The sequence below is a fragment of the Delphinus delphis genome, chromosome 16 (genome assembly GCF_949987515.2).
Source record: "Delphinus delphis chromosome 16, mDelDel1.2, whole genome shotgun sequence".
NCBI lineage: Eukaryota > Metazoa > Chordata > Mammalia > Artiodactyla > Delphinidae > Delphinus > Delphinus delphis.
Genome location: NC_082698.1, coordinates 45186823 through 45257112, shown reverse-complemented (window position 1 = coordinate 45257112; position 70290 = coordinate 45186823). Strand labels below are relative to the sequence as shown.

Sequence of the window (70290 nt, the reverse complement as noted above, 5' to 3'; positions counted from 1 at the left end):
TTTGGTTCTTAAGGTACAAATAAATCCAGACTTATGGGAATCTATGCAACCAAGGTAGACTCAGCCAGGGAGTCAGGAGAGCTGAAGGCTGTGTATAGAGTCAACACTCATTCTTATTGTCCCTATTCTTCATGTCTCCTCTCTCTCTGAGGTCAAAGAGGATGGGGTTGTTACTTTTGTTTCTGATAGCCATAAAAGTGGATTCATCTCACATGGTCTAGGATGTGGTAACAAGATTTTAAATAGGGGCATTCAAAAGGACATGGACCTTTTGGTCCTGTTTAACGTTGAGTAAATTACTAGAATTCTCTGTTTATAATAGGAAATATCTATTGGGGTCTGAATTGTTTCCTCCCCAAAGTCATATGGGAAAGCCCTAACCCCCAGTGTGACTGTACTGGTAGATAGGGCCTTTAAGGATGGAATTCAGGTTAAATAAGGTCAGAAGGGTGGGGTCCTAATCTAATAGGACTAGACTGGTATCCTTTTAAGAGACACTAGAGAATGAAATCTCTCTCTCTGCTCCTGTGCATGGAGTGAGGAAAGGCCAAGTGAGAAGGCAGATGTCTGGAACGTAGGAAGATATTCCTCACTGGAAACCATCTCTGCTGGAACCTTGAACATGGGTTTCTGGTCTCCAGAACTGTGAGAAAATAAACATCTGCTGTTTAAGCCACTAAGTCAGATATCTTGTTATGGCAGCCCAAGCAGACTAGTATACATCTAACGTATATAAAGCATCTGGCAAAGAGTGGCACAAATATTGAGTTCCTTCTTCAATATCTTCTACACTTCAGACACAGATATTCAATCTCCCGTTATATTTTTCACCCAGATATTCCAAGCATCTCAAGATCAGCACTTCCTAAAGCAAATTAATCGTCTTCTCCCTCACACCTCCTAGTCACCTAGGCTGGAAACCTCCATCATCTTGTTTCCTCTCTTGCTTGCACCTCAAATCTGATGTGTCTCCAGGCCTGTCCACTGCTACCACAGTATCTCTTACTTCTTTCCTCCCTGCACTCCCTACTCCATAGCCCTGCTTTAAACATTTCTTTCAACTTGGACTATTACAAGAGTACCCTTGACTCTCAGGGACACCAAGTGGTCTCTGTGACCCAGGTGTCTACCTTTCAAATCATATAGAGAAGTCTCTCCAAATTACCAACTTCACATCTCTTCCCAAAAACTTCACTGACTTGTGGAGGATATGGAATTGCTTGGTCACAAAACTGATATATAAAAAAAAGTCTGTTTTAAAGTCTGCCAAGTCCTAAAAATGTTCCAGATATGCTTTTAAGGGGGAAAACACAGAGTTTTGGGTGACTTAAAAGTTGAAAATGACATTAGTTTTCTAAAACCATATAGATTCTATGTGTATTTTATACTTCAAAGAACATAATAGAAGAATCTGGTCATCACAAAATAATCATCCAATTTAGAGGAGGATGAGGTAAGTGGCCTTCCCAGGTTCCTTCAGACCATGAGAATCTGATTGCTTAGAGTTTGATGGTATGTTATACATCTGTCCTTTCACTACCTATTTAATTCATTCAACAAATGTGTGTGCTATGTGCAAGGCTGAAGAATGAATTATGCAATGAGCAAGGGCTTTCCAAAGAATAGAGAAGACTGAAGAAGAGGGAGAGGGATGGCAGACAGGGAAAATGACGTTCTAGGTGGGACTCTAGCTAGGTTGCCACGGAAGCTGACAGCCAACCTAAAAACTTTCCAGAACTAAATTCTTACCTCTTTCTCTAACCTTCTTTCTGTACTTCCTTCTTGGCCTTTCTTCATTAAAACTTTCAATTGAATGACTACTAAGCCAGGAGTTCACTGTCTAGTGAGATGGTTACAATTCAGTTAAAGGAAGAACATCTAAGGAAGGTTCAAAGCCTACTTTCTGGAGGCCTAACTCTCAGAAATATATACTAGTCAAAGCAGAATAAGCAAAGGTACAGAGCAGTTTGGAGTTGATGTCATTAAGTGTGGGACAGGGAATGAAAGGTGACTTGTGCCCCAAGGCAGGAAGTGAAGCTTTGTAGGTCCAGTGAGCCAAGTGGGTCTCTTCTGGGAGATTTTTCTTCTGGCTGGCTATTATTTCTCATTGGATCATCCATTACCTTCTAACCTGTGCTCCAAAAACCTTCATGCATCCCATCTTATTAAACCATTTCACTCTTAATGTTGATATTTAAGGCTCTGCTGGAGGCCCATTCCAGCCTTCTCTCTCACAACTCTTAGATGAAACTGGACTGTCAATAAAGCAGCCACCTGCTGTTCTCTGAGCAGATTTTTCTGTGCTATGCAGCTTCCGCTCCATCATGTACCTCTGCCTCTCACCATACCAGGCTCTCTCCCTCTGCCACCCCCTCCTCCAACACAGACACAGTCACACACAGAGCCTTCAAAATACAATTCAGGTGTGGCAAACTGGTTAAGAAGTGTTGTGAACTTTAAAATCTGTTTCTCTTGGAAAATCAAAAGACCTGGCATATCTGGGCCAGAATCTCTGCATGGCATTAACTGGCTAAAACTGAGTCAGGGTTATCCTTTTAGATGGGCATGTGCATTTCAGTTTACAGCACTCAGCTCTTCTCATTTCATTTACATTAGCTACCTGGCCTCTACAGACTTTTGGGTTTCTATTCCCTAACCTAATGTAAATGTCAACCCTTTCAAGATCCCTTCCTTTTTCCCTGTACCAGATGTAAATTCTCCCAATTTGAATGGCAGTCATACTGTATATTCATGACCTGTATTTTTAGTATTACCTTAAAAAAAAAATTACCTTTTCTACCAGTCTTTTACGCATGGCCAGTATTCAACAGATATTTATTTTCTCGACAGAATGACAGCACTTTACTTCCCTACCATGAGAATAAATACTGTTTGTGGCTACGAATTTCTATTTTGAAGAGGTACTCCCACTACCTGCCAAAAAAAAGCATACAAATACTTACATTTTCCTTAGGAACTTATTAGATGGTTCTTGCCCTTTATAGGTATCCCTTTCTCTCAGGAGTACTGACTCAAGCCAAAATAAAATTGAACTCACCTTTAAATTTGTGGGAGTAATACTTTTGCCACTGACAATTTCAGATTTGATTCAATAGCTTCTCTGCCTCTGAAGACATAATAAGTCGATCAGTAAAATCTAAACAATGTCTTTTGTAAAAGATAACTGTGATCACTTTATGAGGTATACCTTGTTTTATTGTGCTTTGCCTTACTGCTTTTTTTTTTTAAATAAATTGAAGGTTTGTGTCAACCCTGCATCAAACGAGTCTATTGGTGCCATTTTTCCAACAGCACTTGTTCACTTCATTTTTCTGTGTCATATTTTGGCAATTCTTGCAATATTTTAAACATTTTCATTATTGTTATATTTGTTACATGATCTGTGATCAGTGATCTTTTTTTTTTTTTTCGGTACACGGGCCTCTCACTGTTGCGGCCTCTCCCGTTGTGGAGCACAGGCTCCGGACACGCAGGCTCAGCGGCCATGGCTCACGGGCCCAGCCGCTCCGCGGCATGTGGGATCTTCCCAGACCGGGGCATGAACCCGTGTTCCCTGCATCGGCAGGCGGACTCTCAACCACTGTGCCACCAGGGAAGCCCTGTGATCAGTGTTCTTTGACGTTACTGCTATGACTCACTGAAGGCTCAGACGATGGTTAGCATTTTTTAGCAATAAAGTATTTTTAATTAAGGTATTACATTGTTTTTTAGACATAATGCTATTGCAGTTAATAGACTACAGTACAGTGTAAACATAACTTCTATATGTACTGGGAAATAGAAAATTCAAGTGACTCACTTCCTCACGATATTTGCTTTATTGTGGTACTCCAAGGCATGCCTGTACTCACAAAACACTTTGTGGATATCCTATTGGATGAAATGCTGTCAACAAAGCCATCTTCTATGACTCTGCACTCAAATACAAGGCCACGAGGGAGGCAAAGTTCAAGTATGAGACAATCAAAGACAGACAAAATAAGTGATTCTTCCAAAGGCTGTGATTTTAGATGTTGCCTACTACAGCAAAACAATTTCCCAAGAGAAAAATAAACAGAAGGTAGTAGTATCCAAAATACTCCATTTAAAAAAGTTTTTTATGGATAACTGTCATTATGAGTACAGCAGGAACTGCTATGATTTGAAAGATACAAAAAAAAATCAGAAGAATGTTAGCATTCAATAGAAATTAAAACCTAAGCTGAAGGCTAATCAAAATGTTTGGTACTTGGCATTGTTCTGATGAAAGATAAGAAATTGTTTGGTTTTGTAAATAACTCATATAACTCAGAAAAAGTTAAACTTAGATTTCAAAGGAGCTACAATGCACCAACACTTGACTTTTTAAAAACCTCACTTTGCTACAGGCAAACATTTAAGATAATCAGGGTTATATGAAGCTCTCAAAGGGGAAGGCAGGGAGGCAAGTAAATTGTAGATTTTTAATTTGCAAGTTGAGATGGTTTTGGAAAAATAATTTTGGTTTAATTATTTATTCATAGATCTAAAAGGCTAGTTCAGTTTGCCAGAGCACAAGAGAATGCCAAGAGAAGTCAAAGCCATGGGGATGGACTAACATAAATCCATTCTAATTTCTGGAAAACAAGTGACATGGCGTAACACCATCACAAAGGATAGTATTAGCAGGAATAGGAGACCTGCGGTCTAATTCAGTTCTCTCTTTGGCTTCTAGAGTATCACTTACTAAGAATTTAGTGAAAAACAGGGAAATTCTACTCCTTTAATTAATTATCCATAAGCAGCAGGAAAGAAACAAAGGAAAGCTAACATAGAGTGATGCACCTTCTTGATTAAAAATTTGTGAACATGAATTCATTTTAATATGTTGAATCTTGAGTCATACTTACAAACCAATGGCTAATACACTACAAAACTTTACAAACATAAAATCTCATCTACTACAGAACTCCAAAACTAATGGAATTAATTTCTTCTCCCTTTTAAGTATTCCTTCCATAGAAATTCCTGAAACTGAGTAGTCATTGGAACTACACTTCTACACGTGTCATCAAAACATGACTGTTTTGTCAAAATGATGCAAGAAGCAATTTCGAATGAGATCAAGCTTATATTCTCTCAAAACACATTTTCAATTCTTTGTACTCCAAGTTACATAAAAAATAAGGAAGGCTGGACTCAATGTAATTTCTCTCAGTCCAATGTCATTAAACTCCCAATGTCTCCATGCTAGGAAAGGATACAGTATTTAAGTGCACTATTAAAAAATATCTCCAGTTCTAAAAGAAATGCTTTTTATTTTTAAAAGAGGGCTGTTGCAGTGCCCTTTACTTAGCGGAGACCAGCCACTGACTTCCTTCCTTTACCAGCTTTCCAAGATGATACTAAGTGAGTTTTTGCCCTAATATTTTTGCCCCGGGTTTTACGAGGCTTCTCTTCTTTGTGCACCTTCATGTGCTGCCTAAGATGAGAGCTCTGGCTGAAGCATTTGCCACATTCACTGCACTGGTAGGGTTTCTCCCCTGTGTGGGTTCTCTGATGTTGAATGAGGTGGGAACTCTGGCTGAAACATCGGCCACATTCATCACACTGATAGGGTTTTTCTCCAGTATGAATTCTCTGGTGCTGAATGAGATTTGAGCTCTGTTTAAACCTTTCTCCACACTCATCACATTTGTAGGGCTTTTCCCCAGTATGGATCCGTCGATGCTGAATGAGATTAGAACTCTGAAAGAAACTTTTTCCACAATCAGCACATTTATGGGATTTCTTTCCAGTATGGATCTTCTGGTGTTGAAAAAGAGTTGAGCTCTGACTGAAACTCTTTTCACATTCGACACATTTATAAGGCTTCTCATCCAAGCTTCTTCTCAGTCTACTCAAGCTTGATTCAAAGCGAACAGTCATTCCCCATCTCTGCCGCTGCCGGCCTGTTTTGCGCTGGTTCTCATAGACTTTTCCTTGGCTCGAGCTCCGAGATATACCTCCCTTAGGTTTTCCTAACCGCATGGTGAAGAGCCAAATGTATTCTTAAGAGTCTACACTCTTCTTCTGAATGAATATTTCACTTCCTAGAGCTACACAGCTCAGAATTTTCTATGTGTAGAAAAAAAAAAAAAACAAATTATAGATGATTTGTTAATTATTCAACTTTAATATCTCTTCAGCCCATCAAAACTGCATCCATTTTTAAATTAAATATCGTATATTAAGGCATATATATGGAATCTGAAAATATTGGTATAGATGATCTTATTTACAAAGCAGAAAGACACAGACATAGAGAGAGAACAAACATGAACACAAGGGGGAAAGGGGGCGGGTGGGATGAATTGGGAGATTGGGATTGACATATATACACTACTGATACTATGTATAAAATACATAACTAATGAGAAACTACTGTATAGCACAAGGAACTCTACTCAGTGTCTGTGGTGATCTAAATGGGAAGGAAATCCAAAAAAGAGGGGATATATGTATATATATATATTTGCTGTATATGTATATATACATATGTATATATGTATTTGCTGTACAGTAGAAACTAACACAACATTGTAAAGCAACTATACTCCAATAAAAATTTTTTTTAATGTATTCAATATATATAAAAACAAAGACGGGCTTCCCTGGTGGCGCAGTGGTTGAGAGTCCACCTGCCGATGCAGGGGACACGGGTTCATGCCCCGGTCTGGGAAGATCCCACATGCCACGGAGCGGCTGGGTCCGTAAGCCATGGCCACTGAGCCTGCGCGTCCGGAGCCTGTGCTCCGCAATGGGAGAGGCCACAACAGTGAGAGGCCCGCGTACCGCAAATAAATAAAAATAATAATAAAAACAAAGACAATTCTGGGAAAAAATACTTGCAAAATAATTCTAATAATTCCAGAGTCCAAACATAATAAATATAACCAAATTTACCTTTGGAGTTTTTGTCTATTGGGACAGGACAAAAAAAAAAGAAAAAGTGATAATATGAAATCTAAATTTTTGTTGGACAATAACAAATGAGATTAAAAAGTGGAGACAATGTAATATCTTAATAGGAATAAAAGAACTCCAAAAGACAATCAAAATTTGGGTAATAGATTATCATTATATTTTAATATTTACTCCCATGTTAAACTTACAGTCATGGGTGACTCATTATGGTGTCCAAATCAGAAAGAAATGACAAATCATACTACTTTGTTAACTATTTCTGTTTATCCTTGTTTGTTTAGCCGTTCTACTTGCACAGCTTTAGAGAACAACTGAGTTCTAACTTTGTAGCATAAGTTGTTTTGAATGTAAGAACTACTCTATAAGAAGTGGAAAATTTCTGTGAATCTATTCAATAAATACTGGATGAGGAAAATGTCAATGAAGAGATATTTCGTAATTATTTCCTCTAGATTCCAATGATCCAAGAAAGAGGGCAATTCTTTGAAAACTTGAAACAATGAATTTTTTTTGAGAAAGGAAAATTTCAAAAGAACTTTTACTTGATAGTGTAATGAAACAGAATAAAAGGTGGTAGGTAAAACACAAGAAGAGGAGGAAAGTAAGTTTACAGGTAAAAATAGGATGGAATTTTAAAAATACCCACATGCTACAAAAATTCAAAATTTCAAATAAATTAATTTCATTTAATTACTTATAAGGTTACTTAAAATAATGGCCACAACCAAAGAAGCACAAAGTCCAAATGTGGGAAATGTCCAAATGTCCAAAGGTGCCAATGTGGGAAAACCTAGGACTGCAAAGGTAATACAATTATTGGAACTAATTTCCACATCTTATTGTCAGCAAGTAGACTTTAAAATGGGAGTAATTACCCTGGGTCTCTGCACACAAGCTTACAAAGCAAATAACTGAAAACAAAAATTACATCATTGTTCTTGCCTTTCCATCATCTTATTGTATAATTGAGACTCCAGGCCTGACAGTGCTGAGACTTCGTGTATTTAAGTATATCTGCTGCAATTAAGGTAAGTATCAGAAAAAGCAAACTGCATACAACACAAAACTACAGAGCACTACTCATTTCTTAACTTTAGTAAATATTTATAGAACATCTATTACAAGGAGGTATGTCAGGTACATGATGTTGGTGTTCAAAAATAGCTATAATGGTAATTATACACTGAAAAACACCCCACGTTTATTTTTCAACACTACAGAAGTCAGTTCTAGTAGGAAACTCAGAGACTATCTAAACCATCTAGAACACTACAGATGAGGAAATCATACCAACAGGCAGCCTGGGTGCCAGTCACTGGGCTATCTAATTCTCAGAGCAGCTTTATGGGATTATCTTCATTTTACTTCCATTTCTAAGGAAAGGCAGGTATACTTTGGCCAGGTTCCCACCCCCTAGTAGCCTAACCCCAGAGCCTGTATTCTTAGTGGCAGAACTGACTGCAGCCCCAACTTCCAACGCCAAGTCCAGCGCTCCGACTGGTGCTCAGCCTCATTTCACAGCAAGTGCGGGTATTAAGGGAAACTTGAGTGAAACGAGCTGTTGGCCATGCGAATACGCCTCACTGGAATGTGCCTGCTTTCTCGTCCATAAAATGGGGATGACAATAAGGCCACTACATTATCATGGTGTTAGAAGTTTAAATGAATCTGTAAGTCGCTCAGAACAGCCCTGTGCTACCCAAGCGCTTGCTTCAATCTGTTTTATCCTGACACGCGACTGATGGAGGGCGTAAGGAATGCTGCTCACGATCCCGGGCCTGTCCTCCTCTGGCCTCAACTCGCCCGGGCTTCCGTTAAGATCTCCGCTCTCCCGAGGCCTCTGGCTGCCGCTCCTCGCAGGCCTGGCCCGCCCCGCTCCCTCCGCCCCCGGCGCCAGCCACGGCAGAGCCCTCGCGGCAGCCGGGAGTTGAGGACCGAAGCCGCGCCCGGCAGCCCGTTGCCCAGTCGGCACCGCCCCACAGCGGCCAGCTCGCGCTCCTGAGGCCCCGGCCCACTCACCGCGCCAGCCCGCCGCCGCCCTCGCTCGCTCGCCCCGCGCCCTTCGCGCCACCGGAAGTGCAGGCCGAGCCGTTCGCCTGCGCCGCGCGGTCGCTCTAGGATCCTGGCGGAGTGACCCTCTATGCTCACGGGCCCAGCGGAAAAAAGCAACTTTTCGTTTCTTCCTGCCGTTTTGTTTTCCTCTCCTACCCCTGGAAGGCGTCCTGTGGCCCCCAGGACCACAAGACCTTTGAGATGGAGGAGCCACCCACAGGGCCGACGAGCTGCAGCCTGTGTGTCACGGCTTTTGAAACGCAACACCAGCCTATCCCACCCTGAGACTTCATTCTTTTACAAATATTGTTTAATTATTATATAGAGGTACTTTTGGACAGCCTAAACTGTTCCCGATATTTTTCATGAGTCAACTTACTTGATTATACCAAAAAGCCCTTACAAAATGGGAACGATCATACTCATTTTACAGGTAAGGAAACCAAGGCTTAGGGTAGAAGTTTGCTCGAGTTCAGACAGTGTATAAGTGGATGGCCAAGGACTGGAATGGCTCCAAAGTCTCGTGATTTCCAACACACCCCCTTTTTTCTCTTTAGTAATGATCTCTCCTGGTTCTCATTTCTTACAGCCAACCTCCTCCTCCGCCAACCTAACCTGTGCTGGGTCACCCCATCTCCTCTCTTCTCTCCGGGCCCTCGTTTGCCTGCAGAACTCCTTCAGTCTAATGGCTTCAGATACCATCTGTAGTCGCTGAAGACTCCCTAACTGGTAACTCCAGTCCAACCTTGGGATGCAAATATTACTGAACTCTAGATTTATATATCCAGTTAATTACTCAATGCCATTTGCACGTGTGATGGACATCCCAAACCTAACATACCCCCAGATATTCACCTAACCTGATAGAAGTGTTAGACCTGCGCGGTCTCCTAGGAGTTTCGACTCGCCCAGGAAACAACAAGAGTCGGAAGTCGATGCAAAACGCAAGAGGTTTATTGATGGCCGGTGCACCGGGGTTCCTTGGTCCTCACGCAGGAGGTCGAAGAAGGAACCCTTTTGGGCGCGAATATGTCAGTTTTATAGGTTCCCACTTCCCCGTATGTAAATTATAGATTTGGTTGTGTTCTCCTGCTGATTGGTCCCGGCTTAGGCTCGGACCAGAGAGGGAACTTGTCCCCAGCTGCCTGATTGGTCTTTGACAGACACCTTTTTTACATTTTGTTATCTCCCTCCTTCTCCCCAGCTGCCTGATTGGTCTTTGACAGACACCTTTTTTACATTTTGTTATCTCCCTCCTCGGAAGGGGGCCGGACATCCTGGAAATTCACCCATTGTCTAAGAAGCCCCTATTGTCTGGAGAGTTCTTAATCATTAGCTGGAACAATGTCCCTCGAGTCCCACATTCCCCCCTTTTTCTTGTGACTATTGATTCCAATCATGGAATCTCAACCTTCTGTATCCCAATAAGGTGCTCCTATAGCCAATTTACAAACATCAGGAAAAAGATCTGGCCACCAGGTCCAGGGGGGTGCAGTATGACTAATGGACCAGGTTACATCTCCAGTCTGAGAAATTACCTGCCAAGTTAAACGTTGGGGGAGGTGAGGGCTAAAATCACTTACAGTCAGTAAAGGCAGTAAAACCAAAATTATAAGTCTTAGGTTCGTAGAAGCTTGAGTTTGAGCGGGTTGTCGGTTCTTTGGGCCCGCCATCCTGATGATGCCGTCGCTGGTGCAGCCTTCACATGTGAAGCATGGATCCAGGCAGCGATACCGTCCACTTTTATGGCCGTTGGGGTGGTGAGGAGGACGGTGTATGGTCCTTTCCATCGAGGTTCCAACGTCTGGGTTCGATGCCGACGGACGTATACGGAGTCTCCGACTTGGAAAGGATGAGTTTCTCCCGGTGTTCCCGGTTGGTAGGCCTTGGCGAGTTGGGACCATATTTCTTTCTGGACCAATTGGAGTCCCAGTAGCCTAGCATATAAGTCAGTGTTATTTTGACAATCAGGTTTTATTTCTTTTCCTAAAGTGAGGAGGGGAGGCGGGGCACCATATAATATTTCAAAAGGAGTAAGATGGTATCGGGAAGGTGTATTTCTAACCCGGAATAGGGCCAAAGGAAGGAGCACCGTCCAATCGGTACCGCCAGTCTCCAAGGACAATTTAGTTAGGGTCTCTTTTAGAGTCCTATTCATTCTTTCTACCTGACCTAAACTTTGGGGTCTATAGGCACAATGTAATTTCCAATCAGTCCCCAAATATCTGGCCACATCCTGACTTACCTGGGCGACGAAGGCTGGACCATTATCAGACCCTATTACCTTTGATGCTCCAAATCGAGGAAAAATTTCTTCTAAAATCTTCTTGGCTACTACAGCAGCTGTTTCTTTCTTTGTTGGGAAAGCCTCTATCCATCCTGAAAAAGTGTCTACAAAAACTAAAAGGTATTTATTACCATACCTTCCAGGACGCACTTCGGTAAAGTCCACTTCCCAGTAAGTTCCTGGGCGGTCCCCCCTGAGTCTCTTTCCAGTTTCAAGTTTCCCTTTGTGAGCATTTACCTGTTGACATGGGACGCATTCCTGCACAATTTGTTCAGCTATTTTGTCATTCCAGGGGTTTCGTACCCGGCTTTTTGTAACAAGGCTACCATCTTTTTAGTCCCCAAATGTGTCCATCTGTGCATCTGTTGTAACATGGATTCTGCTTGCTGAGGGGACAAAGTTCCTTTTGTTGTGGCCGGGATGATTTCTTCATCGCGGCCTGGTTTTTCAGGAACTTTATGTGACAGTCCTAAAATGACTTCTCCCGATGCTGTTTCTCGGGCCACTTGGTCAGCCATATTATTTCCCCTAATTATTGGGGTATTTCCTTTTTGATGTCCAGGGCAGTGGATGATACTGACTTTAGTAGGAAGCATGAGTGCAGTCAACAAAGCCACGATTTCGTCTTTGTTTTTAATTTCTTTGCCACCTGAAGTTAGTAGCCCTCTCTGTTGGTAAATGGCACCGTGGATATGAGCGGTAGCAAACGCATATCTACTGTCTGTGTAGATGTTTACTTTTTTATTCTCTGCCATCTCTAATGCCCTCGTCAGAGCAATTAATTCAGCTCGTTGGGCTGAGGTCCCTTGTGGTAGCGCCGCTGCCCATATGACTTGATTTCCGTCTACCACGGCTGCCCCAGTTCGACGCTTACCTTCCTCCAGGAAACTGCTCCCATCCGTGAACCAGGTGAAATCAGCATCAGGGAGGGGCAGGTCCATCAGATCTGGCCTACTGCCGTGTGCTGCGGCTAGTACTTCCTGACAATCATGTATGATGGTGGAGCCTTCCAAGTCAGGATCAGGTAGCAAGGTGGCTGGATTGAGTCCTGTGGCTGGAGCAAACTTGATGCGATCTGAGTTTAGCAACAGGGTTTGGTAATGGGCCATCCTGATGCCACAGGGTCCAATTTTTTTGACAAATAAGCAACTGGGCGATTCCAGGGACCCAATTTCTGAGTCAATACTCCTTTTGCAATGCCCTTATTTTCGGCCACATATAAATGAAAAGGTTTGGTTACATCTGGCAGTCCTAGGGCTGGAGCTGAAAGTAAAGCTCGTTTGATTTGGTCAAAAGCCCGTTGTTCCTTATCGCCCCAAATGAAAGGAGTGCTGTTTTTGGTTAGGGGGTACAATGGGGCTGCCAGCTTAGCAAACCCTGGAATCCATAGTCTACAGAATCCGGCCGTCCCCAAAAATTCTCTAACCTGCCTGGCGTTTTTGGGAGCCGGAATTTGGGCCACCATATCCTTTCTGCTCTCCGTGAGCCATCTTTGCCCCCCTTTTAATAGATACCCCAGGTAACTGACCTGTTGTTGGCATATTTGTGCTTTCTTGGCTGAGGCTCTATATCCCAGGGTTCCAAGTTCCGTTAACAGTTTTTCAGTACCCTTGATACAATCTTCTTGGGTCTCAGCAGCTAATAAAATATCATCAACGTATTGGAGTAATGTTACCTGGGGATTTGATTCTCTGTATAATGCCAAATCCTGATGGAGGGCTTCATCAAAGATGGTCGGGGAGTTCTTAAATCCCTGAGATAGCCGTGTCCATGTCAGCTGACCAGACATTCCCGATGTTGGATCTTTCCATTCGAAGGCAAAGTAGGGTTGGCTCAGGGGAGAGAGTCTTAAACAGAAAAAAACATCTTTAAGGTCCAAAACAGTATACCACGTATGTTGAGGTGGAAGAGTGCTCAGGAGGTTGTAAGGGTTTGGAACTGTGGGGTGGAGGTCTGCCACCCGTTTGTTTACCTCTCGTAGATCCTGCACCGGCCGATAATCATTTGTTCCTGGTTTCTTTACCGGCAGGAGAGGGGTGTTCCATGCTGATTGACATCTTATTAAGATGCCCAAGTCTAGTAGCCTCTGTATATGGGGACGGATACCGTCTTTGGCTTCTCTACTCATGGGGTATTGACGGACTGTTATTGGGGTGGCAGTTGCCTTGAGTTCCACTAGCACCGGGGGCCGATTTTTGGCCATCCCCATTCAGGCAGTTTCTGCCCAGGCTTGAGGGAACCGAGTTACCCAATCAGTAACATTAACTCGTGAGGATGAAGGCTGCTCGTATAATTTATATTCATCTTCTAATTTCATAGTCAATATTTGAAGTAACCTTCCCTTATTATCAGTTATGGTGGGACCTTCTGGCTGAAAGTGGATTTGAGCCCCTACTTTGGAGAGTAAATCTCTTCCCAGCAAAGGATAGGGGCATTCCGGAATAATCAAAAATGAATGGGTTACTCGTCCAATCCCAAGATCTACTGTCCTTCGTGTGGTCCATGAATATTGTTTATTCCCAGTGGCTCCTTGTACCCATGACCTTTTAGCTGAGATAGGACCTTTTGAGTGGAGAAGGACGGAGTGCTGGGCTCCGGTATCTACCAAAAATTGAACAGGTTCCCCCTCCACTTTAAGAGTTACCCGGGGCTCGGGGAGAGGGTTCGAGCCCTGACTTTCCTAGTCGTCTTCTTTCAATGTTAAGATTTTGTTTTTGGTTGGCCTTCCTCCATTCTTTTTCTTAGGGCATTCTCTCGCCCAATGTCCTTTTTCTTTACAGTAGGCACATTGGTCCTTGTCTAATGGCTGCCTTCTGTCTGCCGTTCGCCCTTCCTGCCTACTTCTATCCCCTATATTTCTTCCTCCAACCACAGTGGCCAGTATCTTACTTAAATTCCTCTCCTGTCTCTTATCCCGTCTTATTTCACGGGCTTCCTGCTCTTTCTGCTTTCTTTCTTCCTTCTCTTCCTCTGTTTCTCTTTTGTTATATACTTTATCTGCCTCTTTTACTAACTCCTGAAGCGAAAATCCCTGCAAGCCATCTAGCCTTTGTAATTTCTTCTTAATATCAGGGGCCGCTTGATCTATGAAAGCCATCGCTATAGTAGCCCTATGTCCCTCCGAAGTTGGATCATAAGGGGTAAAGCGTCTAAAGGCTTCCATTAAACGTTCCAGGAACACAGTTGGCGATTCCTGGGGCCCCTGAGTTACTTCCCTTACCTTAGCCAAATTAGTGGGCCGTCTGGCCGCTCCATGGAGACCCGCCACCAGAGCCTGGCGATACATTTTCAGGCGCTCCCTACCTTCCGGGGCATTGAAATCCCAGTTTGGCCTGACGAGTGGGAAACCAGCATCAATCTCGTTAGGCAGCTGGGTAGGTTGCCCATTGGCGCCTAATACATTTTTTCTGGCTTCCAAAAGAACCCGTTGCCTCTCCTCAGTCGTTAGGAGAGTCTGGAGCAGCTGCTGACAATCATCCCATGTGGGCTGGTGGGAGAAAACAAGAGATTCTATTAAAGCGGTAAGGGCCTGTGGATTTTCGGAAAAAGTTGGGTTATGCATTTTCCAATTATAAAGATCTGCAGAGGAAAAGGGCCAATATTGGAGAGGTCTATTCCCTTGGCCATCGCGGGGGCCATATTCTCTAAGAGGTAGGGCAGTGGAGTCCGGGGAGATAGCCCTCCGGCTCCTAGTGCCCACTGAGGGACCCCTTTCTTCTTCCATCATGGATGGTTCCCTTGGTGCCGAGGGCAGTGGAGCTGGGGGTCCTCTAGGTGGTAGGGGATTCGGGGCCGGAGGATAAGGGGGTGGGGAATCCAAAAGAAGCAAATCGGACTGCGGGTCAGGATAAATCGCCTTCGGTAGATCCGGGGCGTCGGGTAGCTTCTCCGTGTTGGGGTTTTTCTTTAAGGCTAATATCTCCGACGCTGCTGATGTATGCGCGGACGTACCTGTTGAGGAAACAAAGGGCCGGACCCACGGAGGTGGGGAGAGAATTAAATCTTCCCAGACCAAGACATATGGTACTTGGTCTGGATGTCCGTGGGGATCTATATTAAATATCTTAGACTTCAGCAGCTTAATCTTGTCTAATAAAAAGGATCCTTCGGGGGGCCATCCTATCTGAAATGTTGGCCATTCAGAGGCACACAAAGTCTGCCACTTTCCTTTCTTTACCTCTACCGAAAAATTATGGGCTCTGGCCCGAACTTCGGTCCAATAGCTTAGGGTAAGGGAAAGAGGAGTCGTCATAGTTTGTCCCATTGTCGTCCGTCAGAGAAGAAGAATAGACCACAATACAGAAACAGTTAAAACTCCACGAAACACATATACGTATGGGCCACCGCGAGCTCGCTTCAAAACCGAAACTTCTTCAGATGGCAGTTACCACCAAGGGAACTGCCGAAACCGAGTGAAGGGGAGACAGAGTTTGCCTCTCCTTCCAGATGAGCCACTAGGGCGTCCCCTAGGGCTCATGGACGCCGGCTATTAGCACGTCTGCCTAGCCAGAGGTCCGATACAGATTCCATAATAAGCCGATTCTTACGGCTTTCCTCCGATAATGGCCCACAAAGAACAAGGGACAAACAGACAATCAAGCTCGAGCTTACCTGGTACCTCCAACTCCCGGTGTTCTTGTGGTCCGGGGCGAGTGGAATCCCGGACGAGCCCCCAAATGTTAGACCTGCGCGGTCTCCTAGGAGTTTCGACTCGCCCAGGAAACAACAAGAGTCGGAAGTCGATGCAAAACGCAAGAGGTTTATTGATGGCCGGTGCACCGGGGTTCCTTGGTCCTCACGCAGGAGGTCGAAGAAGGAACCCTTTTGGGCGCGAATATGTCAGTTTTATAGGTTCCCACTTCCCCGTATGTAAATTATAGATTTGGTTGTGTTCTCCTGCTGATTGGTCCCGGCTTAGGCTCGGACCAGAGAGGGAACTTGTCCCCAGCTGCCTGATTGGTCTTTGACAGACACCTTTTTTACATTTTGTTATCTCCCTCCTTCTCCCCAGCTGCCTGATTGGTCTTTGACAGACACCTTTTTTACATTTTGTTATCTCCCTCCTCGGAAGGGGGCCGGACATCCTGGAAATTCACCCATTGTCTAAGAAGCCCCTATTGTCTGGAGAGTTCTTAATCATTAGCTGGAACAATGTCCCTCGAGTCCCACAGAAGATCTTTCTGGGAAAACTGGGTCAAGAGAGGCCAGATCCCTTAATGGCTGGGGTTCCTCTGGGAAACAGCTCGCAGTGGGGTCCAGTGTGTCCCTGAGCCCAGTTGTATTTGAAGGGCTCATTCTAGGAAGAAGAGGCTTCTGGGCTGAGAACAGTCTTGGCAAGACAGCTTCCTTTTACTATGGCTTTGTCCCTTGCACCCCACTCCCTTGCAGACAGACAGAGACACACACCAAAAAGCACTGTCTCAACAGGGAGCACTGCTGCCTTGGGTCTGCATTTGGCAACAATGCAAAAGAAGCCGGTCACATGTGTGGTCCAAGGGCCAAGTGCAGTAAGGAGCAGTCTATCTCCCATGAAGGGCCCCTGAACAAGGGTTCTGTCCACCAAGTCTGAGACTTTGCTTTCTGTTTCCTTTGGGTTCTCTGGGAAAGGAAACTCTGGGAATTCCCATTCCTGAGTTTGCAGAAAACATCTCTGTTAAAAGCCCAGCCAGGAGGCAGCAGAGCCCCACCCGAATGCTGGGAGTCCAAGGGCGGGTCAGCAGCTGGCTTTCTCCCAGACAATCACAGCTCATGGGGGCTAAATACAGCACTTGTACTTGCTGTTTTTACATTTGGAAAGGCTTGAGTCCGACTGCCTTTCCTGCCCGATCATGGCTGAGGGACTGAGGGGCAGGGAGGCTGCTGCCCAGCAGGGCACCTGACAAAAATATCCCACTGCTGCTTTGCAGCTGCAGGGCACCTGTGTCCTGCCCACATGGGCACATTGTGTATTGCCAGCTTCTCCACAGATCACCTGATCCGACAGGATAAGCCTCGTGCTTTGTTTCCCTAGGACTAAGGGGCCAGATGTATCCTGGGTGGACAAACAGCATTATTTTAACAGTGGGAAGGTCTTTAATCCATTTTCTTGTAAACATTCTAAGCAGGTAGCATATGGTTATCACCATGGGAAAAACAAGCTCTTTTTTGGTTCCTTCTGGTAATTTGCTCTGGGCAAATCACCCTGTTTTTCCTGAGTTCAGATCTTCTTTTGCAATCACGTTGATTTTATCCTGTGTTTATGATTTTCCCTGGTTCCGGAGGCCTGACCTGGGAAGACTGTCCTGTTTTAGGAGAGGACACTCATCACAGGAATTCTTCACTTTATCTTTGGATAACATTTACTACCTGCGATACCAGTGAGTTAAGCAACATATGACAAATGATCTATGCTCTGTGGAGAGAGGCACATGGAACTCCCATACAAACCATCAGGAAACCGCAGAGCCAAACAGAGAAAGTCAGGGTGAGCTGAATTAGCAGCTTTTCAAATTGCCTCTGAAAAGCAAGTAGTGTTGATGAAAAGTTTTGTAACGCCCCAGATGATTGCAGAAGTGCACAGGCATACCTTGTTTTACTGTGCTTTGCTTTATAGTGCTTCACAGGTATTGCATTTTGTTTGTTTGTTTTAATTGAAGGTTTGTGGCAACCCTGCATTGAATAAATCCATTGGTGCCATTTTCCCAATAACCTTTGCTCACTTTGCGTCTCTGTGTCACATTTTGGTAATTCTCACTGTGGACAAAAAAAATGTAGCCAGCCATTTCAGTAAACAAGAAATGTTGGTGCTATCAAGACATCAGCCACTGCAGCTGCTCCAAGGGGTGCACCCTGAGGGCAGCTTAGGATGGAGAGAAACAGGATACTGGCCCTAGATAGTTAAGATGCGTATCTAAGGAATAATTTTAATGAACCCAGACTCTTGCATCTTCCCATACACCAAAAGGCACTAAAATCATTAACTTGAGACTTCTGCTTTTTGTGGTCAGCAGTCATGTTTTGGTGTTCAACTACATGTTTGGCTTTTTTTTTTTTAAGCAAAAACTCCTGCATATCTTGGTTCCTCCCCTACCTCTTTGGAACAGTTCCTCAGAGCTGTCTGACAGGCTGTCTCATGGGATATAGTTCTCAGTAAGGTCCCCAAATAAAACATAACTCACAAATTTTAGGTTGTGTTTTTTTTTCAGTTGACATCACAATTTTCAAGCCTTTCATTATTATATTTGTTATGGTGATCTGTGATCAATAATCTTTGATGTTTCTATTGCAAAAAGATTACAACTTGGCTCAAATGATTGTTAGCATTTTTTAGCAATAACGTATTTTAAAATTAAGGTACGTACATTGTTTTTTTAGACAAAATGCCATTGTACACTTTAGACTATAGTAGGGCATAAATGTAATTTTTATATGCACTGGGAAACCAATCTGTGTGACTCACTTTATTGTGATATTTGCTTTATTGCAGTGGCCTGGAACCAACCCTGCAACATCTCTGAGGTATGTCTGTACATTTTCCCCTTTTTGTACAACTTGTTAGTGATTTCTTAGCTATGTTATTCAGAAGTTAGTTTTGATAATTCTATTTCACAAGTGACACGTATCGAGATAGGCCTTAAATGAAGTAATATTGTAACAACTGAAAGAAAAAAAACCCCAAAAGCAAAACTGGGGATGTTTACAGAGGGTTTCTTCATCTGATGGCTTCCCATGTGCCAAGCCCTGTCTGCTCCAGGGCTGGCAGGCCTCTTCAGGCTAGAATGTCACACACACTCTCTTAGGCAAGTCGGGCTCAGCCTTGGGCCTCCTTCCAGGGACCTTCACCATCTCTCTGCCCTGCTGGTCCCCTGACCATCCAGGGTGTGTGGCCTGCTTCTCCCAGGTCTTGTCTGAGACCCCTGAACACAGGGCACAGCATGGCTCTGTCTTTGTCCCTCTAGGGCTGAGCACAGGTCTGGCACAAGGCGGTCCCTCAATTACTGCTGAACAATGGACAACAGTTGTGCTTGACCTGAGCTTATAAATACGGTCTGGGAGCTATTTCACTATTTTACTGAGGAGCCCTGTTTGAGTCGTTCTCTACCCTCTCCTAGACCCTGTCACCTTGCCCCGCCCCCAGCCCTGCAAGATTCCCGAGGTCCTCCTGATGCTGGGACTCTGCGATTCGGGGTGACCCTTGTGCTTGTTGTCCAGGCTGTCCACAGACCCCCACCAATGACTCCTCCTCTGGGCCCTGCAGCTGCCTCTGTCCTCAGGCCCCACACCAGCCCCAAGCATGTGCACGGAAAGGAAGGAGTCGTGTCAGTGTCATGAGCCGCGGGCTGTGGCTCAGCTTTGGCTCTTCTGCCAAACTTGGCCACGCGGCCTGTGGGACAGGAGTGTCAGAGGTTAGGTCAGAAGGTCAGGGTGGACACACACAAGCAAAAAATAAAGCTTGGACCTAACTCCTTCAGTTCAATACCTCACACCTTTATTGAGTACCCAGGAAACTATGCTGCCAAAGGCAAGCAGAGACAGCAGAAACTACAGCGGACCCTCCCCTGGGCGTCTCTGCGCCTGCCTCTGTGCCAGGTCGGGGCAATCCTGTTGCGAAGTTCACCCTGAACGGTGGGTTCCATTGGCACGGCTGCTCCCAGGCTCTGTTCTTTATGGGCGCTGCACAAGGCACCGAGGGAATCTCCCTCATATTGAATTTCTGTATTTGGGAGACTTTATACTTTTTCCCTTTAAATCCGCTATCCATGGGCCCCAGTGGGAGAACTTGGTCTTCAGTTTGCTCTGTTTTGGACAAACACCTCACATGACCAATGTAAACTGTTACACAATTTTTGCAAATGCCTTCTTGTTCATTCCAGATGTTTTCCATCAGCTGACAAACCCAGATCGTTCTGCATCTGGCCCCAGGGAATTCAAAGCCCTTTCTCCTCAAACAGACATTTTTCCCTTGGTGGCCCTTTGATGGGAAGTATTGAGAGAGGAGGAACGCACACCCAGAGAGGGCAGGAGGCACACAGGTGTCCGAGGAGAGCAGCAACGGGGCAGAGCGCGGCCTTCCCGAGCCACTGCCGGCGGTCCCTGGACAGCTCCTGGACCCGCACGCACCCTGGCAGCATCCTTTACAATGCCACGCGGGTCACCTCCTCAATGTGATCAAACTGACATGTTTCTGGCAGCGAGCTCCTTGTAAGAATCCCTTCAGGTCTTGCTGAGGAAGCTCAGAGTGAGTGTTGCAGAGAGAAGATGGGCTGCTGGTGGTCTTACTCCCAGTCTGACCTCTGCTGCCGGGGCACGGGGCTATGTGAGGCTCATGGAGTGACATCAGAGGCTCGAGGGCCAGGGACACCATGGTGAAGTGATGGCTGGGAGCATCGCACACCCCATACCCGCTGGCAGCCCTTGCTTTACCCAGCGGAGTTTCTGAGTGGCAGCATGAGACGAGGGCAGACGGGGGTCGAGTGGCTCATGTGTTTGATGAGGATAAGGGCTTGTGGTTCTGGGCTGGGCACTGGGAGAGCAGATGGAGCCCACCCCTAGCAACAAGGTCATGTCCTGCTCCCGTGAGCAGGAGACGTGTGGAGTGAACAGAACTGGCCATGCTATGCAGCTACATAAGTGGCCCATGTCACAGCTTCAGGGCTGCTCACGGCCCGGGCCAGTCTCACACGCAGACCCCACCCAGCAAGTTCCTGGCTCCTCAGGCTTAGGTCTGGGCACTGTGAGTGCTCACCTTGGAGCCAAGAGGCGGGGACATGGGACTCACGCTACCTAGGCAGGTGGACAGGTAGAAACACGGGTGCTGGATTCCTCAGCCAGTGTGACCAATGTGTGTGACAATCAGGGCCCGGCCACCAGCGCTCAGAGTGCGCTGGCTGCTGGGGGCTTCGGAAGAGGCAGGTGCTGGTGGGCTACTTGGCCTCCACCAGCTGCTCCAGGCGCTGTAGCATCGTCAGACGCAGGGCTTGGAACCTGGAGGGAGACACAGCCAAGAGGACCTACTGCTACTGGAGGGGACAGGGAGGGGGCGAGCAAGGGAGCACATAGATGCTGGGCCCGGAGACCCACGGCTCCTGACCAGCTGATTAGTGGCCACTATCTCTCCTCTGCCAGGAGAGGGAAAAGCCAGGCCCACATCCCACAAGACCACTGGCTTTGAGGAGCAGTCAAACAGGGCTGCAGAGCCTGCCAAGCTTCAAAGCAGAGTGATCTTTCTATTCCAAAGATTCTCCAGTACAAGATATGGGGACATATGTATATGCATAGCTGATTCACTTTGTTATAAAGCAGAAACTAACACACCATTGTAAAGCAATTATACTCCAATAAAGATGTTAAAAAAAAAAAAAGATTCTCCAGTACAGACAGGAGTGTGCTGGAGTATACAGGGCGGCAAAGTAGGGATCAGGAAGCCTGCGTTCAAGCCCTGGCTCTGCAGTCACGTGGTGCTGCCTCCTTATCACAGGCCGCTGTTTCCTCTCTGTACATTGAACAGGCTGACCAGGTGACCCTCAAGTCCTTTCTAGCCACGGTGACACTGCTGACTGCATGTAGACTGTTTCCTCTGATCGAGGTCTCTGCTGACTGCCTGAATGGGGCCTGACTGCACACATAGAAGCCTTTCTAAGAATCATTCAGCCAGATGCCAGAATCGGAACCAGTCCCCTGACCGCGGGCCCTCACAGCAGCCTCTCTCCTTCTCTGCCTAAGAGGGACTCTGGGACCGAGCTTCCCCTGCAGAGAGAGAGACAGATCATTGGGATGTGCAACCTGGCTGACCTCACACAGCCGGGCCCTGAGATAGCTTCCCCAGGAGCCAGCAGGTAACACCTGCTCACCTTTCCATTGAACTGGTCCCCTGCACCTGCAAACATCAGCTGGTGCAGGCAGTTCCAATAACTGCTGCTTTGGGACAGGCCTAGAATTCCGGCTAGCGTGAAAGGCCCAGGCGAGGCAGAAGGTGCACAAGCAGGCCCCCTCTCGGTTGTTCCTCCAGAGCAATGTCACCAGCAGAACACACAGCCCTGGTCCAGGGCCCACCCGTGCTCCTGCCTGACTCTCCTGGGCATCTTTCAGCAGCGTGTGCCTGTCCTGTGCTGGCGAGATTGCCGAGGCTAGAGGAGTGGTCTGGGCTGCATCCCCCTATTCTGGCAGGCTGTCACCCCAGCTTGGTGTCAGTGTTGAGCAAGGGGTCAGAGGGCGGTGCTGGGGAGCCAGGGTTAGCAGGTGTCCCCGAGCTGCGTGAGGAACCTGGCACACCTGGAGGAGAGAGGCCTCCCAGCCGCGGGCCCGGGTGCTCTGCCCTGCAGACTTGCCCTGACGTTCAGTACCCACGACTGGCTCTTTAAGTGCTGCTTACTTCATGGTCAGTTTGATTATTTCTCTTTCCTCCTCTTCTTTTAATTTTTCAACAAAACTGTCCAGCACCGGCATTTCAAACTTAATGTACTGAGCGACCTAGAAAATCCAAGAACATTTTAATGTGTTTTAAATTAGAAGCCAAAGTGTGTTTTCTTTTCCTCGTGGCTTCCATAGTGGCCGATTCAGCAGTCTTAAATCCAAGGAAGAGGCTGTCCTGCTTTCCTCCCACGCCCAGCACTGCTCTGTGTGTACCAGGATGGGAGGATGGAGCCCATTCTTACCTCAAAGGCAACTACGATCGCTGGGAGGAAAGATTAAGCTGAATTTTAGGAAAAGCATTCAATAGTGAGTGGAGTCACACTGGGTGTTCTCTGGGGGTGGGGTGGAGACGGTGGGAATGCCATTGTTTTTAACAATGGAATGAAACTACACTAGTCTGAATGGCTCAAGGGATACAGGGTCACTGGGCCTTCTCCTTGGGGTCCACACCCTACAGGCCTTTTCTGTGCAGGGAGTTTGGAAATGTGCCCATTGCCCAGCCAGGACTCAGGCTGTCCTGAGACACAGACCTCCATAGGGTCCCTTCCATAAGCCCTAGTTAGGCCCTAGTTAAGGAGCCCTTGTTGTGGGCTTTAATGCAATGACAACAAACCACGCTCCAACGAAGGAAAAGATTCTATCTGTCTGAGGGGGAAAGGCCAGGCCATGGTTTTCTAAGACCCAACTTCTTATCTCCCCTGAGCCAGCTGATACATCTGGTGGTGGCTGACAGGAAGAAGAAGGGCTGAAACCAATACTGTACTGGTCCTTCAGAACGGCCATGGGGGCCCTGGAAGCATCGCCCAAGAGGGCTCTGCCCAAGGTCACCTTAAGAGCCCTTGGGGGTCCGCCATGCTGTCCCCCAGCCCCTAACTCAGGAGCAGGCCTCCCCGAGCCTCAGCTCTCACTCACTTCGTGGGGGACTTCCTCGCCCAAGTCAGCTTCCATCAGGAATATCCTGGCAATCTTCTCACAGGGCCCGTGCAGGATTCTGGAAATCAGCGGGTACTCAGAGTCTTTTAATTTTGTCCTCTCTGAAAAAGAAAGCGGTGGACAAAATTCATGGCATCTCTGTGTCTCTTTGTTCCAGGACAGGAACGTAATGGAAGACAGGTGTCCAGGGGGCCTGGCAACACTGCCAGGTGTTGTGTGGTGGACACTGCCCTGATGATGTGTGATCATGTCCTTCAGTGAAGGCCCAGCTCCGAGAGGAACAGTGGCTGAAGGAGCGGGGAATGGGGAAGTGGACTTGGGGAGGCCAGGCCTGCTCAGTTATCAGACCTGTGCTGTGCAGCACTGGACACAGGGCCATGCAGTACAAGTTCTGCAACAACAGTTCTCAGTGGGCGAGGGGCTTCTGTTCCACCTTGAAGACCCAGATGCACATTCCTCCCCACTCCCTGCTGAACCTACTGGAGAGAGTGGCTTACCATATGGTTTTGGTGGGATTCTCAAAGGGATGACAGTGTGCCTGGATTTGGGCCTGGGAGGGATGCTCGTGGTGGGGGCATAGCATGTCCCGAGGCCAGGAGGGCACCTGCCCCGTGCCCGCTGCACAAGCCAGCCCAGCCCTCAGAGAAGGAGCACAGCTGGTGAGCTTGCCAAATGGACAGGGACTTTTGTTTTTATGATCAGGAAGCAAAGGCAGACACTTACCCCCAGACTCGTGAACGATGTAGAGTGCAAACTCACTGGGACCATTTTCCACCTGCACAGGTAGTAATAGGAAGTCAGACCACGGCTTTTCCAGACAGGAGAGACAGAAAGGGACCCCTGGTAGTAACCACATCCTCAGTGCCACACACACAAATCCCCAGGGACCTTCCCCTCTCTCTGCTTAAATTCCCAGAGATGCCAGCTCAGCTGAGGAAACCTTGGTCATCCTTCTAGCCAGGAGCCATGGCTTTCTCCAGCCCCCTCCCCCAACAGAACAGCAAACCACCAGCAACTGGGGCAGGGCCGTCTGTGGCCAGACTTACTCGGAACTTGTTCAGCAGCAGGGTGAGGACCTGCAGGGTGGTCATGGTGCTGTTGACTCTCACGTTGGTCATGGACCCATAGGCAGGAGTAAACACGGAGGTCTGTACAGGAACGGGGAGGCAGTTCAGGGCAAGTCCAGAGGGGACACGGGGCTGACATCACACAGGGTCTGGGCATACTGTCGGCCAGATGGTGCTGAGCAGGCTGGAGCAGTAGGCGAACCTGAGCTTCGGGAACACCTGCGTCTATCCATCCACAAAGATCCACACACGAGCTATGCCCAGATCTGGGCACGCACAGGGAAGCTGTAACAACTCACATCTTACAGAGGCCTCTAAGGAAGATGCCTACAAAGCTATAAGGTCCAGCTCTCTGGATTCCAGGAACCAGGGCCGTAGAAGTAACTCACAAGGGGTTGGGGGAACCAGTCTCTCCTTCACTCTTTCTATCCATCAAATCACCAAGTGTCTGCTGATCCGAAGGCTGAACATTCTCCAATCTGTCCACTCCTCTCCATGCTCCCAGTGGTGCCTGAGGTGAGGCCCTCCGCTTACACTGCATCAGCTTCTCAACTCTCCCCTTCCAGTCTCCGCCCTTTCAATCCATTACCCACACTGTTGGCCAGAGGAACAACCTTTCAAAATTCTGCAACTCAAAGTGTGTTCTGGACCAGCTGTCAGCTACAGTCTCAGGCCCCCCGAGTCCAGACTCCTGGATCAAAATCTGCATTCGAGGGCTTCCCTGGTGGCGCAGTGGTTGAGAGTCCGCCTGCCGATGCAGGGGACACGGGTTCGTGCCCCGGTCCGGGAAGATCCCACATGCCGTGGAGTGGCTGGGCCCGTTAGCCATGGCCGCTGAGTCTGCGAGTCCGGAGCCTGCGCTCAGCAATGAGAGAGGCCACACCAGTGAGAGGCCCGCGTACCGCAAAAAAAAAAAATCTGCATTTGAGGAAACTGCCCCGTGATGCTACCTGTAGGGTACACTTTGAGAAGTACTGTCTTACAGCATGTCCCACAGCCTAGACAGTGCCATCCGTGGCTCCTCTCATGTTATGCACATGTGATACATGGTTCCCTCCCAAGTACCCTGTGCTCTAGCCACATGGCTTCTGCACAGTTATGGGGGCCCGTGACATTCTCACAGGTATCTTGCCTTTGTTTATGAGACACCATCCGTGAAAGTCAACCAGGGCATTGTCTGAGGCTTATTGAGTCCTCAATGATCACTAGCTAGGTAGGAAACCTGCTAAACACTTTATATATAATCTTTGATTTAATTCTCACGACAGCCCTTAGAAGTACCTGTCACTAGTCCCCTTTTCTTAGGAAAGACATGGAAGCTTGGACAGGTTAAGGGGCTTGTCAGCATCACCCATCTAGAAAGGGCAGAGCTGCCCCAAACCCCATGCTTCACCACTGTGGCACAGGGGCCTCCCTGCGTGTCTGACTTCCGTGTGGGTAAGCTCCTCCTCGCTTTCCAAATTCCAATTCACACATTCCTCCCGTATGGCCCTAGCTCTGCTTTTCCCAGTAGGGGCTCGGGGTGTGCGAGGGACTTGTTCAGCGTCTGCAGCTGGTCCCCGAGTACCAGAGCCAGACTCAAACTTGGACCTGCCTTCTGCACAGTGAAATGTAGAATGCCTCTGGGTGATACAGAAAGCCAGCCTAGGTTTTCAGTTTCTAAGAAATATGGAATACAGAAGTCAGGCTATTTCTAGGAGAAGAAAGGTCATGTCAATAAGACATTGTTAGTGTTTCTTCTGCCTGAAGTTTTTTCTCAAGAAGATACCAACCAACTCCATGTAGGAACAAGGGTACCGTGGCTGTTTTCCCATCTCTAACCACAGTGGTTTTCCCCTCACAGAACACATTTGAATCTAACAGGCCAGGGCAAAGCAGTGAAAACAAGTACTAAGTTTGACCCAGTCTGGAAATCAAGCCAACATTGCTGTGAATAAGAACACTTTTGGAAAATAATTGAGTGAAGCAATAGGGTACAGTTCTAAGAAATAAAACCTGGAATAACAACCCTAGGAAGTTAATTCTAGGAATTTTTTTTTTTTAATTGTTGCCTGTGGCTCAAGTACTTTGTTGCCTGATTTCTAGGGACACTGATTCTGAATGCATGTAGCGCAGGGAGAAAAAGAGGGAGCCCCTTACTCATCCAGGAGATGTGAATCAACTGTCCAACATGCCTAAGACACTAGTTCCTGTCCTGGCAGGTACTCAATTTGCCTGGAAGAATGGGTCTACATTTCGGCGCAGGTAAATCTGTGACTGGGGGAAAATCTGCCCTTACTGGGGCCTGAATGGGTAGTGTATCGAGTGTTGGGCTGGCTGGCTAAGAAGCCCTTCTTGGCAGGATGGCTCCAATGGACATGAAAGGCTGTGATGAAAGCCCTCACTGTTCATTTGTTCATTTCAAAGGCTACAGGGTGCTCAGACATCTCCATGTCCCTGTGACATTTCGAATGACTAACGTAAGATTTAATGTGCCCAACACCCCTCTTAGAGATGACTCCTTTAGAGTAGAGGTGAATGTACTGAAGACAAATTCCGCTATTTGGTACCCTGAGTCATGGAGCAAAAAGCTCCTTTTTAGGAATGTAGAACTAGAAAGAGCCTAAACCCGTGCAAATAGTCTTTCTAAATTTTTGAGTAATCCCTTAAAATAGCATATCAATATATATTCAAATACTAGCACATGGTACTTAACACTTTAAGGACAAAACCCCTTTGGAGCAAGATTTAAAGAATACCCAAGTCAGACGGTGGGTTCTTTGGCTAATCTAGACATTCTTAATCTCTGTTTAACTTCAGCCCTGCCTCCCCCTCCCTCTCTCAGGAAACTACTCTCAAATAGTCCTGGGTTTTCCTGGATTTAGTAAAGATAACCTATTGTCCCTCATGAACACTCACTGCAAACCTAGCAGGGAGTGGAGGGAGGTCCTGATGGTGAAGCAGGGTCCTTTCAGCTGCCTTGCTGAATTCTTCATCCTGAAGTGCAGGGCACCCCAAGAGTGGCTTGAATGGCTCCCAGCAGACCTCACCTGGGGGACTGTCCTTCAGATCTGACCCTGAGACCTCCCTTTGCCCAGGCTCCCCTTCCCCTCCCACGAGTCATCACCTATCAAGAAGGCAGCTGCTTAACCTAAAAACCTTGGCTTCCAGTTTCCCAGTGCTGCAGGATGTGGCTCTGTTACCGGGACACTCCCATCTAGGGCCTCACCCACACGGCCACTCGTGCCATTTATAGTAATCAACTTCTCCTTTTACAGTTTGGTTTGTTTACGGAATGATGTCATCTGGGGAAGGAGCTCTTTTTCCTGAGGTCAGTACAATACTTGGACAAAAGGCTAATTGCTGGGAATAAGGAGAAGTGTGGGTTCTCTGGGACACAGACACACGTGCTCCTGGGCACACCTCAACCTAGTTGCCTTCATCTACCAAGTGGAAATGACAGTAGGGGACAGGATGTTCCCATATCAACTGAGCTTGGGTGGAAACCTCATAGAAAATCGCCTGATTAAAAGTGAATTTGGTATCACTTTCCAAATATCCATGCAACTTTTTTTTTTTTTTTTGCGGTACGTGGGCCTCTCACTGTTGTGGCCTCTCCTGTTGCAGAGCACAGGCTCCGGAGGCGCAGGCTCAGTGGCCATGGCTCACGGACCGAGCTGCTCCGCGGCATGTGTGATCTTCCCAGACCGGGGCACGAACCCGCGTCCCCTGCATTGGCAGGTGGACTCTCAACCACTGCGCCACCAGGGAAGCCCTCCATGCAACTTTTGAGAATGAATTGACAGTGAGTGTGTGATGGAAAATATACAGGCTTTGGGGCCATGAAGTGGAATGATATTTTGATGTGACTTTGGGCGAGACAGTTCTCCTCCTGAGCCCGTTTCTCCATCGGGGCAGGGGCATGACCACATCTGCACACAGGGCCATGGTGAGGGTGAATTCTGGCATGACCGCCACGGGGCCCGGCCTACAGAAGGCCCAGTGGTTACACCCGTGCTTGGGGCTGTTCCCTGTGGCCTCAGCTTCAGGGCCCAGGGGAGAGGCCAGGCTGGGACATCACCTTGTGGTTGTAAAAGTGCCCGTTGATAGAGAACCGATGTCGCCGGATCCTCTGGGCCTCACCGGGGGCGCGGCACCTGGGCCGCCTCTGGATCACACAGGCTGCATCACTCTTGGTCCGCATAAGCTGTGGGGTCTCCTCGTCCTCCTCCACGGGCTCTGTGGTGAGAAGTGGATGAGGGGGTCAGGCTGGGGTGAGGGCGGTGGTGACAGAACTGCTCCCGTGGTGGTCCCGAGTGTGGAGCGTGGCTCCCTGTAGCACTGGGCTGCAGCAGACGGCGATGTGACCACTGTCCCTGAGTCGGAGGCTGGGGTCCAGCCTGCGTGATGCCCACTTTGCAGATGGGAAAGGTGATCCCCAGACAGGATAACCTGTGTCACCATGCCACATGGCCATAAGCCTCCGGGCCTCTGTCTCCAGGGATCCAGAGCAGGACTTTGACAGCCCCAGCCCTGTCCTCTGGGACAAGCCCTTCACTGAGTGCAAGGGGAGAGCACCGAGAGGACAGACACACAGGGATGGATCCCAGTGTGTGGGGAAGAGGTCCCAGATGCCTGCAAGGCCAGGAGGCAGCCGCACCCTCTGCTGATGTTCTCTCCTTTCTATAAGGGTGCGTGTTGCAGGGACTCAGGCAAACGACATCACCTCTGCAAGCCTCTGATTCCTTTTCCCTCGGTGAGGAGTCGATGAGAAAGCCTCTTCCGGGTTAAGGAGGGATTTAGCAGGGGCTGCAGCTGAAGGGAAACAGGCCATTCTTTGCTACTCCACAAAGCTGATATTCAGAGACGGTGGTCATGAGCCAACCCCTCCCTTCCTTCCCACCCCAGATGAGCAGGACAGGGCCCCCCTGACCTGAGCTGTCTCTGGAACTCTCCTCCCTGGGTCCGGCCTGAGCGCCTGGTTCTTGGGCAGTGACTCTGCCATCCTGAAGAGGTGGCTCCTTTCTGAAAAGAGACAATCGTGGTGCTCAGAGGGCTGTAGGCAGAGAAAAGTAGCTCAGGTCAAAGGGAAGAGGCTGGCTGCCTTTGGGGACAGGACACAGGCAAGAATCAGGGCAGGCAGAGCTGAGGCCAGGATTTCATATTAAGTCAACGTAAAAGATTAAAAGAAAGGCAAAGGATCGCCCCAGTGTCTGCTGGAAGGAGAGGGAGTCTGTCCTGAAGACCCGGTGTACTGTGCTGGGCGCCGTTGCATGGACACAGGGTCACACACAGTGCCCGGGTGCTGCTGGGGGCTGGGCTGAGGCAGCTGGTATCTGCGGCCACATGCCGAGGGGGCTCTCTGGGCTGCCCTCAGGCCTGCGGGGGCTGGGCAGCAGCAACCTCGAGGGAGCCAACCTCCAGGCCTCTGAGCAGGGTGGTCTCCAAGCCAGGGTAGCTGGTGGTGGGCTGGGGAAGGAATGGGCGTGATGGGAAGTAGCCACATGGTGAGGAGGAACCTGCAAGGAGCAGACAGAGCATCCAACCCAATGCTGAGAGGCCTCTGCAGGCCCTTGTCTGAGACTGCTCGTGTGACCACTTTTACCCTCCTTTCTAAGGAGCCCATCCAAACTCTAAGCTCTAAGTCTGTGCGGCTCAAAATTTGCTATGAGTGACCAGGGATACCTGGGGACGCCCCAGGGGTGTCAATGTGTTAAGGGCTCTCAGAGAAGCAACTTTACTTCAGTTTCTGAAGGGGAAAATGTTTTGAATTTCTGACTCTTAGAAGGATTTATTACATGCAGAAGCAAGCAAAACGCAGCAGCAAACTGCCCGTCTATGGGGTGGGGTGGGAAGAGGCAAACGTCCACTAAAACGATAAGGCAGATAGAAAGCCATTTCATCCTGATCGAAACATTCTTCTGATAGTTAAATAAATCTGATATTAAATTCTGATAAATTTATAAAAATAAATTCTGATATTGGAATAAAAGCAGAGCAGGAGGAGGCTAAAATTGTGTGCGTTTTTAACATAGAACAGGAGATGCTGAGATGCTTAACTTGCAGAGGGTGTTGGAAGCCCCCCCCCCAGAGCCCTCTCTCTCTTACGGACAAGGCAAGTTTGAGAAGCACAGCCAGAGGTGAGGGGAGCCTGGAATGTTCTCCAAGAGGGAGGTGATTTGGTTGTCATGGAGAAGGACCACCTGGGGGTGAGGCTGCAGGTTGGCAGGTGAGGTCATGGGCTGAGGACGTCACGGGGTGACAGGGATGAGGTTGGGTTATCCTGCCATGCTCCTGCCCCAAATGGGAATGGGGCTAGGCTGAGAGCAACTTCCCCCGCCCCCGACACCCCAAACGATACTTTTGGGTTGAACGGGTGTCACGGAGACCACCTGGCCCCGCCCCACCCAGCCTGGCACTCACGGGTGTCCTGGTGCCCAGGAGGCGGGGGAGAGGTGCACGCGCTCTCTGTCATCCTGTATCTGGAGCCGGATGGGCCGCCTCAGTCCCCAGGAGATGTTGAGGAGCCCCTCGATGATCAGAGCCCCTTCTTCCTGTGGGGATCCACACGGGTCAGCCTCTTCCCCCAGAGCAGCCGCGCTCAGGGGTCACTGCCCACCCTCCCCACCCACCCTCAGGACTCAGCCCCTGCCCACGGGACTCGCCGTGCACTCAGGCCTCCCCAGACACGCCCTCTCCTCCCTGGCGTCCTGTCCTCCTTTGGGGGAAGGCCCACGAACTTCTATGTGCTCCAAGGCACGCGGCCCGGGGCTGAGAGGAAGCCTGAGGCGTGCCCTTCCACCGCCCAGGCGCACGGTCTGGGACAGGGCGGCTGAGTCAGGTGTCCCACAGGAACACGGCCGCTGTCTGGCAGGCACATCCACAGAGCGGCAAGGAAACACGTTCCAGGGAAGCACGGCTGTGCAGACACCAGTGCAACACAGGGCACCTCTCCACCCACTGCTGCACCTGGGCAGGGGACCCACGGTCAGCTGGCCCTACTGGGCATGTGCTGAGGGCACTGGATCCCATGCCCACGAGAGCAGAGGTGGACTAGGACAGTCCCCACACTGTTCCCATAGTGGCCTGAACCCACCCCCAGATTACTGAGCTGCCTTCTTTCCTGAGGGCCAGTCTTGCTTTCCTCACCACCTGGGATATGGACAGTCCCGTGTCCCACCACTGGCACACACACTCAGAATATCTACATCAGCTCCCAGCCCGCGTCCCCGACCAGCCTTCATTTCCCAAGGTCTGCAGATGGCATGGCCACTCCCCTGCCACCAACCCTGGGGTCCTAATCGACAGAGTCCTCCAGAGGCACCCTCAGCCAGCTCCCACTTGCTCCCCTCAGGTCCTTGATTCTGTTCCTCTGACCTATTTCTGGCTCCTGTATGAGCGCTACCACCTCCAGGCTCCCTGTGTCCAGCCTCATCACTCCCACATGTGTGCCTGGCCAGGCTGCTTTGTCTGCACCCTCAGAGCACCTGCCAGAAACCTTCTCAGCTTCACGCTTCCACAGAGTCTAGGTCTTCCCAGCTATGTGCTCCTAATCTGCTTTGATACTGGTCTTTTGGCAATGAACTTAAATCGTCATTCTCCCAAAGCCATCTCAAGCACCATTTTAGATTCACAAATGCCATTTCTTTCTCCTTGCTGACATCAAAAGCCCTGTGAGAAGAGGGACCTTGTGGAAAATGTCATATCCCTGGCAGTGCTTACAGAGGTGTCCTGCAGTGTCGATTTCATGGTTAGTTAGTAATAGTTTAAAACACCCTGCCATACACGGAGAAAATATTTCTCCTCTGTTCAAGTTTATCAAAAATACACATAGCTTTCTGAAATGGCCTTGCACTGTTTGCTAAAAAAGAAAACAAACAACAACAACAACAACAAAAAAACCAGAGCTATTTTTGATAACCACTGATGCTACACAGGCACAGATATGTAACTAAAGATCTGGAACTGTATGTATGTAATATGTAACAGATACGTAACTGTAAAGGAAAGACTAGATTTATCCACTGCAGTTAAAGGTCCCGTGGGGATAGTAAGAAAACCCAAAGTGGGGTTCAGGTCTTTGTTTTCAGACTTAGCTTCACACGCCTCCATCAGATGTTGACAGGTCGCTGGAGAGAGCCTCTGCCCCACCAGCAACACATCTCGGTGTGTTCATTCATGGACATGTTTATTCATGGACACCAGCCCCATGATGGACTCTGGGTGGAGGAGATGAAGCAGACACAGCCCCAGACCCTTTGATGCTCTGGGGGCACCGCTGGGGCAGGGGCAGCAAGGCTGGACATACTGAGGCCAGACCTCCAAAGTTGCTGTATGAAGGCTCTGGGGACCTTGCCATGAAGAAAGAGGCAGGGGGACTTGCTCTGGGGAAGCGAAGGGCTGAGGCAGAGCTGCTGCCTCTGAGGTCAGGGTTAAGCTATGCTGGGGACCAGCTGGCCTGACGTGACTCAGGCCTGGTGTCCCTGCACAAGCGGCATGGGTGCGCCCAACCTGAGCCCCCTACCACTGCTCTACTGCTCCCCCAGCCTGGCCCCATCAGAATGGAGGGGAGGCCCTGTCAGCCTGCAGCGTTCTCTGATCAAATCAGAGAAGCCCAAAGTAGAGAAGAGGGACCTCCAGGGCAGCCCTCACCACGCAGGTGGGGAAGTAACAGGACGAGAACACAGGTCCCGGGGCCTGGACTTCCTACAAGTTGGGAAATCAACCTGGGCCCCCTAATTCTATCCCAGTCAACACTTAACTCCTCAGTTCAGCCTATTGGCTTATTTGCTAATTGCTAATGAATTCAAAGAGAGCCAGAGAAACAGACAAAGGCTCTACAGAAGCGTCCAGATGGAAGAGCCGAGGTGGGACTTGGTATGTTTAACTGAAATCCTGATCACGGGTTGGCCGCATGCCTTGGCCCATGAGAAATACTCTGGCCAGAATGCATGAACTTGGGACTGCCAGCTCCTCCCGCCTGCCTCGGCACCTAGGGTCTGTCCAGCAATCAGACTTCCGACCTGAGCTTCTGTCTCAGTGACTTGCTTTCCATCCCCTGCCTGTGGGAACAAGACAGGTACCTTCCAGGTGGGCCCAGGGCTAGGTGGATGACGTGAGGTCTGTCTGAGAAGGGCACGGTGCTGGCTCTCTACAAGGGCTTTCCCAGGGTCACCTGCCTCTCCCCCAGCTGCCTCCTGTGCTGACACACTCATCCCTGGACACTAGCAGTGGCCTCCCAACGCTGGCCAGGTGTTCCTCGGTCTCCCTGTTAGCTGCCCTTTAGCCCACGCACAGCGGCAAAGTCAATCCTTCAAAGCAGAAGCCAGACTCTTGCACCCTTGTTCAAATCCCGCAGTGTCTGTCCATCCCCTTCAGAGGGAAACCCAGTGTCCATGCCAAACCCACCGACTTCTCCCCACCTGGGCCAGTCATATGGGCCCCTGGCTGTCCCCTGCCCAGCAGACTCTTGCCACAGTGGCTCTCCACATGCTGCCCCTCCTCTGGGAACACACGACCCTCATTTGTTCAGTTCTCTGCTCCATGTCTCCTCTTAGAGAGGACCCTCCCGACCCCTTGACCACAGCACAGCTGGCCGTTTCTTTGCAGCTGTAATCAGTACCCAACATCACAGCACCCATCCACTGAGTACTTAATTCTTTCCCTCACTAACAGCTAAGCTCTAGGACGCAAGGATTGTTCACTGCTTATGTCCTCTGTACCTAGAACAGTCACTGGTGCACAGGAGTACTAATTAGATACCTGGGGAACAAAGAAACAAACCAGTTATCATTTGAAAGCACCACATCTGGGAAGCAGCAAGACCAGGACCCTGCAGGCTGCCCCTGGTTCCATAAGAAGGTGGGCACATCCCAACTCCCAGCAGGCCCAGGGAGCCTGGCCTTAGCCGCCTCCAGGCTAAGCCCTGCATCGCTGTGTCTGGCAGGGTCCCTCACAGGTGCAGGCCCAAAGCTCTACAAGAGCGAGCACCGGGCCAGAGTGTCCTGGGGTTGCAGGGTACTAGTGTAAGGTGTAGTGGGGAACACTTCTAGGCGGAGGTGGCAGACCCTAGGGTTGCTTGTGGGAGCCCAGTGGAGCCCTCTGCCTCTCCCAGTGGCCACCCCACCCCTGCCCTGCAGAGTAAACATTCCCAGAACGTCCCACAGGCGCAAAGCCTTGCTCCAAGCTGGGCCAGGCCCCGCCCGCCAAGCTGTTTTCCTCTGAGAGCCTTCCTGGGAACTGCTATTTTTGGCCCGTGTGACGGTAACTGATTGCTGGTGGAAAGGTACAAAAGCAGCTGCCAGGCCCCGAGGTTCACCAGACAGCTCAGGGAGGGCTCTGCTCTGGACAGTGGCACATCGTACAGGGGCCGTAGCACATCTTCCTCGTCGTCCCCCTCCCAGCAATCTGACGCCGGACACAGGGCTCCAACTACTGGACCCCGATCCCTCTGCTCTGAGCTTCCTGGGGGCTTTCTGTGGACTTCCTTGCTCATCCAGCTCCCCTGCTACCCCCAGACCTCCTCAGCTACAGGTAAGAGACAGCAACTGCCCTCTGGTTTGAGGTAAAACAAAAAGGCGTTGGGTATCTTTGAGGCAGTTCTCAGCCTGGGACTCGCACAGCCTCACTGCGGGTTAGAGACCAGGATGCAGCTAACTGCTAACAACAGCTGCAGAGGGCTTTATATTCATAATGGAATTTCCCATGAGGTGTCATTCCATAAGCTTTTCCCAACGCCCCTGAGAGGTGTATTTTTAACCCCATTTTATGGATGAGTAAGTGGAAGCTTGGAGAGGTGACTTTGCCAAAGGACTCCGGGTCAGGAACTGCTAAGTTTGGTTTTAAACTCAGGTTTCCTCTGACTCCAGTCCGTGAGGCTGGGTTCTCTGATTTGTACAGGTTCCTGAACAACAGTAATGATAGAATCTTAAGTAATGTTAGCAGGAAGAGCCCAGGAGTTCGAGCCTGGTCTTGGATCTGCAGACTTTAAACTGCTCTCAGACACGTGATTCACCCAGGCAGCCTCAGGTGGGGAGGGGACGCAGGAAGGCTGTCAGGATGGCACACTAGTCCCTCACCCCAGTCCTCTGTCAACCAACAGGTTGCTGCTTCCTTGTGGCCGGCAGCCATGAGGTCCCGGCTTTTGCTTTCCGTGGCCCACCTGCCCACAATTCGGGAGACCTTGGAGGAGATGCTGCCCGGTGGGCCTGGAGAGGACCCCCCCGCCTCCCCTAGCCTGGATGACTACGTGAAGTCCATCTGTCAGCTGGCGCAGCCCACCTCAGTGCCGGATGAGGCTGCAGCCAGGGTCCGACCCAGTAGACCCCACCGGCCAGCCCGTTCCCGTGAGAAGAGCTGCACCACTGGGTCCCTACAGGACATCACCACCCGCTTCAGTGGCCAGCAGCCCACACTGCCCGGGGCCAGCACTGTGGACCCTCTGGACTGGCTCTTTGGGGAGTCTCAGGAAAATCGGCCAAGTGGGAGGGACATGCCAAGGAGGACTGGATCCTCTGCTGACCCCTGGGCTTCATGCAGACAGACGGACAGTGGCAAGGCCCGGGGGGCCCCCAGAGGGAGGCTGAGTGATGTCAGGGTTCCAGGGCACTCTCTGCTGAGACCGCAGAGGGACTGGCGCCAGTCCTCCCAGGCTTCTGGGCAACCTGGCCAGGATGCAGTTTCCCCAACAAGCCCCCGTCCCAGCAGCGTCCTTAGAACTCTCTATTTGCACCTCCCCGTGATCCATGAACTCTGACCCCTCCCCAATAAAGACTTCTGCAAATCACATACAGGTCTGCATCACCTCTCCACCCTCTCCCTCCCCCCACCCCAGGTGGGCACCGCCCCTGGCAGGTCTCTGGGAGGGAACAGAGCCTCTGCAGAGAGGCTTCCTGCTTTGGCAACTCATAGTGAGACCCCTGCTCCAAATAAGAGCCTATCTCACATGATGTGGCAATCGATACGCATCCCGTCTGCACTACTCCTAACTGGCTGATCACCTCGGGCAAGTTATTTTAACATCTCTTCCTTGGTTTTCTCACAGGTAAAATGGGGGTAATTAATGGGACCTGCCTCCTAGGTTGTGCTGATGAGTAAATGGGCTAAAACGCGCATACATCCTGGGGCGCATGTTACAAGCCCACACATGGAGTACCTGTTGTTTACGTGGCTGCCTCACAGGTGGGGAAATGAGTAGGTGGGGGGAGAGGAGAAGCAAAGGCCTCAGCCCTGGTGGTTTCAGAGCCAGGCCCTGGGCACTCTCAAGTCAGCCCCGTGGCTCCCCACACCCCTGCTCCCCCCAAGAGGCCCATGAGCAAACTGGGGGTCTCAGCAAATGCACCTGCTGTGTTTTGGGGGACTTGTCACTGGGCCACCCGCGGGTACCTCAGTGGCTCCACCTCACAGGTCCTGTTGTGTCGTGGGGAGCGTTTTCCCCACGCTGACGGCCAAGACAGAACCTGCACCAGCTAAGCCTGCAGGGCACCAAACAACTGGGCCAGGTGGCCCTGTCCCCGCCCGTCCCCACCCTTACCTGCCTCCACCCAGGGGCCACTTTTCTGTGGGGCAAAGTTCAGGGTGTTGTCCAGGTGCCCTGCTCTCGGGCAAGTTCAGGGGCCAGGGCCTCACTCCACATGTCCATGGGTCTCCCACAGCCCTGGGTCCCTACATCCTGGCAAATCCCAGTTCCCAGGGGCATCTGGCAAGCAAGGAGGTGAGGGTGAGGGATAGGGGAGGGGGCAGATTGCTTTCCTCAGGGAGACAGGTGAGGCACCAGAGAACTCAGAGAGACAGGCTTAAGACCTCATTGCCCTGTTCTCTTGGGCCAAGCCAGAGCTGGCCGCCCTGGTCAGCGTGGGAGGGACAGAGGAGAGGGGGAGGATGCAGCTGGGGCCACGGGCAAGCTCATGGCCAGGTTCAGCTTCCCCCACCTCCTTGCCCTGTGGGCTAGCAAACTACTTTGCCTTCCATTTCTCTCTCTCCCTCCCTCCCTCCATCCCTCCCTTCCCCCCTTTTTCCTTTCTTTCTTTCTTTCTGACTTTAAAATATTTTAAAAATTGCTTTGGACATTTACAATATTTATCTGTCCTCTTTTTTTTTTTTTTTTTTTTTTTTTTTTTTGCGGTATGCGGGCCTCTCCCTGCTGTGGCCTCTCCTGTTGCGGAGCACAGGCTCCGGACGTGCAGGCTCAGCAGCCATGGCTCATGGGCCTAGCCGCTCCGCGGCATGTGAGATCTTCCCGGACTGGGGCACGAACCCGTGTCCCCTGCATCGGCAGGCGGACTCTCAACCACTACGCCACCAGGGAAGCCCTAACCTCTTTTATGTGTTTTGTGGGGAGGCAAAATGTAAACCGTGAATTTAAAAGAAAAAGTTTCAGACAAGCAGTTTACTTAGTTTCCTGATCTGTAAAATGGGGACAGCAACGCCTGTCCTTCATACCCTACAGTGGTTGGGGAAACGGTACAAATGAACTTGGAGATGGAGTTATAAGCACTGTATACAAATTTTAAAACTGTCACAACCGCTGTGTCTCTGGTTGACTCAAGCCTCTGGGTCCCTGACTTTCTCCAGCAAATATGTGTGGGGCAGGCTTTGGCCAGAACGTCCTAAGGAGGTGGTGAGGAGGGCTGACCTGCTGAGCGGGTGCCTGGCTGGTGACTGGACGGGTCAGGCTTACTGCGCCAGCCTCATAGCAACGCGGTGTGAAACTAGGATGACGCTGGCTAATCCCCCCAAGCTCAGAAATCACACTGCTGCATTTGGGGAGATCAGATAGGGCCAAGGAGATTCCTGGGCTCTGGGCTCCTCTGCTAATACCCCCGACGTAAAAGAAGCTAATGGCACCTTCAGAAGTTGCCAAAAAAAAAGATGAATAAAGGGCTGGGGGAAGGGGCTTCTGGCAGTGTCCCAAGCTCCTGAGGACAGAACAGCCGAACAGAAAGTCCTCGTGGTGGGGCCCTATGGAGCAGTCTCATTCTCCTTCCACCCACCACTGAGACAGGGAAGGGACACAAATGCCCCTCCCGCCTGGAGAGACAGACTGGAAAGCCCTCAGGAACCCCCAGGGAATACATCCACGGGCCTAGCACTCACCAGGAACCGGTGGTCTGTCTGTCAACCCTGTCATTCCTGCCTTCAGGCCTTAGAAGAAGAGGGATCATTATAAGAGGAAAGGGGACCCCTGGTGGAGGGAAGGTCCTTCCCTATCTTGCACTTGTGCAGGGGGCCAGGGGCTGAGGTCCTACACTGGGTGTAGTGTGCGCTCATGCCACCAGGGGGAGCTTTGAGCCTACTCAGAGCTGAGCGCGGGGCGGGGTGGGAGGCTGGCTTTGGCAGCGGCCACACACCACACACCAGGACACCAGGGCCCTACTGCCTCCAGCTCACACAGTCAGCAGTGATATATTTGCCCACTGGCATTTCCGGGGTGGTCCATTATTCTGTAGAGGCACCAACCAGCCTGGTTAAAATGCTTTGCTCTCTTCAAAAGGCACAATTGCTCCCAGTTGATCACACTTTTCATTGTAAAACAAGCAAAACGATCCCAAAGGCAAGGTTTACAATGAAGGAAGCTACTGCTCCTGCCTCCTGAGCGGGAATCCTTTGTTCCTAGTTCTGTAGAAGCTGGGGGAAAGTTCACAGGGAAATGCCTGCCCCAGGGTGTGCCCCCTGCCAGTGACACATTTCATCTCTCTGAGTTCCGTGGGCCCCAGATGAGACAGTGGACAAGAAAGTGCCCCAAACTGTAGCAGCCAGGCTGAGGCTGCTCCGGGGCAGGCCCAGAGACAACAAGCTGGGTGGGAGGGTCTCTTGCAGAGCCCCTTGTGGCGCTGGGAGGGCATACCCGAGGCTGAGCTCCCCACGCTTAGCTTGGGGATCAAGCTTGGGGGGCAGGGGTCACAAACCGCTTTCCGAGTCCCTGAGTCCTGGTGAGTCCTACTCAGTCAAGACCTCCACAGACCTCCAGAGCTTAACGCTGGCGATGGCATCGCTGTATTATACACGTCTCTGCTCAGGCCTTGGAGCCACGCCAGAGCCTCTGACTTCCTTCAGGGTCATCTTGGGCCAGAGACTCTAAGAGTCTCAGTTTCTTTGTTTGGAAAATGGTCACTCCTCCCTCACAATGCCCTTGTACTACAATAAATACAACAGAGGCAAAGCTCCTCTTGTCTGCCCTGCCCTCAGCGTCTGCAGTGCCGGGAGAGCCCAGTCTCGGGTGGCCCGGCAGCAAGTTCTAGGAACTATGAGTCTCTGAGGCCCAGAAGGTCCCAGGTCAGCAACCTGAGGAACTGCAGAGCCCCGGACGCTGGGTGGTGGGTGAGTCACCCAGAGATGTCACGCATTTCAGCATTAGAACTCCCGACTCCCAAGCCGGGAGCCTGTCTCTATGGTGGCGGTCACCTCCCAAAGACACACGCTCCCTCAGGCAGGCACACCTTGGCTGTTAAAGCTGCAGAAGGTTCCTGAAAGGTACTTTCCAGCTCCAATGAGATCAGGTCAGACCCTCACACCTTCTTTAGGGTTAGGAATATGAAAATCCCTGCCTGTGGGATGTTAAGTTCCTGCCTTTGGGGCCAGCAGGAGTGCCTCTTCCCCACTGCAGGGTCCTACACTCCTCCATGTGGACTGTTCCATCACACAAACAGGTCTGGGGCTTCCCTGTCCCTCTCCCCACTCAGCTGTTCCAACAGAGGGGATTGTTTTGGGGAATCCCAAGTGCCAAGATCAAGCTCTTAGACTGGCTGTTCTCAGACTTGGCCTTCATCAGAATCCCCTGGAGGACTTGTCAAAACACAGCTGGGAGGGTGAAGAGTTTCTGATTCAGCAGGCCTGCGGGAAGGAGGGTGATAAAAATTTGCAGTTCTAACCAGTTCCCCGGTGATGCGGAAGCTGCTGGTGTGGGGACCACATGTTGAGAACCATCATGATCTTAGAGCAATCCCTGGATGGCCCAGAGCTGAGGAACAGGGTCCAGTCAGAAGACCCCACCCCATGCCTTCAGCACAAGAACTGAAGTGGGCCCAACTCCTCACTTAGCAGCACAGATCAAAACTGCCCAGCACGCTGGGGCTCAGGACTCATCCCAACTTGCTCCAGGCCTGCATCTGCTGGTTAGTTATCTAATACCTATGCACAGGTACCGCCCCATGCCTAGCCGAAGGGATGCAGGACTAGTAGGGCACTTGGCCCAGGTCTAGGGGCTTATCACTCAAGTAAGAAAAGAGACAGCAAAAGCAGAGATAGCAGGATGCTAGGATGAGAGCCCTGCGGGCAGCAGTAAGGAGCTGGGCCAGGGCGGGCTGCTGAGACAGGTGTCAGAGGCTGCTCTGCAGAGGAGTGCGAACACAGAAGCATGCAGAAATTCTGAGGGGTGGGGAACAAGTTGTCAGGGCTGGTCCCAAGGCCCCACGCAGGGTGGGTGGGTCAAGGGGAGGCAGAGTGTGAGGTCTGTGTCATTCCAGGTTGTCACAGGCAGCCTAGCACTGCCTGAGCCAGGAGCTAGCAGCCTCCCTCCCGTCCAGGCTCCTGAACTGTGTGACCCTGGCCTGGCCTGGCTGATGGAGGTCACCTCCCTGACACTGACTGGCGATCCCCCTGCTGCCCAGAGCTGCCTGCACCTCGGGGCTCACCCTCTGTTCTAGTAATTACAGAAGGGGATGTGTGGTTGTTTGAAGAACTAATGGAAGCGAGATTAGTGAGCAGAGTGGCTTCCGCCTGCATGAAGTCTCTGTGGGTTGCCGGGGCTTGAACTGTCCGTTCCTATGTTCAACAACAGAAGGGGAACTCAGAGGCCACTGGCCCTTGCCAGACACTGATGGGCTAGAGAAAATTCCAAGAGTCAACCCGATCTCAACCGTGGAAACCTCCCAAAATAAAGCCTAATCACGATCACGAAAAGACACCCCATTTTGGCTTTTCAAATGCCCCAGTATCCCGACCAGGGCTCCCATGTGAAAGATTTGGAAGTTCTAGATGGTGGGTGGCAAGACCAGGCCTTCACCTGATCTGCCCGGTGAGCAGCTCCCCGAGCCTGGGCCCTGCTGGCCACTCCCTGGAGTCCAGCTGGTGCCCACGTGCTTGTATTTGGCTTGTTTTGTTTCGGCCACACAGTGCTTCGAGGTTTGGGAATTCCACATGAAATTCCAGATACCTAGCTTCCTTTGAAAAATCAGTAAGGGTCTGGGTGTACCAAGCCCACATCCCCGCACAGCTGCCCTGGGTTTGATCTGACCCGTGCTCTCCAGTGTCGTCCACTCCCCACGCCTACCCTGCCTCTCAAGTGCGGACCTTCCTGGCCCTGTAAGCATCTTCTGGGGAGCTCTCCTCTATCGCAAGGCTTTCCTCTTGGTTGACAAGCACAGAGAGGCTGCTTTCACTCCTGCATTGCCCCGTGAACTTGGGCAAGCCAGGGCCTTGTGCTGCGTTCCTCATCTATGCTGGGATGAGCAGAGGAAGCACTGGACCGTGCGGTCTCAAAAGATTTCAGACTCCAATGTCCCGGCCTTCACGAAGACAAAAGTCCCAGGTGGAAAGAGAAGGCCCATAAGGGGATTTCCATCGGCTCTGCATTCTCACGGGGATGGTCCGACCCTCAGTACCCCTTGCAGGGATCTCAGAGGAGATAACCTGGTCCCCAACTCAGGGGATGGGTGACCTTACAATTTATTATCCAAACTGGACACTCAGAGTGAAGGAAATGGTCTTTAGAATTACCCTTGATTAACAGGTATAAAGCAGCACTATTTTTGGCAAGCCAGGATAAATGGTGACCCTATGAAAAAGAAGAGAAATGGGCCTTACCTCTCTGTGTCTCAGCTGAAAGCTTCTGCCCTCATGGTAGCAGTTGTAGGTTTTCAGCAGGCTTAAGAGCTCTGACCTAAAAAAGGTAAAGACACACATATGCTCTTGGAATGTGGTGGGGCCTTGGATAAGGCATCTGGCTTCGCTGGGCTCAGTTTCCTCATTTGTAAAATGGGCATAATGTACACATTTTGCCAACAACATATAATCCATTGAGAGACTAGACTTTGCCATCAGACACACACCCTTTGGTCTTCTAAGGAGTTTCGCAGATCAGCGCTCCTGGAAAGCCCGGGGTGGGGCTGCGAAGGAAGCAAAACTCACAGAGGGGTCCAGGTCAAAACTCACAGAGGGGCCCACGCTATTGTACTTCTAGGGTGTTTGCACAATTTCACTATTATAGATAAGAGTTCCTGACAATCTCCCTGTACCTTACTTCTGAGTCACCTTCTCAGAATAAGTCACTTGGGCTTGGATAATTGGCATTTTAAAGGCTTCCTTTTTCTCCCCATATTTCTTCCTACAAGGGTCTGGGGTGGCTGCTATGAAGGTACCACCAGGGTACCTCTTCCCCATCCTGACTTCCTGGACGTGTGATCATGGGATGAAGGTGACAGCCCCTGAGAGTAAGATCCTGAAGGCCCGAGGATGGCTACTCTGTCCAAATGCTGTCTCCCCAGGATAAAGGGAAAGCCACAGCTCGTGCCTTGGCGGAGGTGTGGCAGAGAGAAAACGAGGACAGCTCCCTGTACCCAAGCTGGGCTCTGCAGGGCAGTGCAGTCCAATAGACATGCAATGCAAGCCACACACATCATTTTAAATCTTCTAGTAGCTATACTACCAAGGAAAATAAAACAGGGGAAATTAGTTTTAATAACATTTTATTGAATCCAGTGTATCTAAAATATTATCATGTCAACGTGAAATCTATGTAAAAATTATTAATGAGATTCTGCTCGTTATTTTATTTTGTAAGAAATGTTCGTTAGCTGGAGCATCTTTTATATTCACTACATCTCTCCAGCCACAGGTCCCGTGCTCGGCAGCCACATGTAGTTGGTGGCTCCCCTACTGGACAGAGATGCTCTTGAACCTCTCAGGTACTGCCTTCACCCACACTCGAGCAACCCAGGGCCTGGATGAGAAAAACACGCTCTGGTGCTCTGTTGTGCAGCCCTGTGTGATGTGGGGTGATGGTAACTGACAAGGGCACCCATTTACAACTTAATGGCATTAACAATGCAGGATTCAATACTGCATGTTCACTGTGCTTATTAAGTGTGCAAACACTGAATATAAAATTGTTAGGATACGTACATGTATAACATATCTAAATCATGTATGGTTGTTATTATGACTTTTTTCAAAATGATATTTAATATTGTTACATTGTTCTTATTATCGGATTTAAATAAGGAAAATGATGGTGTGGGAGCGCTGTCTGTTTTCTCAGGGTCTTTAGTAGGAGGACCCCAGCGGGCAGGTCCTCAGCAAAAGCTAGTCCATTTCAAGGAGGCTTGCTTTGTCTTCAGAATGGCAGATAGGAGCTACCCAAATTTAGAAAATACTTGGACTCAGGACTTGAAAAGCAAGATAAAATGAAAAAATACACTTTTCTTTAGTTCAGCAATGAACTTGGAAAAGTATCCCAAACAGTTTTTTATGATGAGACTAGGAGTCTCATCATAAACAAAATAAAATAAATAAAAATAAGCTGAGAAAAATATACCTTTTTAATAAAAACTCAAAACTAGTTTTGAGGGTTTTTTTTTCCCTGAACTGTTTAATGCAATAAGATGTTAGTATTGCTCTAGTTTTTATATAAATTAAACGCCATCTCTGCAGGTTCACAGCAGGCACTGTCACGCTTTCCTGCTTTTGTCTGCCCAGGGAGGCGGGGGTCAGACTCATGCCTTGATCCTTGATCTCCAAAGCACTTCAAAAAGAACTGCTCTCATCACTGTCCCTGGGGCAGGCGCATCACTGTATCTACAAAAAGTGCCCAGAATTCCTCCACCCACAGGCTGCCCATGGCAGGGGAGTGGCCACGGGGGAAAGGCAGGCATGGAGACCCCTCTTTGCTCACAATGGCTTACTTCAGAATGGACTTGCTGTCGCTGATGGGCACGTGAGAACTGGGTGGACAATCTTCCTTCATCTTCTGCTGTTGTCTGCAGACTCGGAAGTTACCTGCTGGTAGACAAAGGAGGGCCCACAGACACCTAAGCTGGGAGGAGTGATGGCCAGGGTGGCGCCGGAGCCTTGGTGCAGAGGCTGCAGCTTCTGCCTCACCTCCCACCTCCCCACCCTCTCACGTGGCCACGCCCCAACCCCTACCTCACTCCCACCCCACCCCCGCCCCCAGGTACAGGGCCAGACCTAGAGGACTTCATGGGACCCCACACCCACACGTGTCAGCCCTGGCAGGGCAAGGTCAGAACCGCCCTATCAGCCCCCTTCCCAAAACCTCTTCATGATCACCAGGAATCAATCAGTCTCCTCAATATTTCAGATTATATGCTTTTTTTCTTGATGGACACCCTGAATGATGTGTTCTACCTTGACTGCTCCCTCAAACCTCTAAGTCACCCCTGGCCTTTCTCCTCCGTTTCCACAGAGCCTGAGGTGGTCCCCCCATCACTGCCTTTGGAGTCAACACACCTGGACCAGCTCTCCTAGGGACGGGCTAATAGGTACCATGTTCACTACATGCTGGAGACTGTTGAGCATATTCTATGAATTATCTTGTTTATTCCTTACAACACCATTATGAGGTAAGTGCCATCCTATTCCCATTTCACGGATGAGAAAACAGGGACAGAAGTTAAGTACTTGGCCCAAGATTCCCAGTGAGTAAATGGCGAAGTCACCGAACACAAGCATCTAGACTCCAGATGCTGGTCTCTTAGCCCCTTCTCTATACTGAAATCGGACAGTAACTTAAACCCCCAGACCCTTCATTTTCCCATCTGTACAATGGAGTAACCTCTATCCTATAGGATTGTTCGTGGACTCACCCATGAAACTGTCTCTATCTCTTCTCATCCACAACCTGGAAACGTCTGTGGAGCTTCCCAAGCCCTCCTGGGTTTCTTTCACAGAGGGGAAATCCGCTAGAGCTTTCTCTACCCTGCTGGCATCCTCCGTATAGATTCTTCTCTCTGTCTCTGCGTTATTCTGGCCGAGCACTCTCTTATCAAGGCCCACTATGTGTCGGGCACTGAGCCCCAGCTTCACACACATGCATACTCTAACCTTGACCCTGCCTCTACCCCCCCTTCTCCCAAGTTGCAGCTAGTAATCTGAGGGGTTTAGTTACCCTGGGAGGTGGCACGGACAGGGCACACAGTGTGTCTTTCACACCATGGAGCTTGCTTGGCTCCTTCACAAAAAACCCCCAACATCTGTTCACACAAACCTGGCTCAATCGCGTCTTCCTGACCTGTGTGTGTGCCAGTGCTACTGGGGGTGGGCGGGAGGTGGTCAAGGTCAGGTCCAACTGCCGTGTTATCGGTGACCTCAGAGCAGAGCCCGTCGCGGCAGAGGGGCGCTGACTCTGACTAGCCCAGCACACTCTTGCCTGCTGGCTTGATCCACCCACAAACAAGACGTGCCAGCCTTCTTGTGGCCACATCAGCCCTGAATGAGCATCTGACTCTGGAGGCAGGGGACACACGGCTGGCGTAGAGAAGGGGAATGGTTTGAGAGAGGTGGGCTTCCCAGTGACATCAGAATCATCCCCTAAATTCCTCCCCTCTGCCTGAGTCTACAGTGAGGCAAACTGTGGCCTGCAGAGAGGGCAGGCCCCCGGCTGTGGCCAGCAGCCAACCCTACCTCTGTAGGGCACAGGGCATTGGCACCGTGGGGGCCTGGAGCTGGGGACTCCCAGCTGCCTTCTTCTTGGCCTATTTCAAAATAGGGTTTCGGTTCCTCAGCACCTCAGATACCCTGTGGAAAAAGTGATCTGCCAGGCTCCCTCTCTGGGTCCTTCCTCAAATGCTTCCAATGCAGAAGCTGGCTTCAGCCCAGGGCAAGGCTGGGTTTCTCCGTCAACACCGTTTCTGTGGGTCCATGACACAACTGTCTTGCTTTAAGCCAGCTCATAATGGGAAGGGCTGGATTTACCCAGAAATAACAAGAGATGGTTTTTTCTCTTGCCTTCCTCTGTAGCCAGCTTCTCTTCCACTCCCCCCACTTCCTGCTCTGAGCTCCACAGTTCCCCTAATGGGCTCTATGATTTTTCTCTTGCCTTCCTCTGTAGCCAGCTTCTCTTCCACTCCCCCCACGTCCTGCTCTGAGCTCCACGGTTCCCCTAATGGGTTCTATGCTTTTTCTCCCCTTTGGGCTTTTACAGCCATTCTCTGCTCAGAACCCAGCGTTGTCCTTGTCCTACACCCTAAACCGTCGCTTGCCAGGCAGCCCGTGCCGGAGCAGACCCCTTCTGCCGCAGTAGCAGCAACAGCTCCTCTCTGGCCTGGTTCCTGCTCTCGGCTCTCCCCTGCAGGGCCGGCCTCTTGTTCGGACTCTCCCAGGAGAGGAGGAGGGTGGTGTGGCTGGGATGTTGCTTTTCTGCCTCACCACTTGTTTCCAGCAAGGAGTGCAAGCCTGGGACGCTGCAGGAGGTCCACAAATGGCTGTTAAATCATTGGACGAATACAGAAAGCCTCATGGGGTCCCCCAAAGTCAACTTTCGAGAGTTGTGCATCCACAGCTGGAATAAATCATGCAAAAGTCTCCAGGGGCCAGGGAAGTGACTCAGCTGAGGGACACTGGTCAGGGCACTTGGGGACACATTCCTCTTCCAGAGGGGCAGATCTTCTGGTGTTTCACGAGAAGCCAGACATCTGGATTTTTATGGGCTACATTTTACTGTTTAAAGTTGGGTGACTGTGGTAGAGACAATTACTGCCCCTGGAATGATCACATGATAGCTCCCGTTCCCCAGCCCCCTGCAGCTATGGGGCCATGTGACTAGCTCTGCAAACAGAAGTGTTGTTGTCACTCCCAGGCCAGGGCATCTGAGCCAATGCATGACCCTGCGGCTCTCCTGTTCCCTGTCGTGGTGACCCAGAAAGCCACATGTCCCAGTAAGTACAGCTTCCTGATGGTCAGCCTGGGTCCCAGAGTGCTTCTGTGGTTGCCTCTGCCAATCTACAATGAATGTGGACTGGGAAAGAGAAATAAACCTCTGCTGTGTTTCAGGGATTTGTTACTGCAGCATAACCTAGGCTATCCTGACTGATTCGGTAAAGAATAAAGTTAAAATGAATATATACATGTATGTATATGTGTGTGTGTGTGTGTGTGTGTGTGTGTGTATAACTGCTGACGCATGACATGACTCCATTTATGAACACTGTATTTCTCCAAAGCATGTGGGGAATATGCCCATTTTGCTCTATTTAGAAGGGACACTTACAAGGGGAATTCTCTATATCAAGCAGTGATTAGTTATTAATAGAAGATGCTTCTTAAAGTGCTTTGGGCTGGGAGCTGCGAAAGACCCGTGTAGCTTCAGTTGCATGCTTTTTCCTCTCTGGGCCTTGATTTTCCCATCTGTACAATGAGAATATCGATCTCCAATGAGTTAGAAATTTTCTCAACTGTAGAACTCTTTGTTCAAATGTAACAGTTATGCAAATCAGATTAAAGGGGCTGCTCTGGTTGAAGGTGAGGTGCGTGGCGGGGAGCCCCATCCACGGCTTTGCCTAGGGCTTTTGATAATACTGTGCTGAGTAACACAGGAGAGGCTCCCTGCAATGGCCTTCTGGAAGGCTTTGCCCTCAAGAGCCTGCTTATTTAAAGGACACAACCAACGAGTGTCTCCAGCTGGAGTTGGGTGACATCAGCTGGGGGAGATAGCTCAGAGGGAATCAGGAGGAAAGTGCAGAAGCGTCCTGGATTGCAGAGAGCAAAGTGAAAGGAGAAGGTGGCTCGTAGGGTAAACAGCTTATGTGGCAGGGACAGAGAATGGGGTACACCATCCCAGGTGAGGGAAGGAGATAAGTGAACAAGGCTGGGGGAAGGCAACGAACTGAGGGTTCTTTCAAATTGCCGGGCGGGGTGTGAGCCTTATGGGGGGGGGAGAACTTTGCTCTGTAGAAAAACAATCTCTTCTTTGAGAGAACCACATACTGCTGTGTCCTCTGACATCCGTCATGTGCGTGGCCCGAAGCCAGTCTCATGGTCTCTGGTTCTCACATGTCCCATCCCCCCACCCCAACTCGGCAACACCTCCATCTCCTTGTGTTCCAGACCTGAGCTCTGGGGTCACTCTCAGAATTCCTCTCCCAATGCCAGCACTGCATTTGCGCCTCCTTTACCCGACTGGAGGTAGAGGAGGTTTTCATTGATTTTGATACTCCCAGTGTCTTGTCCGGTTCTCAAGTGAGCTGCATGTGTACCTGAGAGGCATCCTGGGGGTAACCTGAATGAGAGAGCTTTGAGGGACAGTGGGCACACAGACCCCGGGAAGAAAGCCAGCTGAGATTTCTCTCCATTTGGAACGTGTTCCTGAAACCGCCCGTTAAACACTCACCATCCTCATGCATTGGGCAGGACTTAAATGAATCTCCAGTGGAGCGTTTTTCTACCTTTTAAAAAAGGACAATCTTATCTTTAAATAAAGCCCTAGGAGAAGCTTAACACACAAACGGATTAAAGCGGGGCTGCTCTGGTTGAAGCAGGAGTCGGGGAGAGGATGGGCTGGCCCACCACCCAGGCGCAGGCTGCAAAGCACAGAGTGACAGGTGCAGCTGCGCAGGCCAAGCCCTGTGGCTCTCGGGAGTCCAGCCTTCCTTGTCCCAGCCTGCTCCCCTCCCCCAGGCCCCAGGGCACAGAGCTCAGGCCTCCACACTTGCTTCCCTGGCTGGAGGAGGCTCTGTCCCCAACCCGAGGACTCAGGCTGCGCCAGGGCTCCCTGTCCCCCGGAGGAGGGGCCCCAGGGCAGCAAGCCAGCCCTGGTTACCTGTCCCAGTGAACAGGCAGTGGATTGTTTTCGCTTTCCACTTCAGCAGCTGCTCTGCCAGCCGTGAGGAGGGGGCTGCTGAGGACAGTGGGCCCGCTGCCTGCCCTCGCTTTGTCCCTGGCCTTTGGTCTGGGACAAAGGACAATGAAGCCTTTAAAGCTGCGGCCCATCTTTCCTCTTCTGGGGTCATGGAGCTGCTTATTATGGGAGCAGGCAGCTCTGCGGCTCCTCAGGCCATCACTACAGCCCACTTCCTACCGTCTAACGGCAGAAGGAGAAAAAGAAAGCTAACGCAGTGGCGTTTTCATGAAGCTGCATCCACTGCGTTCAAAAGCCTTTTATTTCAAGACGACGTGCTGCCTACTTATTAGTCCTACGATGCCCTCTCTTTCATAAAAGAGTGGCAATGATAGATGGTTGTTGTTGTTCTAACTCGGCAAAGTGGAAAATGTATCGGCATCCAAATTAAAACGTTCTGAGGATGTCTGTGAAATCTGAGTGCTTGGTAACCTCTGTTCTAACATCTTATAAAATTATGACTCTGAAGTTCTTCTTTAGGCAGGATTAAAATCAAATATGTAAAGACCGTGACATGGCGAGTCCAAGAAAGAGGACGGAGCACGTGGGGGCACAGCTGGGAGCCTCTCAGCCCAGGCTGCTCAGACCAGAAGGAGGTCGGAGGTTCCTAGGGAAAGGGCAGTTGCTGGTGACACTGCCAGGCATTCCTGTGAAGGCTGAGTCCCCTGCTCTGCAGTCCGTGGCTGCACCTTTCAAATGCCAGCCAGGGCCAGCAGGAAGGTGGCGCAGAAAACAATGAACCTTTAAATGGGCCCTCCCTAGCTAGCACCTGTTAACCGGCAAATGGCAGGAGGTTGGCCAGGGAAGAAGCTGTAGTGCCTGCTAGTACCAGCTGCCTCTGAGAGGGGGTCTGGCCAGACACAGGCCACCCCTTGGCAATGTATTTTTGCCGAGAAAGCCAGCTGTTGGGATGCGGATGGCGGGCAGGGACGCAGCAGCTGCAGCTTCCATCCCCTTCCACACTGCTGTCCTTGCCCTTCCTCGCTCCTCTACCTTCACCCCCTGGGCTTGGCCACACCCTCCCTGCCCCAGCCTGGGTGGCTGGAAGCCCAGGGGGACGTTGTGCACAGTCCAGCTGGAGTCGAGGGAGAGCAGGAACGGCAGCTGCAGAGCCACCCGTTACCTCCACTTGCCGCCTTCCCCTTGGTCTACCCCCTGACCCCAGCTCACCTTTACTGTATCGTCCCCACCCTCGAGGTCCTGGGCTTCCACCAACACTCTCCCTGAGCCTATCCCAGCACCAGGCCCCCTGACACCATTGCTCTTCCTCTGAAGAGCCCGGGCCTCTGCATCCAGGCAGGTTGGCCCTCCTTACAGCTTTCTGACAGTCGCCACCTAGAGGCAGTGCTGCAACCAGACCCCTGCAGCCAGGTCTCTGGCTTCTGCCCTCGTTTTCAAGGCCTGGCTCCCTGGGGCAAGAAAGCATTTCCCATCCTACTGCTTCCCCTTACATACATATTCCCTGGCCCCGCGGGATTCTCCCTCCCCAGACTGAGCTTAGCTCTTGCCTATGGAAGAAGAGATCTAGGAAAAAAGGAATCCTCTCAGCTATGCTTTTTGGGCCAAACAGGTACTCAGAATGACCACTGGTTAATATCCCAATGGCCCGGAGCCAGAGGTGCCGGCCCTCCGAGTGCCCAGTGCCAGCTGCTGCAGGGCTGCACTGGGTGCACAAAATCGCTGCCCCTCCTCGTCCCCCACGTCCTCTCATTCCCCCAGCCAGCGCTACCCACTGCACCAGACCTGTGCGCTGTACGCAGCTGCTGGAGGTGGTTTCCTGTGAGACGCGGTTCGGCTCAGAATATTCTGGGTCATGGAGCCCTCTGGAGTCTCCTGAAAGCTTAACACACTGTCTCCAGAAACATGCCCGTGTGCGCACACATACACACACTGAATTTGCACACATACACACACTGAATTTGCACACCATTGCAGAAGGATCAGTAAGCCCCTGCTCATGTGCTCCCGGACCTGCAGGTCCCAGGTTAAGAACTTCTACTGAAATGTGCCACAGCAAGGGAGAGGAGGCAAAGGGGCATACTAGAGAGAAGTCTGGATATGAGCTTCGCTGGGGTATCAGCTTGGCACATGACTTCAATGTGTTGTGACATCTCTCGGGCCTCAGTTTAGCCAGGATTGCACTGGCAGCTGGACCAGAGCGTCTTTAGGTCTCTTCCTAGCTCTTTGGCTATGGGGCTGTATGACACCCTCGACTCCACCCCCCAAGGTCAGGCAAGGCAAGGGAAGGGGGTTCCAAATCTCTCTAAGCAGTGCATCCTGGGGAAGGAGGTCAGACAGCCAGAAAAGGAGACTGAGCAAACTGCAAGTTCCCCTTTAACAAGAGTGACAAAACTGCAGAAGCTTCGGGAAGTGCAGCCACTTCCTAGTTGATTTTGATTTACTTTAAAACAACTTGAAAATATTTTCTTCAGTGCACTCTGTGAGAGAATAACCACCAGCCTTTGCAAGGATCTGGGTTTAAAGCTCTGCTCTGGGATTCTTTAGCTGTGTGACCTTAGGCAAGTCCCTTTTCCCTCTCTGAACCTCAGGTTCCTCATGAGCTGAATCACTAACTGCTGTGAAGGTGAATGAGGAAACAGGTGAGATGGGCCTCATATGGGGTTCACCCATGATAAACAGAAGTTCCCAGTAGAGGTCATAGTGGGAGTCAGGGTCTCCAGAGAGACAGTGAGGCTCCGGAGATGGGAACCTGGGACTCAGATAGAATGACAGTCCTCAGCAGGAGCATCTGTGAGCCACAACATCTGGCTGAGTTCACTCTCAAAACCAAGATCAAGTCCAGAGTGCTTTCTGGTAATCAGAGTCTCCCCTTTGAGCCTTTGCATTTACAGGAACTGAGCTATAACACACGCCTGAGTTCTGTTCATGTTCTGTTGTCATGGGTCATTGTCCAGCTGACCCTCACCCGGGGGGACCCTGGACTTCACTCTATTCTCAACCTCCAGGCCACTTGCTGGAGTCTCATGGTGGAAATATGGTCCCACCTCCCGGCTTTCACACTGACACTTTAATCTGTGGCCTCAATCTCACTTTCCCTGTAAAGTCTCAAAGCACAGGCACTACACACAGAGGGAATAATGACAAAAACTAATGAAAACGTACCGACAGTGTTGAAACACACCCCATCACAACTTCTTAGCCAGCAATTTTGTGACCTAGGTTTAAGGAATTCATCTTCTCTTCTCTCCCTTCCCCTTCCTGTCCTCTCTCTCCCCAGTACACCCCCTGCCCCCCACCCAGCACCTCCCACCCTGCTGGCAGCAGCTCAGGAATTACTCAGGGGAGCGGGGGTGGGGGGGCAGGCAGATTGGCATTTTAGCTGTAGTTAATATTTACTCATGGCTTCTGGCAACAAATCTTGATTGTGCCGTGAGCAGTTAAACTAGATAGAAGCCAGTGAGGATCCTTCCTGCAAGTGCAAGCACATGGCTTTGGAGTCCAACCTGCTTGGGCTAAAATTCCAGAATCCCAGCCCTCACCTGTTGTGACCCTATTTAATTCCTCTGTGAAGTGGGATTACTCACAGCTCTCTTTTCAGTGTTTCAAGAAAACACTGGCACTGGCCTGGCACTGATCCTGGTGTGAGAGAAGGCCCTCACTCCCCCAGGCCAGATGAATAAAAACAAAGGCATCTGTCTGGAGTGGGAAGTGCAGGACACAGTCAGGAGCACGGGGGTGAGCAGAGTGGCTGGCAGGGTGAGCTCTGAAGTCAGTGGGTGAAATGAATGAGACCTGGCATAACAAGCCCTGGGTTAAAATGCTGACTCCACCACTGACTCATCTGGGTAAAACCGGACAATTCCATAACTCTTAAAGCCTCAGTTTTCTCATCTGAAAATGGGGATAATGAAAGTATCAAGGCTGTGAGAAGTAGGTGGCATACGGTGCTAAAGCTCTTAGCACAGGTCTGGGAACAAGGCAAATCTTCTATAAATAGCAATTGTGAGGCCCTGCTTCTGCTATTATCTTGGTGCTCATGGTCTTCCATCCATGAAATCTGAGAACTGTGCCAGAGGCACTTCGAGCCTCTCCCCCCAATTCTGAGATCAATGCTTCTAGGATACTGGCCAAGATGAGAGACAAGGTGGGCAAAGATGTAGCCTGCTGCCGCGCATACACCTGCTGTGCTCAGGTTTTAGCCTCTAAAGTGCCCTCTCCTTGGAGGAGATGCCTGGCGCAGTGCTCACTCTCAGCCTTGGGCCCGAGGCCCGCAATACGCCAGGCTGGCAGAGGGAGGGGACTTTGCACGCGGCAGCCAAGGGCACCAGTGCCCAGACTCCGGAGCCCCTGGCTGGGAAGGTCCTGGGCTCGGGCGGTGGGCGGAGGTCGGAGCTCCGTGGACGCCCCGAACTCTCTCGCCCGTGCATCACTCACCGTCCACTCATCGCGCTGTCCAGAAGCCGCTGCTGGTGCCTTGCCCTCGCAGTCACCGGAGACGCATCCGCAGCGCCTACTGCTCCGGGGCTCGGAGCGTCAGGCCCGCCCCTCCCCGCCCCTCGCCCCGCGCCGGCCAATGGCGTCACGTCACCTTGTGCGGCCAGCCCAGCCCCAGGCACCGCCGGGAGGGTCCGCTCCAGGCGGTGTCTGAGAGGCCTCGGGGAAGGTTTAGGGCGTCTGCTTTGCGGGGTGTCCCCGGACTACACAGAGGGCGCCTGGAGACTCGCGGAGGAAGCAGCCCCGACTCGGTCGGGAGGGTCCGGTATGCAAACCAAGGACAGGGAACTTGGGGGAAAGGACAACCTTGGGTTTCCAACAAAGGTCGCAGTGCGGGCCCCGCAAGTACTAGTGTGCCTGTCACGAAAGAGGAGGTTATCAGTAGAACCTGAGCGATGTTAGTTTTTGCTCAAGGGCCACCTGTGTGCCGTCCGGCTGTTTGCTTGCTGTGGCCTCTCAGAGCTCCACTCGATTTAAGAAGCCAGACCCTGGACTTGCCTGATGGCGCAGTGGTTAAGAGTCTGCCTGCCAATGCGGGGGACACGGGTCCAATCCCTGGTCGGGGAAGATCCCACAGGCGGCGGAGCAGCTACTGAGCCCGTGTGCCACAATCCATGAACCCTAGAACCCGTGCGTGGCAACAAGAGAAGCCACTGCAATGAGAAGCCCGCGCGCCACAAAGAAGAGTAGCCCCCGCTCGCCGCAACTAGAGAAAGACCCCGCACAGCAAGGAAGACCCAATGCAGTCATAAACAAACAAACGAACAAACAAATAATAAATAAATAATAAAGTCAAATCTCATTTAAAAAAAAAAAAAGAAATCAGATCCTCTGATGATTAAGTGGAGATAAGCTTCTCTGCCGGTTACTGCCTGCTGGAGGAGGATTTGCCTGTGCAGAGGCAGAGGGGACAGAAGGGCACAGGCCTTTTGGGGAACTTAGAGCAGTTCAGTGATTCTGGGGTGTGGGGTAACAGGGAAGGGGAAGGGGCTGATGGAAACAATTGCAATTTCTGTTTTGTGTCACTATCCCAGTACTGACCTCGGGACTTCCCCTTCCCTCCCCCAACGTGAATCATTTACTTTCGTTCAGTCTGTGGTTCCTAATCTTTTTACAGTCACATGGCCATTTTAGAATCAGATATGGACCTCTTAGAAAAAGGCAGGTGCCCACATAGGCAAAACTCAGCCTGGGATTTGAGTCTTTGAGCCCCTGGACCCCACTTGAGAGAGGCTGGGCTAATCGTTGTTGTTAGGGTTGCTGGATTGGGGGTAAAGAGATTGGTCTCTACCATCTACTTCCTGCATGACCTTGCCATGTTGCAATCGCTCTGGCCTCAGTTTCCCTACCTGTAAAAATGAAGGAGCTAAAGATGACCAGGCCAGGTAGGGATCTTTCAGCTCTGCCTTGACATGAATTCGTGAAGAGTGGCCCAACCTCTGCCAGCTCAGGGCATCCCAGTGGTTGGGGACCTCCACTCCTGCATAGCCCAAAGGTCTGATCCTCAAAGCTGAGGACAAAAATTGGGTGCTTCACAAAGTTGTTTTTTTTTTTTTTAACAGTAAGTAAAATTCAGCATAGCCCTCAACCTCTGAGCATTCATTCATGCCCAGTAAGATAAGTAGACACAGCACCCAGGTAGGATACAATTTCCCTGGCGCCCTCCAGCACCTGAGAGTGTGGGTGAAGCTGATGTTCGCATCAGGGCCAGGACTAGCCTGGAGTGGTGATTGGCTTTGAGGAAGCAACCTGATGTGTCCGGCACTCCCACTGTGTGTCAGGCACTCCGCTAGCTGCTTTACAGCAGGGATCCCACACAATCCCCTCAACATTCCTGGGGAGTTGGGTGTTACTACCCGCATTTCACGTGGACCATGAGTGTCCATCGTCAAGTACCTTCAGAAGGAGAATCACCTTTTCCTTCAGTATTCAATGGAACTGTATTTGACCCGCAGCTCACTTATGGTGGGTGTTGTGTATACGGTTAGTTGCCAACCCAGTACCCATTCCCTTCTTTGGAAAAAAGAAAGAGAGAAAGAAAGGAAAGGAAAGGAAAAGAAAGGAAAGTTGATGCAGCCACTATGGAGAACAGTATGGAAGTTCCTCAAAAAACTAAAAATAGAGTTACCACGTGATCCAGTAATTTGGAGAAAACTAGAATTCCAAAAGATACATGAATCCAATGTTCATAGCAGCACTATTTACAATAGCCAAGACATGGAAACAACCTAAATGTCCATTGACAGATGAATAGATAAAGAAGATGTGGTAAATATATACAATGGAATATTACTCAGCCATTAAATGAACTAATGCCATTTGTAGCTACATGGATGGACCTGGAGATTATCATACTAAGTGATGTAAGTCAGAAAGAGAAAGACAAATACCATATGATATCACTGACATGTGAAATCTAAAATATGACACAAATGAACTTATCTACGAAACAGAAACAGACTCACAGACATAGAGAACAGACTTGTGGCTACCAAGGGGAAGGGGGCATAGGGGAGGGATGGACTGGGAGTTTGGGATTAGCAGATGTAAACTATTATATATAGGATGGATAAACAACAGGGTCCTATTGTATAGCACAGGGAACTATATTCAATATCCTTTGATAAACCATAATGGAATATAATATGAAAAAGAATATATATATATATGTAACTGAATCACTTTGCTGTACACCAGAAACTAACACAACATTGTGAATCAACAATACTTAAAAAAAAAAGTTGAGAGGGAGACAGAGAGGGAGAGAGCAAGGGTGAGCAACTTGTTTGGAGCAGCAATGTGCCACTCCCTGGTGAAGGATCATGACAACTTGTATTTTTCATACTGCACTTACAACCCAACAGTGTATCATGAAATTAAGTTAGTAGGTGATTTGACTAGTATTTTAAAAAAATAGAAAATATCAGTGTATAGCACACATAGTAAATGTAAGTTGTGTCTTGTGAAACTTTTGTTTGCACTATGTTTCATTTATGTGTATTAGGCTGCAATATAAAATGTGTTTCTCACTGTGGGCCACAGTCAAAAGAGGTTGAAAGCTAGTGTCTAAGTCAGTCTTGACAATCTTTTTCATGGCTTTCTCAGCTTCCTTTGAAGCTATAAGTGGTCACATGACCCAATTCTGGGCCAAGAGATAGGGAAAAGTGTGCTGTGGGAGAGTGAACACAACTTTTGCTTTCCTGATAGAAGGATCAGATAGATACCCCCTTTCCCTGCCTTTCTGTCTCAAATGTGGAAAATGTGTAATGTCTGGAGCATTGGCAGCCATTTTGAGGTTATGATAAAACATGTCCACATACTAAAGCTAGGGGAGCACAAAGATAAAAGAAGTCTGGGTCTTTTTTAACATCATGAAGTTGCTGCATAACGCCTTCACTGCCTACTCTAGACTTCCTACCATGGAGAAAAATAAACCACTATTGGTTTAAGCCAGAGGTTGGTTAAGTCTTTTCTGTAAAGGACCAGATAGTAAATATTTTAGGCTTTGTGGGTTAAGTGCTCTGTGGGTTAACAGCTCTGCTGTTGTGGTTCGAAAGCATCCATAGATAACAAGCAAATCAAAGGGCATGGCTGAGGTTCCAATAAAACTATTAACAAAACAGGATAGGCCACATGTGTCACATGGGCTATAGTTTGCTAACTTTCACTTTTCCTAGATGATCTTGCCCCTTTTATTGCCTCTCTGACCTCATCTCCTCCCACTTCCCCTCCCTCTCTTTGTTCTGACCACACTCGTCTTCCCACATATCAGGCCCACTCCCACCTCAGGGCCTTTGCACATGCTATTCCCCCAGCCTGGAAAGCTTTCCCCTCAAACATCTGCATGGACTCCCTCCTTCATCTCCTTCAGGTTTTACACAAATTGCTTTTCTCTGAGGTCTTCCCTGGCCCACTATCTAAAATGCCCATCCCTGGCCCATGAATACTATTTTCTGGCACACTGTGTATTTCATTTCTTTTATCATGAGCTCCTTGATGGAAGGAGATTATATCTGTTTCCTTAGATATTGACTCTGCCTGGAATGTCAAGGTGTTTAATCAACATTTGGTGTAGGACTGATTTTTTTTTTTCCTTTCTGCAAGATTCAGGTAAGAAAACAGACTTGGGGAGGCTCATTACCCCATCCAAGGGGACATGGAATCTGGGTTTGCCCCCTGGTGGCCCTGGTGGTCATGTTTGTGCCACCAGAGAATGAGAGTAGAACAATATCTACCTCTATGGGAAGATCAGGCCTCAGGGAAGCTGGGGCCACAGAATTTTCTGCAAGACTACTTCCCCCAGGGCATCACCCCAATAAAGGGGGCCTTTGGGAGTCCATTAAGGGAATAGAGCATTTATCCTGTTATCTTGGGCAGTCTCATTTTTTATAGCATTCCTGCATCAGAAAGTCTTTAGAAAAGTTATTATTTTGTGAACAGGCCAGACTGACTTGTAAGATCCATAAAAAGCCAAATGGGGGCGCTCATGAGCCAACATTTTTAGCTAAGAAAGAGCCACAGAGAATAAACTTATATTTGATTTGTACGTGTGGAAATGGAAAGGAGCCTGAGTCTGATCAAACACATGTGACTTCTTGCATCGGGTAAGGCTGCCCCTGGGGCAGGGTGCTCTGCTCAGCTTTCGCCTGAAGCTGCTTGGCAGTAGGGCACCGTTCCAAGAAGACTGAGCAATTGCTTTCTTCCCTCTGGTGCTTTGAGAGGCACGTCGTGAAAATGACTCGGTATAATCACATGTTGTTGAGACGCAATTTAGATTTCTCTGTGTCTTGAAGGAAAAATAGGCTTATGTATTTTAACATAAATAATATTAATAATGAAGATTATTTTCAAGGCCATTCCCTTAAAACAGTAAAGGGGAGTTTGAATTAAAATTACTGGTTAATTGCCTAAGGTCTTTTATGGAAGACTTTGTATGATTTTTCCCCTTTACTCTCTCCAACATAAGATTCTGAACAAGTGAGTTTTTAAAGCAATTTTTCAAAAAGTCTGCAGATTCTGAATGTGTATTCTTTAGAAAACAATTGGATGATTGTACTTGATTGAGATCTGTAAGATCCAATTTAAACCAAGCAGCTTTTCTTTATCTTTAATGGGCTCTGTTTTATTAAACCCATCAGGAGGAAGAGGCCACTTACAGAATGCTTCTTGCACCATTTGTTTTGGTGGAATCCTTGAGTAGCAAGGTCATCCCATTGCATGATCTTAACATGCAGCAGGATTTGCCATCAGTTTTCAGATGATTTCTCAAATTATTTGCATACCATCTACCTTTCTTTCCTATGTGAAATGGTTTTCATTAACTCCATTTGTTAGCATAAATATAATAACTTCAGGTTAATATATGGAATTCTGCAACCCATTCCAGAGGTGGGCTGGGAATGAGAATTTATTCTCCAAATGGACATAAATTTCAGTGATAGATGCCATATAAGTGCCTTCTCCTTAAACGGGCATGCATGTGTGCCTGTGTGCGTGCACACACACACACACACACACACACACACACACCATATTGTTTGTTCTTTAAGTTATGCTTTGGAAAACCTTCTGTATCCCATTCTGCAGAACTAATAAGTGCTTAGGCACTGGGTTTCCTAGGAGGAAGAGAGTTTGCTTTAAAAGGTGATACAGCTAAAGACTGCTGCTGAAACTTCCTTCTGAGGAAGAATAACAGCTTATCTCAAGTCCCTTCTCCACTTGGTCCAGAGAAGAGGATGTAAATTGGCCCCAGATCTGCTCGAAAAAAATATATGAGAACAAGGATGGCATGAACATCTACAGACAGAGAACATAAACAGGTCTGGTTTGTTGGTAAGTCAAAGATCTTTCTCTTCACCCCCTCCTCCCTATCTTCCTGACACTGGACATACATACTTTTTTTTTGGTTCATCCAACAGTACAAATCAGAAGGCTAGGGAAAGGACATCTCTCCACTTGTTTGGATTTTCCCTGCCTTCCTGCGCCTCCCCAGACCTGTGTCACCTCCCCACTCACCTGCATTTCATATGTTCTTCCACCTTCTATGTGGCTATGCCCCTGGAGGATGCTGCTAGAAAGTCGATTATTATGAATGGATATTGTAATGGCCATGAGTTAATAACGTCTTAAAAATAAGATGAAAATAACTGGCAATGCAAAATTCCTGAGCAAACTGCATTTTCATTGTAACTATGATTTTAATAGTAGAAAATGACTTTATGTTTTTTTTAATATTTTGATTCATTTAGCAAAGAGCAAGACCATTTACTGGACACAGTGGCTGGTCATGAAACAGTACAAGGGCAGGAGGACTTACAGGACAAGACTTCTCAAAGGAGAATGTCTTCAGGAAGGCTTTCCCTCCACACAGAGTCTGTTGCTGCTTAGGAGCCAGAATTTCTATGAATAGCAAGATACTGACTGATACTCAAGGCTGAAAACTAAGAAGTGTTAAGACCTTCCCTCAAGCCAGGATATTAAGCAGCCAAAGGAAGTGGAGACCTTCTAGATGGAAAAGAAAGGAACCTTGAGAGAGCACAGAGCATTTGACAAACAAGGGCTGTTTGTCCAGCTCCTGGGTTGTGAATTTCAAAATGATCTTCCTCAGGCACTTTGGGGAGACACACCAGCTAGAGAATGTGGCTGCTACTGTGTCCTGGAGGGAAGAGCGGGCTCCTCTACCTCTTCTTCTAAGCATGCAGCTTCCCGAGGAATGTAAAACATCCCCAGTGGGGAAGGGGCAAGCTGGCCAGACTTGACCCGTAAACCCTGGGTTTAAAAAGATGTTTCAGCTGAGTTGACCTTACCTCTGAACCTGCCATCAAAGCCACCTCTGTTTAGCCCCTGATGTGACAGAGGCTGTCCATTCCCAAGTTTCCTTCCCCAAATGTGTAACTATAAACTAAGGTCCCGGGTGTTTAAGAAAGGATGGCGCCATAGAATTACTAAAATTCTTAAATTTTGTGTCCATTGGGAATCATTTCTGGTTCTTCACTTTGAAAACTCTCTCATTGTAATAATTAAGATGTCAGCCTTACAGATGGGACAGAATTAGAATGACCAGTGTAATAGGGTTCTTAAGAGAATCAGACCAATAGGAAATACGTATTATGTTATATTATTATATTATATTACATTATATTATATTTATTACATACCCTATCATGATAGGTAGAGATGAGAGATTTATTTATTTATTTAAAGGAATTGGCTCATGTGAATGTGGGGCCTCACAGGTCCAAAATCTTCTGGAAGGGCCAGCTGGCTGGAGATTCAGGTGAGAGTTGATGTAGCAGGCTTGAGTCTGAAAGCTGCAGACCAGCAGGCTGGAAACTCAGTCAGGGTTTCTATGTTGCAGTCTTGAAGCAGAATTGTTTCTTCCTCAGGAAACCTCAGTCTTTGCTCTTAAGGCTCCCTTAAGGCCTTAAGATTGGATGAGACCCACCCACGTTATGGAGGGAAATCTGCTTAACTCAAAGTCTCCTGATTTAAATGTTAATCCCATGTAAAAAAAAAAAAACCTTCACAGCAACGTCTAGGCTTGTGTTTGACCAGACAGTTGGGCACCATGGCTTAACCAAGTGGATGCAGAAAATTAACCATCACAACCCGTGAGTTTGACCAGCAGCTTGTATCCCCTCATGTCCTTCTCGGGACAGACTCTGTGGCAGGTTGTGGCCTGATGCTTGGCATTTGAGACACTTTAGGATGTGACAGTGCCTCCTTTCCTAGGGATTTCATGTTTTCATGTACCTATATATTATCCGTGACAATTTTTTTTTTTTTTGTGGTACGCGGGCCTCTCACTGTTGTGGCCTCTCCCGTTGTGGCAGGCTCCGGACGCACAGGCTCAGCGGCCATGGCTCACAGGCCCAGCTGCTCCGCGGCATGTGGGATCTTCCCGGACCGGGGCACGAACCCGTGTCCCCTGCATGGGCAGGCGGACTCTCAACCACTGCGCCACCAGGGAAGCCCAATCTGTGACAATTTTTGAGGAACTTTTGCTTCTCTATTGGCCTACTGAGTGTAAAATAGGAGTTGGCCAGATAGTAAATATTTTCTTATTTGTAGTCCATGCTGTCTCTCTTGCTACTACTCAAGCAGAAGCAGCCACAGACAACTCTGTAGAAGAAGGGCATGGCTGCGTTCCAGTAAAACTTTATCAAAGCAGGCAGAGGGCCTCATTTGGTCCACGGGTAAAGAAAGATTTGGCGTTGATATAGGACATTTTCTTTATGCAAAACCTGGCAAAGGGTGTGGGTAAGTTACACTCTAACATGGGATGCTTTCATCTGTGAGGAATAAAAAACCCAAACAAAGGGGATTTTCTTATCTCACACAGTAAAAAGCCCCCAAAATGGGTAGTTCCATGGTTGGTTAAGTCAGTATCTCAAAGACATTTTCAAGGACCCAAGTTCTTCCCGTCTCTGCACTCATCCTCAGCATAGTGGTTAAGTTCCCCCTCATATTTGCACATGGTTCCTGTATTTCTCAGCAGTCATGACCATATCCACCTGAAGGAGAGGAAGGGTGTCATCCAGTCAGGGTCATTTTAATAGCAAGGAAACCTTTTCCAGAAGGTACTGGGCCACCCCCCTCTCACTTCTTGCTGGGGTAGGGGTGCGCTGCAGAGGATGGACCCTTGTGACTGACAGGGTGAAGCACATGGCTGGTCGAAGGGAGGGAGATAGATCAGCTGTGAAAATCCAGGCTCTACCAGCAAGCAAGGGATCAACGGTGCCCCTGGGAAGAAGTCCGGCAATGCCTGCCCTGACTGGAAAGCGTCCAAAGACAAGGCCAGCCCATTCCAGGGAGCAAAGTCACTGTCTTGTGATGAGTGAGCCAGGTCTGAAGGGGGAGGGGGAGGACAACAGATGGAGAGAAGGTCAGGAGAGTACTGGCCTCTGTTGAGCACCAAGGAAGTGGGGTGGATGCTCTGAGTAACTGGGAGAGGACCCTGGCTAGAGAAAAGTGGCCTGGCTGTGAGCACAGGGGGCTGCCCAAGCCAGAGAAATGGGAACTGAAAAGGTCCATGGAGAAATGAAGAGCGGCCGTGAGGTCCTGAGGCCAGAAAGACCTCCCACCGGCTGCTGGGGGGCGTTAGCCAGGGGGCTCTGGGCTCAGGGGAGCAAGGGGACTTTGGGAGGTTGTGCCGGCTCGTCTCTCTCTGCTGACCTTTTTTTATAAGCCCCAGGGACTGGAGCACAGCAAGCAGAAGCCGCAGGAGCCCCGGACCTCTGGAGGGAAACCAGAGGGTAGCCTGGGTGTTGATGCTGCCTCCCTAAGTGTCAGAGATGTTTGCTTCGCCACTTCTCACCTGCATGGCGGGGGAGACCCTGCTGAGGCTGGGAGTTTTGTCCTGGGCGTGGAGGCGGGCCGCGTGGCGGGACCTGGCGCAGCTCCCAGGCTTGGCTCAGGCCCATCAGCCACCAGGGAAAACCCCAAAGGCGCCAGGCCTCTGGCAGCGTGAGCCGCATGGCACTGACCGTGCCGGGGGCAGGAGTCAAGCACTGCTCAGGCTCTCTCTGTGTTGGGGTTGGGAGAGTTTAATGCTCAGAATAGAAACTGCTCCTGGGCATGCAGACACAGGGTGAAAAATGGGGTAAACACAGTCACAGCCTCAGTGCGGAGCTGGTTTTCTGCCTCGTCCCACCTAAGCTAGCTCCCTAAACTTTCTTTCTCCCTCCCTGTTCCTTTCCTCCTCTCCATCCACCCCTGAGAAAAGTCAATCTCAGGTGACTTAGATGTCAAGCACCTTAGGGTCATTTGGTCAACACCCTTCTCTTTCAAAACACAAGGGAGAGAGGCCCAGGGGAAGGGGCGTGGTCAAGGCTATGGGTTGATGAGGTCTGTGGCCAATCTAAGACTTTGTTCTCCTGATGGCATTAAGAATTTCATTTCCGGGGACTTCCCTGGTGGCGCAGTGATTAAGAATCCACTTGCCAATGCAGGGGACACGGGTTCGAGCCCTGGTCCGGGAAGATCCCACATGCCACGGAGCAGCTAAGCCCGTGCGTCACAACTATTGAGCCTGCGCTCTAGAGCCCATGAGCCACAACTACTGAGCCCACGTGCTGCAAGTACTGAAGCCCACGCGCCTAGAGCCCGTGCTCCTCAACAAGAGAAGCCACCGCAATGAGAAGCCCGCACACTGCATCGAAGAGTACCTCCTGCTCGCCGCAAGTAGAGAAAGCCCACACAAAGCAATGAAGACCCAACACAGCCAAAAATAAAAATGAAAAAAAAATTAAAAAATAAAGAATTTCGGCGCTGGAGTCTGGAATGAATACTGGCTCTATGGCTTTTTAGCTGTGAGCCAAGTGTGCAAGTTACTAAATTCTCCATGCTATGATTTCCCATTTGCAACATGTAATTGTAAAAGACCCTGCTTCATAGACTGTGAGGATTAGAGGAGAATGCACCTGCAAAGCACTGAATGCCCCCCACACACTCACGTCGCTTCTGTCCATTGTTATTGTCTTTGTTGTTGATAGGGTTCTCTGCCTTACGCTTTCTGTACTGCACAAAAATCTTCTTTGTTATGTATGGAGAACATATCGGCTGGCTTCAGATTCTGATGGACTTTGCCATGCTCCCCTTGTCCCAGGATAGACAATTACATACCTGGTAATATTCTAGTCCTTCTTCTGAAGCTCAACACAAATCTACTTTCCTAGGTCTCCCTCTGAATTCATGTCTCGTGGCACATTGTCTGCAATTTCATTGTAACGCTTATATCTGCCTTAAGTCGGCCACACTTCCATCTATGGGGTCAGACAGTAAGCTCGACTCACCCCTTTAGCCCAGCACCTTGCATAGTGCCTGGCCCCCCAGGAAGAGTTTAATGAATATTTGTTGAGTTAAATGGACTCTTGTCCCTAGCAACCATTTTCTCTAAGTTTATAATGGTGCTGCTGATCGAAAAGAGATGTGTTCCACTTTGGAAAGAGGAACCTGCGATTGGGAGCTGCAAACATCTCACCGAGTTTCCTGGAAACTGGATACTGAAGCGATAGTGGGCTTCAGGCCCCCTCATCCCCACTGTGTACCGCGTGCAGCCTCAGACAGAAGCAGCTGTTTAGGGGCAAATGAATCATCACCGGCATTGCCTATTTACTCGTCATCTTGCCTTCAAAGAGGAATTTGATTTGAGACTCACAAAGGCTTTCAATATCCATTAGGTGGTAAACATTTCATTGGATGGTCTCTTGCACCTGCCCCAGTATACGTCAGTGCACTCCCGCAGTTCTAATGCTCCCAGCTGCCCCAGATCTCTGTCTTAAGAGGTTGTACAAATTTCCCGGATGATCATGCTGTTAAAAAACAACAACAACAAAAACCACACAGCCTATCTTTAGACTCAATATTGGATTTTCCTTGGACCTGTTCTGAAGTCTGGGCACGCACTCCCTGTTAATGTGCCCAGCTGGGCATCCCTGAGGCTTGGAGCTGGCAGAACCCTTAGAGATGACCTCATTCTCTCACGTTACATATGAGGAATGACCCAAGGCCCCAAATCTAAGCAGAGCCCAGTGGGACCATTCTCCTGGCCTCCTGGAAGCTTCTTTTTATAAAGTGTCTTCACCCTTATCATAATGTGAAACTCACAACATAATGTTCCACTGAAATGAAACTTGGCTTCTCTGAATTCCACTTCTCTCCTGTGCAAAGGTCTTGACTTACCAGTTTTTCCTTCTTCTCCAGACGACGATAAAATAACCAGCCAGGCAGATCTCATGGGGGCAGCCCCTAGCCAGCCAATGGGGACAGGCCCTCTTTGTTTCCCAAGAGCAGTAGTTTTTCCTGCCATCGACAGGATGGCAGCTCTAATCTCCAGCTTATCCCAGGGTTTTGAGGGGAAGGTGCAGGCTGGATGACTGACCAGTTTGCAGAGAAAGCTTGAAATTTTGTGCAGGCAGGGGATGGTGCAAGAGGTTCTCCCATTTGGATATATCAAATAGTATGTTTCCTTTGAGAGATCAGTGAGGTGTGGAATGGGGTAGAACACCAGGAAAAGAGGCTCAAGTGTGTTCCCGGGACATATATACCATTGGCAAGGTTTTGGCTCTAGGCTGAGCTGAAAGGGTGGGTGGGACTTCAAGACAATAACATGCAGCCTGCAGAAAGGAGCTGGCAAACGCTTCCAGAATGGCTGTAGGCACCCGCATTCCAAGAAGGGAGCACTCAAGGACCAGGAGGGCCAGGGAGCTGATGCTTACTGAGCCCCTGCCAGCAACCAGGTGCTTTACTTCACTGACAACATAATATTTGACTCTCAGTCAATTCTTGGAGGTAGGTACTTTTATTATTTCTTTTTTACAAATGGAGAAGTGGAGGCTCAGAAGGGTTACACGAGCTCTGGCCACATAGCTGGTGAAAAGCAGATCTAGGGCTCCAGCCTACATCTTGTGCACTTGATGGTCAAAGTTCTCATCAATGCATCCCATTTCTTCATGGTCATGGCACAAAAAATTAGGAGCAAGACTTCTGGACTGGCAGTGCAAGGAGCTGGGGGGACACTCTCCCTACAAACCAACTATTTAACTGGAGGAAATTAAAAGTATCAATTATTTCAAATCTCTGGAAATTGTCCTAAGGGCATGTAGCAAACAGAGAAAAATTCATTCAAGAAAATCTACTAAATCTTGGTGAGAACAGGGAGGGTATATGGCGCTTGAACCACTACCCCTTCCCGTATTCCCTCTCAGCTCTATCTCTTGGAAATTATTCCAGGCACTCCACTCTGGGCAGGGATGGCTAATAACATGGGGGCTCCCTCTCCCTCCAGCGTTCACTTTACATTACAGTTTTGCCCCAAGCATTTGACAAATCGAATAACCTTTCGTGATAGGATCACTCAACAATGTGGAAATAGAAAGAAACTTCCTCAACCTCATGAGGACATCTACAAAACACCTAGGTATCATCGTATTCAATGGTGAAAGAATGCTTTCCCCAAGAATCAGGAACAAGATAAGGATATCTGCTCTTGTTCTATTCACTGTTGTACTGGTGGTGGTAGCTAGGGAAATCAGGCAAGAAAGAGAAAAGGCTTCAAAGGACTCTATCAAGAAAGTGAAGAGGCAACCCATAGAATGGGAAAAAATATTTGCAAATAATGTAACTGGTAAAAGTCTAGTATCCAGAATATGTTAAAAACCCTTACAATTCAAAATAAAAGGGCAAATAAACCAATTTTTTTAAAAGGACAAAGCATTTGAATGGACATTTCTCAAGATATATAAACGGTCAATAATTACATGAAAGGTTGCCCCAAACCGTTAGTCATTAGGGAAATGCATATCAAAACCATAATTAATGAATGAGTATAATAAAAAAGTCAGACAATAACAAATGTTGGTGAAGATGTGAAGAAATCAGAACCCTCATACACTGTTGATGGTAAATGGTGCAGCCCCTTCGGAAAACTGGCGGTTTCTTAAGAAGGTAAACACCGATTTACCACTTGACCAAGCAATTCAACCCCGAAGTAGATATCAAGGAAATGACTATATATGTCCACCCAGAAACTTGTACATGAAAATGTTCATAGCAGCATTATTCATGATAGGCACAAAATGGAAACAACCCAAACGTCCATCAACAGATGAATAGATAAACACAAGTAGTATAACCATATAATTGACTATTATACAACCATGAAAAGGAATAAAATAAAGATACATGTTACAACACGGGTGAACCTTGAGAACTTTATGCTAAGTGAATAAAGCAAGTTACAAAAGACCACATATTACAATACAGGATTCGAATGACATGAAATGTCCAGAATAGGAAAATCTATAAAGACAGAAAGCAGATTAGTGGTTGCTTAGCATAGGCGTGGATTGGAGTGGGGAATAATTGCTAATGGGTAACAGGCTTTTCTTAGGGGCGATGAAAATGTTGTGATCTTAGATTGTGGTGAGGTCGATCATGAATATAATAAAGGACATTCAATTATACACTTTGGTGAATTTTATGGTACTTGAATTATATCTCAACCAAGTTATTTTAAAAACTAAAAAGATCCTTTCGGACTGGTGGGAGAGATCTTGGAACCCTGGGTGACCCGCCAGGGCGTGGCTCCCCGTGACTGGCGGTCCACTATGGCTCTCTAAGCTGGAGGGTGGTATCTACACCCTTTCCAGGCTCAAGCCCTGGAATCTGGATTTGAGACCCGCATTGGCCTTGCCCTGGAGATAAGCCTTGGTGATGTTTTCTGTTTCCTTACTTTGGGGTTTCCTCACTGAGAGGTCCCCACAGCAATAGGAACATGCTCTCACACCGACTTGGGTGATTTGTAATCTGAAAAGCACCTTCCCCATCTTTCTTGGAGGACTCATTGCACCCATCCTGAGAGAAGTGCTATTATTCCCACTTACTAGGGGAGCCTGAAACCAGAGAAGTGAAGGGGCTTGGCCCAGGTCAATCAACGTGTTAAGGGCAGATTTCACGATCCCCAGCCCAGGGCTCTACTTCCAATAGCTCTGTTCTACGTCTACGCAACATCTGCTCTGCCTTCTGCTGACAAAGGAAGGCGGGCTGCAACAAGGTCAGCCCTTCTATTCTGTTTCTCAGCAAGGATGGGTGTCATTACACGTTTGCAGGGACAGCAGTAGCTAAGGATGTGGTTGTAGCGTCTTGGGCTGAGAATCAAATGGAGACACGTGGTAGTCGCCTGCTTTTGAGGAAGGTGTCACTTTCTTGCCTGGTCCACTGACAGAGATGAGGGCTCTGGTCTCTTGAATGATCTCACCCAGACCCTTTTTTCGGGGGAGGGGGTGGGGTCAGCAGTAAGAGTGTGGAAGAGCTTTACTTTGTTAACCTAGGTAAACTCATAATTGCCTCAGCCTCTAATGCAGCATACCCAGCAGCCTCCCTTAACTGACGGCAGCCACCAGGAAGCCTAGATGTCTCAGAATCACACGCGTATCACCCAGAACTCCCAATGCCCGCCTCACCTCTAAGACACATCCCAAACGCTGCTATAGCAGAGGTGTTTATTAAAAGGGGTCTGAAAGCTCAGACATTATGCTTCCCAGTTTGCTTCCTGCAGCCTACTCACCTATCCAGCTCTGCTGACTCGGGCTGAGAATGGGGCAGGACCGTCAGGTTCCCCAGAGGCCTGTGCCACGAGGATGTCTGTGCCCATCGTATCCTCCTCTCCACATGACAGGTGGGGACCCTGGCTCCTCCCCACTTGGGACTCCTTCTGTGCACTGCAGGCCAGCCTGGGACACCTGGCCCATTCGGAATCAGGTACCATCCCTGCCTACCCAGACCCATGTTCCATATTACTCATCCTCCCCCAGCTGTGACTCTCAGCCCCTGAACTTCCTCCTGGGCGGCGGCTAAAGAAACAACGCTATTGCTTCCACCTCTGAAGGCTTGTGAGAATGTCTTTTCTCACTTGGTTTTACAGAAGAACTGGGTTATTGCAGGGAGGAGTCTACTTGTTTGGGATACCTGCTGCATTTAGGCACCAAACTGATACAAGCTCCTGCTTGGCTATTTCCATACATTTGCAAAATAACTTGTAGGGAATGTTGAAAAGTGTACAAGAATGAGCACACGTTTCTAATCTAGACCTTAAAGCACGTGCTCTAAGTTTTGCTCTACAGAACCCTGGTGTTTGCTCACACGCACGAATGAAGAAGCATTGTAATTTCTGATTAATTAAGATTGCCTGTGAAGAATAATGTGTCTGCTCTGCCTTGTAACGATCCCACGGACCACAGAACACTTTGTAGAAATACATATTGCACATCCTTCACTGAGTATCCGATTCATCTTTCTTTGTTCATTCTGGGTTAACTGTCACTTCCGTGGCCCCGTGGCAGAGACCTAGCCTGCTGCCTGCCCACTTTCCTGTCTTCCCTCTTTTCCCATCTCTTCCTTCCTTCGCTCCCATTTTCAACAAATATAGATCTCTCACCTATCCTCCCGACAGTCACCAAGCAGGGCAGAGCGATGTCTCCGTGCTGTATGAGTCTCCAGGGCACCACCTCTGCGGTCCCTGCATACAGCAGGCGCCTTGTCCTGTGTGTTGGCATTCACGGCTGAGGACTGTCAGATTTCAGTCTCTTTCAGTTTACATCATCTACTTGGAATCTTGAGAGCCCATGTAGTGAGGATGTAGGGAGCCCTCAGCGATGCTTCTGGAACGAGCATTGCTCATCTGGCCTGGCCCTCCCTGCAGTGAGCACAGAGCCGCATTGTCTCAAGTCGCTCTGTGACTCCTGCTGCCCGGCGCCAGCCCCAGAGTGCGCAGAGAATTCGGCCCACTGCTTGGCGCTGCTCCCGTCCTGAGGGCTCGCAGCCTTGCCTTTTCT

At 49.3% G+C, this 70290-nt stretch overlaps 3 protein-coding genes across 5 annotated transcripts; 1 reads left to right on the top strand and 2 right to left on the bottom strand.

Moving 5' to 3' along the window:
- Positions 1 to 3691: 3691 nt before the first annotated feature.
- ZNF22 (zinc finger protein 22) lies at positions 3692 to 9003 on the bottom strand. Its single transcript, XM_060033671.1, has 2 exons — positions 8965 to 9003; positions 3692 to 6096 (listed from the first exon to the last, which is right to left on the bottom strand). Exon 2 carries the CDS (start codon positions 6007 to 6009, stop codon positions 5332 to 5334), a length of 678 nt encoding a protein of 225 aa, XP_059889654.1. The 5' UTR covers positions 6010 to 6096; positions 8965 to 9003; the 3' UTR covers positions 3692 to 5331.
- A 9662-nt stretch (positions 9004 to 18665) lies between these two features.
- On the bottom strand, positions 18666 to 53983 carry RASSF4 (Ras association domain family member 4). Of its 3 annotated transcripts, XM_060034613.1 has the most exons (11): positions 53897 to 53983; positions 44553 to 44646; positions 42457 to 42532; positions 31078 to 31208; positions 29588 to 29679; positions 28736 to 28893; positions 24655 to 24756; positions 24332 to 24383; positions 23588 to 23709; positions 22635 to 22732; positions 18666 to 21247 (listed from the first exon to the last, which is right to left on the bottom strand). In XM_060034613.1, exons 2-11 carry the CDS (start codon positions 44612 to 44614, stop codon positions 21187 to 21189), a joined length of 954 nt encoding a protein of 317 aa, XP_059890596.1. In that variant the 5' UTR covers positions 44615 to 44646; positions 53897 to 53983; the 3' UTR covers positions 18666 to 21186. The 3 variants fall into 3 exon arrangements, with proteins under 3 accessions (XP_059890596.1, XP_059890597.1, XP_059890598.1); XM_060034614.1 differs by lacking the exon at positions 22635 to 22732; XM_060034615.1 differs by lacking the exons at positions 18666 to 21247; positions 22635 to 22732 and adding an exon at positions 22869 to 22937.
- On the top strand, positions 34981 to 36439 carry DEPP1 (DEPP autophagy regulator 1). The gene is made up of 2 exons (XM_060034616.1): positions 34981 to 35187; positions 35756 to 36439. The coding sequence occupies exon 2, from the start codon at positions 35783 to 35785 to the stop codon at positions 36407 to 36409; it is 627 nt and encodes a 208-aa protein (XP_059890599.1). The 5' UTR covers positions 34981 to 35187; positions 35756 to 35782; the 3' UTR covers positions 36410 to 36439.
- Positions 53984 to 70290: the final 16307 nt, after the last annotated feature.

Excerpts from the sequence above, each read along its gene's own strand:
- ZNF22 (XM_060033671.1), bottom strand. The coding sequence starts at position 6,009 with ATGCGGTTAGGAAAACCTAAGGGAGGTATATCTCGGAGCTCGAGCCAA.
- DEPP1 (XM_060034616.1), top strand. The coding sequence starts at position 35,783 with ATGAGGTCCCGGCTTTTGCTTTCCGTGGCCCACCTGCCCACAATTCGG.
- RASSF4 (XM_060034613.1), bottom strand. The coding sequence starts at position 44,614 with ATGAAGGAAGATTGTCCACCCAGTTCTCACGTGCCCATCAGCGACAGC. Across the intron at positions 28,894-29,587 it reads GAGTTCCAGAGACAGCTCAG|AGCCCGTGGAGGAGGACGAG; the intron begins GTCAGGGGGGCC and ends TTCTCACCACAG. Across the intron at positions 21,248-22,634 it reads ATAATCAAACTGACCATGAA|GTTCCAAGCCCTGCGTCTGA; the intron begins GTAAGCAGCACT and ends GTCTCCCTCCAG.